We start from the raw sequence: 71204 nt of genomic DNA on the forward strand, positions 1-71204 counted from the left end.
TCGGGCTGTTAATTCAGCTTTTTGCTGATTCGTCCTTACCTGCAATATAGGTGAACTGTTGGCTGTCATGGCCCCTGCAACGGTTTGAGAAGGGGGCGACGGTAATAATATAGGTCTGAGCACAGTGCATGTTGGGTAGCTGACAACTTGAGCTGTTTGTGCTGCAACGTTTCAGGTCTCCATCTCTGCCCACCGCAGTCACATTGTACGACACTGCACCGGGACTGTGTTGCCAGCTCACCTCGGCTGTGTTGTTTTCACACAACAGGGAGGCAGTGACATTCATGGGAGGACATGGGGCTGATGGGAAGACAAAAGGAGAAACACACCTAAGTCTACATAGGTAGGTATACAAAATATAATATTAGATTTTTTTTCTTTTTTATGGTCTCTCAGATTGACGCTAATATACTGAGCCCACACGAGTGCTAATATTTTATGAAAGTATACCTAAATGAATACATAAACATCTACAAATTGCACCGAACCCATAATCTGTACTTAACGTTTGTGTATACAGTGTGACATTCCTTAGCAGTTTGCGGGTTTTTCCACATAAAAGACCTTACCAGTGGTTTTGGTTATTTTAGCCCACAGCAATATATGGATTTACAAATAATAACTCCTCAAAACAAGCTTTTTGTTGCACGTTCACTGGTGTTCATGAATGTCAGTGTAATCTGCAGCTACAAAAAACTTTAAATCTTTAAGTTTTCAAAAAACACTTACAAGCGAAATGTGAGGAATCAATGGCAAGATAACACCAAATGTCATATTTAGAACTTTATGTTATAGAATGTATATTTATGTTTTAAAAGTCTAGTAGATTTTCATAGAATACTGGCATGAGGAGAAAACAAATTATAAAAATCTGAAAATGTGTATTAATAATTTGAAATTTAGAAAAGAGAAGAATGAACACATAGACACTTTGGATGAGCCAAACATCGCCTGTAAAACACAACCTATAGAGTCTACTGCTCTTACCGGTCTGTATGTGCGTTATGCCAGGCACACTGCTGTTGCAGTTGTCAGCCACAGCGATGACCTCAACAGTATATCTGCGACTGCACTCTAGTGAAGGCAGGGAGCAGTCAGTTTCTTGGCTGGTGCTGCAGGAGACTGAGTGGTTTCCAGAGTGGGCGTGGACGTAGAAACTTTTCCTGCTCAGAGAGTCATCCCAGCTCACAAAGGCAATGCCAGTTCCACAGGAATATTGGTACTCCACGTTTGCAGGGATACAGGGTGCTATATAAGACAGGACAGTCAGTTCCTGATTACCTTGCATTAAAATCAACCTCGTTTTTCAGAACCATATGATATCTGTCCTCACTGTTGAAGACTTTCCAATTTTTTTTTAACCATTTATGCAAATTTGGTCATTAATTAATAGAAGATTTTTATTTCCAAAAGAGGAAATGACAATTTAACCCTCACTATCTATGTCCTCGTTGGACATAAAAACTGACTAGTTCTGTCCTGCAGTACAAAAGCTTTGTTTTTCTTTTTTTCTTTAGCAAGAAAACTGCAAACAAAAATAAAATACATAAAATAACATCTGTACAGCAGCTATGAAAATAAATAATTATAGAGCACAAAAAGCCATTTCTTTGGTACAAAATACAAATTCTCTACCTCATAACATACCTGTGACAATCTGAAAAGCAGAGCTGGGTTTGCTCGAACAGTGAACTCCTTGTGCCAAAGCTTGGGCAGTGTAGGTGTGTCCACACAGAAGATTTTCCAGAACACAGCTGTTGTTAGTGGAAGAGCTGCAGAACAGCGAGTGACCAAGGCTGGATGTCGCGTTGACCGTCACGCTCACAGCATTCTCATCCTCAGCCCAAGTGACCAAGGTGTGGTGGTGGCTGCAGTAGTGTGAGTGATCCTGGATCACTGGTGCGCAGGGGGCTGGATGAATGGCAAACAATACAAAAGTGTCATTTAAAGGAAAGATTTGGGGAAGATGGAGCGCATTCATTTAAAGGAGAAGTTGTTGTTGTTTTTTTTAAACCTGGACCTTATTTCTGGTATAAAACCCCCTATAAGCCCCCCGATAGCCCGGATAACAACAACATGGCAGCTCTGAACTAACAGTGCAAAAGTACACGTTCATTCATTCATTTGTCTTAAAGTATTGGTGAAATAAAGACAGATAATGCCTTATTTAGAGGCTGTGTTGTTTATGTCGTTCACTCCTGTTACATGGATATATGTTGATCTCGAGTAATCTAATTTATTCCAAAGGACGCCGACTTTCACCAAAGTGAGTATATGAACGTGTTTCATGCCAGAAATAAGGTCCAGGTTTTAAAAAAAAAAAACTTCCCTTTAACACACTATAGTCTGCAGACCTCTACAAATCTCAGAGGATGTCTAAGAATAATAAAAAAAAATTGTTCCATCTTTGTTTTCCTTTGCAAGAAAGCTAAAAATTTAGCTCCACCATGAAACTATTAATAATATTATGTCAATTTGTGTTTGTTTTAAGTTTTTATTTTTGACTTATTTTCCTCAATTTAAAACCACTTTATGCTTACAGCCAGAAAAAAATAATTCCAGCACTGCAAAGGACTCATCAGACCACACTCTTGTTTTATTTCCTGCAGATCTTCATCAAGCTGCTATCATGTATGGAAAGCTTCTAAAAGCATAAAATTAGACATACAGGTGTTCTTTATAAATGGATTTTGGTGGATATTTAGGTTTCTAATTTATGTTAGACACCTATAGGTTAATAATTTAGCATTTATCTCTTTTATTTTGGCTAATATACACTATGATTGACACTTAACTAAATAAATGAAAGAAAGTTTAGATTTGTAAAGCTCTTGATTTGTGAGAATTCTGATGATGGTTTGGGACATCAATGTTTATAAAATCCTGGTTCACCTCAACATATGAACATACCTTTGCACAACAGACTCAATGATAAATGCTTGTGTCTTGCTGGATGTATTTAAAATTCCTAATCTTGAGTAATTTTGGATTATCCACTCAGTTTATCCTAAAATTCATCTGCGTGCATGTCTGCATTAGGTAAACCTAAAAAATTGTTTTCACCTGTCGTCACATTGGTTTTGGCAAGTATGGAGCTGTTGCACTTCATGTCCCCAGCCAGTACAGTCACCAAGTAGTTCTTCCCACACTTCAGCTGGGTCAGCTCACAGGAAGTACCAGCAGACTTGCAGGAGTCAGCGTGTCCCCTGGCCTCTGCGAGGACTGTGTAATAATTTGCTCCAGAGCTGGTACTCCAAGTCACCGTCACCACATCGGAGAGGCAGTTCAGAGAAGCGGACACATTTGTGGGGTCACAGGGAGCTGGAGGTTGATGGAATAAAACAAGCATTAATAAACTGAATACTTTAAACTATTTTCAACTTGAAATATATTATGAATGTAAAAGAAGTCTGTAAAGCATTCTCTTTTCAGTTTATTTATTTTTCTTTAAATAACACCACATTGAAAGCGCAGCTCAAATGAATATCAAGTTGAATCCCAAAAGTTCTCCAAAACAAACTGACCTGTCGCAGCTACTCGGTTTTGTCTGATATACTGTTGCTTGAGCTAAATTTTGATATTTTTTGGTATCTCATAAAACATATAACAAGCACTCAAGGGCTTCGAAATGCTTTACAGATAAAAAAAAAAAGAACTTCATCTTCAACAGTAGACCTAATAAAAAGAACCTCGAGCTGTTTGATTGAAACTGATCCTTGTAGTATGATGCAAAAATTGAAAAAATGCCTAAATCTTATTGTAAAGTGTAATACATAAGAAGTGACAAAGAAAGCAGAAAGAAACAGAGATGTAAGCCAACCATTTCTCCATATAATTCTATCTTTTTAACATTATTGGCATTTCTGTGAAAACATCAGACACCAAGACTGTTAGTCCATACACATAAATATATAAACGGGTCAGTTTTACTTAAACATGTTACACTTACCTGTTGTTGCTGCGACCATGGTGCTCTCTGAGCTGTTACACCCGTCATTGAGGGCCACCACACTGAACATGTATCTCTGAGCACACTGCAGAGCAGGGAACAGGCAGCTTCTGCCAGCTGTGGGACAAGAGGCAGAGAAGCCTCCTTCTCCCCTCAGTGTGGAGACGTAGGACACGGCGCCGGCAGCTACATTCCAGGATGCCTGCAATGTGTTAGTGGAGCACTCCACAACCCCTTGGACATTGTTGGGAACACAAGGACCTAGAAAAATAAATGATTTTTGCATTAAAAGGTGTTTGAGAAGGAAGGAAAAACTGATATCTATGTTTTTTTTAACTCACAAACATACCTGAATTTACAGTCTCTGGGACACTACTGTGGCCTTCACATGTGCTGCTGACAGGTTTCACTGACACAGTGTACTTCTGACCGCATCGTAAACCAGCCACTGTGCAGCTGAAGTCCTCTGTGACGCAGTGCAGCGCAGTGCCATTTTTAGGCACAGCGACGGCGCTGTAGTTTACAGGAATGGCTCCAGGTGCCCAGCTGATGCTCAGCATGTTGGTACTACAATTTAGGGTGGTCATCACACTCTGAACAGCACATGGGGCTGACACAAAAGACAAAGAGTCAGACTCAGTTGTGTACACAATCCTAACATCTTATTCATTGCCTTTCCTTAAATATGTATATGGTGATTTCAGAGCTTTCAGTTATGTCACAACATTGGTCAGCTGATAGAATTAGACAGATGTGATGGAGTTATGAAGCTTTCTATTTCTATTTATGCATTTACAGTTTGAAATAAACAAAAACTTTTCTGAAATGTCAGCCCTGTTGTCACAGAGCTGCAACAACCAGTGCAAGATCTCTGGCTATGTTGCTTTGTTACTTTGATTAAGACTGACTGACCAAAACCAAACAAACAAACAAACAAACCCCAACCCACTGACTTTTTGATTACTTCTAATAAAGAAGAGGAAGAGCACAAGTCGGAGTGCGAGACACCGACAAAGATTTGTAAAAAATTAGGGATAAGAGTTAGAAAGAAGAAAGCAGAGACGGTTCTCACCAGTTGTATGGATGACTGCTTTGCTGTCTAACGTTTGACAGTCACCATCTGATGCTGACACAGTGAAGGTGTACTTCTTGCCACAATGTAGTCCCTCCAACTTGCAACCCTGTTGCAGCTCTGTTGCACAGGTCACATTATGCCCATCTGCGCTCACTGCTCTGCCAGTGTAAGAGGCAGCATTTGGGCTGCTGCTCCAGCTTAACTTGGCAGAGTTGCTGGTACAGTTAACTGAGACAGTTAGCTGAGAGGGAGGGCACGGTTCTGCAGAGGAGAGTGTGAGTTAAACAGTGAGAGCACGTTCAAACTGTATATTTGAGAAATACAAAGAGCACTTATTTCTGCCAATTTGTACCTATCATTAGTCTCTCTGTGGTGCTACTCATGCTGGTACACGTGTCATCCACAGCAACCACACTGATATTGTAAACCTGGCCACATGTTATGCCCACCAGCCTGCATGATGTCTCATTGGATACACACTCCAAGCGATTTCCATGTCCATCCAGGGCAGCTGCGGTGTAGTTTTTGGTACCACGGCTTGCTTGCCACGTCACCTCCACAAAACTCTGTCCACAGTTTCTGTTTGCCACCACATTAGTGGGCACACATGGTCCTGGGGAAGCGAAAACCTCTGATCAGCTCAACACATTTAGGCTATCCGGTTAAGTTACAAGTCTTCTAAGTAGAGTCTTATAGTGCACCATTACTGTCAACATATATGGAAAATATAGCTGCAAGCAGCGATGTGGGGGTCCTAGCAGAATGGCACAATAGGGAAGGCTTGGGCGGAAAATCTAGGTATATGCAAATTTACGTCATAGGGTGCGTTGGACTCGTTATGATCCAAGGATTCCAACGATGCCTCATTTGTGAAATTTGGACCAAGTAGTCCAAAGTTATTAGGCTGAATGCACTTTGAACTTTGGCGTGTTGGTGGCGCTAGAGAGTAAGCTCTTGGGCAATGAAATTTCTTGAGTTTTAATTTGGCACTTGGCTGATTGCGTGTGCCAAATTTCACAACTTTTTACCATAGCGTTCATGGGGCTGCCATAGACTTCAATTGCAGCGGAAACGGAAAAATAATAATAGGAAAAGCTACTAATCCAATGGGTTCCTGCAGCTTCGCTGCTAGGACCCCCAATTACATTTTATTCTCACTTTAATTATATTAAGAACCATCAGTACACAGTTTCCTTGCACCATGCAGTGTACAGACAAGTGTCAGATGAGAAATGAAAAGTCCTCCACCTGTCTTACCTTCTTTGAAGTGTAATTCTGATGGAAAACTGATACAGCTCTTATTGAAGGACATCACTTTCAGACTGTACTCCTGTCCACACTTCTTCATGTTCACATTCAATTTAGGCTTTGTGGTGTTATACTGAGTCATCTTCTTGTCCCTGTCTGATATTACAGTGATGTAGCCCTGCGCATTGCTGCGTGCGTTCCAACTGATGTTCACAGCACCCGATGCACAGTCCACGTTGGCAAGCACATTGGTCGGCCCACAAGGAACTGGATAGAGAGAAGAAGGCTGAGTGAAGGCACCGAACAAATTAGTCTGTTTTATCATTGTCTATATTATCCACAAGTATGGTTCCCCCGTCTACTGTGTCTTTAAGGTCTCCTTTGAAAAGGCCTAATATGTTCTGATTGGTCAGTCCTTTGGTCAAAATGAGGCAGCTGTTCATTCTTTGTTTGAACTTGTTTGGTAGGCATCGTGGCCCTGTGTTTCATGGTAATGGCTTTGAGCTGAGAGTAATGCAATTCAAAATGTTCATGAGTAGTCTTTTTTTCCTTTAAGTGTAGATTTTGGGCTTTGTAACAATACAGATGTTTCACATATTCTGTATGTTGGGATGTGGCGTTGCAATACCTATGTGTCAGCTATGTTGAAATGTGAAATTTCAAAAAGAGGCTGAATGCTGTATTTGTGCTGTTTACAGCCTCCAAGTTCATTAGAAATCTTTACTGTGGATAGAAGAAATGTTGTTCAAGCTATGTTGTACTAATAACATGTGTTTTGGGCAGAGCGAGTTCCTACCAGACTCCAAGTAGATGGGCTTGGAGGGCATACTGGGGCAGATGCCATCATAGTGGCTGACAGTGACAGTGTACCACTGGCCACATTTGAGGTTGGGCACTTTGCAGCTGGATGCAGTGGAACTGCAGCTGAGAAGTCCTTGACCTTCATCCGTGATAGTGGCAGTGAAGGAGTTCATTGAAGGCTGCCCATGCCATGAGATCAGAGCCTCGTTGGTGGCACAATCCAGAGTGGCAGTGAGGTTGTCTGGTGGGCAGGCAGCTGAAATAACAGGATTCAAGAATCTGAAGTTTTGCTTTTACAAGACTTTAACTATGTAGACTTAGTTGAAGACTTTTTTTACTGTCTCCTAAAAGATTGGTATCTGTCTTCACTGTTTCCAACACACATACATGCAGATAAAACAAGTCAGACAAAGATAACAAGCCTCCTCACTGTACCTGTCTCTACGGTGACCATCTTACTCTCAGAGCTGTTACACATGAAGTTGGAAGCAATGACATAGGCTTTGTAGTCTGTGCTGCACTTCAAGCCACTGATCTCACAGGACACACCAAAGGAGTTACAGCTATGAATGATGCCGTCGCTGTCTTTTGCTATGGCGACATAGAAAAGTGCACCATTGCTCATGTTCCAGGTCACCTTGATGGAGTCTGCTCCACATTGCTTCGCAGCAGAGACGTTCTGAGGGGTGCACGGGGCTGGAAGAAAGGGGACGGTTTACACTAAAGTATCATTAATGATAATCTTGTGCATAGGTATAACTCTGTTCTCTGATTTTCTATGTGGCACATTTTTGTGTTGCTTTGGTAAGATTTGGTTTGGTTTGCTTATCCTAAGTGATAAACCATATGACTGCCACCCCAAACCACTGTTCATGTCAAATTAACAGCCACTAACATATTTTCCTCACCTGTCTTAGCAGGAAGCCCCATCATCTGCGGACTGGCACATTCATCGTCAAAAGCAGTGATGGTGATTGTCAGGCTCTCTCCACAGTGGACGCCAGGCATAGCACAGCTGTTGGACTGTGAGCTGCAGCTGTGGCTGCTGTTATGAAAGTTTCCTTCTGCCCTTACAGTGTACCGATGGGCTCCCTCAGCGTGGTCCCACTTACTGAGTAGAACGTCAGTACTACAGTTGGCGGATGTTTGTAGATTTGTGGGCATGCAGGGTGCTGGGCACAGAATGAAAAAACTTCAGTTATTTTACCAAATCTCAAATGTTTTATGTGTAGAAGTTAAAAAGAGGTGAAATAAAGTTTGAGCATTATTTATCGCTGATGGTTTTTGTAACACAACAGAAATCTCTGTCATTGTCAAGGGTGACCTATTAAGTTAGATTAAATTTCCACCAGAGGGCGCTAATATGACAGTTAACACCTATCCTAAAGCTATAAACATGCTTCAAACTGTGCTGCGCAAAAGCTGTGGTCATAAATCTGCTATAATTCTATTTGTTTTCATTTTAATATTTTTTTCTATACTAAGGGCTTAAGAAGATATATTTGTAATACAGATGTATCTTGGCTTACCTGTTCGGATATCAACAGTTGAGCTAATCTCACTTCTGCATCCCTCTGAGACAGAGTAGACTGTGAAGTAATAGTGTCGTCCACACTCTGTATGTGTGAAATAACACGAGTTGTCTTGGGTCAGGCAGTTTTGGACTACTCCCTGGTTACAGAGAAATCACAAAATGGTGGAGGAAAACATTGGGATTCAGGTTTAAGTAGGTACAAGTGTACTGCTGTATGACAGGATATTTTTCATGTTCCAAAAAGATGTATTCATGGCTTAGTGTCTGAAGTAGATGTCATAAGACCCCAGACAGAGGTTCTCTTTAGGAAATATCACCATCACAACTTCACATTAGAGTCTGATAGCGAAGTATACTGGAATAAAGTTAAACAAATGCTTTGATAAAGAAAATGTTTAATGAGATAAATTGAAGTATTTGGTCATTTATCACAAATGAGTTGAGAAATGGAGAGATGGTGTTGTCATTACACATGATGTTTCACATTGATATACTAAACTAAGTTACATTTTTAACCCATTAGCACCAATGGTACTCTTTAAAAATGCACTGTGACACCTAAGACGTGTTTGAATGCGATAGACTGGCGACCCGGACGAGTAAGTTTGTCTGTTTCAGCACAAGGCTGGAAACAGAAATAGCCTTCATATCTTTCCAGTGGCAACTAAAATCTGCCAAAAACATAGTACATACATTCCACTAATAATTATTTACTGAGGAAGGGTATTTTTAGTACCTTATTTAGTATTTTTGCTATTTGGTTATTTTTTCCACTATGAAGCTTGGACTACTACCTTGGAGTCGACTGCTTTGGCCATGTAGTGGTCGACATTGCTTGTGTGATTCCATGAGAAGACGACGACGTCACTGCTACATTGTCGCAACAACATCAGGTTGCTGGGAGGACAGGGAACTGAAGGGAAGAGACGTCCACACAGTCATTTTTAATCATGTGAGATGCATCATATACTCTATGTAGGGTACAGACAGATGGATGACAAGATGGCAGGATGTGTAAAGAGAAAAACAAACAAAAAACTAAATGAGGTTAAATATCACCAATAAAAGACAAATGTCTCACATCCCTTTTCAGGTTAAAACACCCTGATACTGAAGATAACACTCCAGTGTTGCTTTTCACTCCATTCAGGTTTCAAGCACGGCCCTATTCTTAGCAGACTGCACATAATACAATATGACATAGACAGTGGAGCTCAATGGGAGTCCTAGTTTTCGAAGATCATTCAAAGAGACGTGTGAACTTGGACAACAAACAAAACTTGGAAATTTAAACTTGTATACAAGTATTCCCTGATGATTCCCTGAAAAACTCCAATTTTCAACAGACGCCCATTAGCAGCTATATGATTCCAAAGCAGGATTTGCGCTCACAAAATCGAATCATCTTTAGTTTCAGTTTCAGGTATTTAATGCCAATTTATTATTGATTTTTAACAAAATTAAATTGAGAATCATTCAGATTCAGCTTAGAATTGCTCTGTGTGACCAGGTGGGTGGGGCTGGACAGCAAGTCTCGACCAGGCTTTCAAACCAAAATGAAGTGATACGTGAGATGAAAGGATTAACTGCCTGCTCAAAAAGATGCCAGGGTGGAGCAGTGAAAACATTCATCATCTTAGAATTTACAGGAACATCATTGTTCATTTGTCTGGCACTGAAGGGTCAGATTGTTTTTTCTACTTAGATTGAATAATTACTGATGTGGTAACACTGGTCTTTTTGTCAAGCATAGACTACTTGACTGGGCATCTTTTATTCACTTTTGTGCGAAGAACTGTGGATGCTGAAAGATGGAATCATTTATCAGTCATTAAGATTTAATGAAAGATGTCCTTTGGCTATTTTGGTCTCTGCTGTCTTAATTTTCAACCTTTCTCCTCATGAAAATGCCTGTGACAAGTTCTACAACTCTGTGGAATTGCAATGCTACCGTATCTGTACATAATTGAAATACCCATTTTGGCGTATCTTCACATTTTGTTTCAGCCTAATTTTTCAGCTTTTTTTAGTTCTTTTCAGAGAGTCCATATCATGCTTTTTTATAGGCTTGTAATCTTTTTGGGAGGATCCACTAAAATTAGGCTTTAAAGTTTAAAAATCGCACTACTTTTCACATAGCATCACTTCTCTGCAGCATCACTTGTCACCTTCTGGCTAAAACACATTCTCCTAACTCTAACCTAACTAGAGCCAGACACCTGCTCATTCTTTGTTTAGGGCATGTTAAAGTTACCATAAAGCTGACGTTTTACTCCTGTGTCTCTTGCTGATGCCATTAAGTAAAGAAAGAAAAGCACGGACAACAAATTATGCAGTTGATGAGCAATGTCAGCAGGAGAGAATAACTGTTGATGTGGAGTTTAGGATTCTTAACACTGCGGAACAAAGGTTTTGACTGAATTCAAATGAGAAATGGCTTAACATACTTAAAGAAAGGCCAGGTACTGGATTGGTTGAATATACAGGCTTTAATTAGTTTTATGAGAGATGTCTCTGTTTGATGATGATTCTGTTTATCAACTTTTATTGGCAGTTCATGTTTGGTGTAATTATATCAGTCAGGCTATTTTGTTGTTGAAAACAGGAAGCTCTCAGTCCGTCTTATACCGAGCATCCTGAAGGTTTTAAAGAGAGATGGATTATTACGGTTTATTCACCAGAAAACATCCACTCAGTTATGATTCTCTGTTACATTCTCTGCTGGAAAAAAAAAAATTGGATAAACTGGATATCATTGTTTCTTTCTTTTCCATTTTTGGTGATGTGTGTTTTTTGTGTCTCACCTGTCTGAAATGTGGCCCTGGTGGCGTTGACCGAGTTCTTACAGTTGCCTGACATGGGTGTTACGTACACCTCGTAGTGTTGACCACAGCTCAGTCTGGTGATCTGACAGCTGGTGCTCTGGCTTCTGCACTCCATCTGTGTTCCATTTGTGTCCATCGCTGTTGCCATGTAGGAGTCGGCCCCAAAAACAGCCGACCAAGACACCCTGACGGCGTTAGTGGTGCAAGTGTAGTCCACTGATACCGATGAAACTGGTGACAGTTCTACAAATAGCACAGCATGGTAAATTAGATATTTTGGTGTTGCATTCTACATCAGAAACACCCTGGAAAGCAATACTGATTGGACCATTTTTTTTTAAACCTGAGTCTAATGGCCAAAATGACATTCAAATGTATATTCCATGTTTAGAAAAATGTGACTAAGAACAAAACAGTGTCCTTTAGATGACATTTTCTAAGGTCTGTGTTTTTCGTGAGAGCCATAACAATAAGTAGATTGTCAGAGCATCTGAATTCTTTTTAGCCTGAGGATCATATTCTGTGCGTCTGAAAGAAAGCCCTCAGAGACAATAGCTGACCTAGATCCTTATCCTCAAGTTATTGATATTGGTTTGACTGCTGACTCACTGTTGGTGGTGTACGTGAAGTTTGTGGGCTCGCTTGGCACCAGGAACTTGCTGACCGAGGAAACTGTTATCAGATAGTTGGAACATGGGCGGACAGCTCCAACATCCAGCTTGGTGCCCGAGACATTGTATTGAGAAAGCTGGTTGGTGGGGTCATCAAGATCCCGAATGGTGACCTGGTACAACATGACAAACTCCACCGGTTGCCACGTTACTCTGGCTGTTTTTTTGTCAATTTGCATTGCTGAAACACCCACCGGCGGCCCCGGCACTAAAAACAGATGCATTATTCAGGAAAATATTAAAACTTGACGAACAACGATTGCTGTGATTTAAATTCTTAAAATCGTATGAGTCTTTTCATTCTAGTATTCTGAGTTAGAAGAGAAACTGGATACATATGAAAGAGAAAAAATGTTTCAAAACCATGAAAGATTTACTCGGAATACTTCAAAGTTTTCATTTATTTTTGTTTTGATTTTGGCCCAATGATGTTCTATAAACCTGTTATAGTTTATAGGTATGTTTCTGTAATAGTTCAGTAGACTTTATTCACATATGGAGTCCTTTAATTGCTGTCATGAGAATAAAACATAACTGCATGTAGCTTTTTTAATCATAAAGAGAAAGAACAACTATGGATGATTTAGAAAACAAAAAAGACTTATGGGTTTAATTGTTATCAGACAAAAACAGGACACAATATAACATGCATCCACAGTTTTCCAGTTTCTTAATGGAATGAAAGTGGTCACTCACATGTCAAAACGGTCCTGACTTTGCTTCTGCCTCCCATGCCAGCCTGGTTCACTGTGTATATGTAGCAGTCATAGTTGGAAGAGGGCTGCAGGTCTGGTATCACAGCTTCAGTGTTGTTTAATGTGAAGTTGCGCGTGTTTCCCGTGGCCTGAGAGTACACTTGCAGGAGGTAGGACTGTGCGGAAGGTACCCTACTCCATTGTACAGTGATTGAAGAACTCGATGATGACCAACCTCTTAATATTTGCGATGTGTCTGGCACTATAAGAAAAAGCAGAGAGCAAAACATACCTTAGTGCACAAGCGTATTTGTGCATTCCTCCACATAAAGGTGCAGCTCTGATAAACTATTTCTTGGTGCAGCTCGCATGATGGATATGTAACCGTTTAATGAAAACTTTTAGCAAATCTTTCTGAGTATATTTACATATGCTTCTGAGAGATCCAACACAAAAATAACAAAATCTTTAATTACCACTACTATCACTGTTATGCGAGGGTTGAATTTACCTGTGAGTGTCATAGTCGTATTCACACACTCCATAAAGTAGAAACGAATGACTTTGAGCGTCACATTGTACTCTGTTCCTGGTGATAGACCCTGGATAGTCCTTTCAGTCACTTGCCCCGATACAATAACAATAATGGGTGCATTTTCTGAAGAATTTTTCTTTCTGATGTCCAAAAGATAACTTGTTGCTTCAGGATATTTCTCCCATTTTATCAGAATTGTAGAGGCACTTAAAGAATTTGCTGACAAGATTTTGCACCCTGAAAGAAATGGATACACATAACAAAAAGCTGTGTTTTAGACATCAAACATTCCTGAGAGAATAAATACAGATATAGTAATGTTACACAATTATGCCATGGCAGCATTATTTTTTATTTTATTTGACAATGTAATGCTTATTTTTTTTTATTTTTCAACATAAATAAACTGACTTTCTTCCTCGTCTTACCTTCTCCACTGCACTTAGGGATCTGTAAATAAAACAATATGCAACAAAATGCAATCAATAATATGCTTTAAATATTTTACAAATTATTCACAAGCATGAAGTTGATACATATTATAAATATTAACAAGTAAAGTTAGATTTACCTGTGTGAGCAATACCAAAGCTAAAGAAAAGCCTACGGCTCCCAACAATCCCATCTTTGACATCACCCCAGGAATTAAAATTAGTTTAGTTTCTGAGGGAGTCCAATACAAAAGGTATGCTGGATACTTTTGAGCTTCAGCTCAGTTTGAGTGGGAACCAATCAGTATTCCCCATTTGGGGAAAGGCGGTCGCACCAGCAGCCCCAGGCAGTCAGAGCTGCCCTAACAACACAACAGGTGGGAGGTATGGAGGGCAGGCAGGATGGATGGATGAGGGTTTGATGAGTTTACCTCAGATGGATTCACAAGTTTGCATAATCTCTATTAGATAGTTTTGTTTTATAACTGTTTTCCTGGTAGTTTCCATAAGGACTAATGTCTATATATTTTTTTATTATTTCTGACTAAAAACGTAACAGTTTGTGTTCTTTTTCCAACTGCAACCTAACATAGATTAAACAACATAACTTATCAGAACTTTAAATGGACTTATTGTTTGAGATGATAAGTCCATTTAAAGTTTTGGAGACCTGGATAACCTACTGCCTTTTCAGATGCTCGTAAACAACCTCTTCATTATTTCACCTGATAAATACATTTTTACAATAATCTTTCCAAATTATTGTAAATGATAATTAATTGATTGGCAAATAATGAAAAATCCATACTTGACTGACATTTCAAATGCTAAAACTAAGAGACTTAATTGTTTATTTAGAACATGCAAGCAACATGTTTAAAAAAACACGTGTCATAGGATGCATGAAGCCAAGAAAGCACCTACTGGAACTTTTAACATTTTCCCAGTACATGCATGGGTTCCCTCCAGATATTCTGGTTTCTACCCACCTTACAAACAAATGCATGTTAGGTTAATTGGTGATTTTAAATTGACCCTTGATTGAGTGTGCAGGGTTGTTTGTCTCACTGTGGGCCTGTGATGGACTGGCAACCCTTCCAGGGTTTACCCTGCATCTTACCCAATAGCAGGTGGGATGCTCAACCCTGAATTGGATTTAGAGGGTGTAAAAAATGGATGAATGGTAATAAGACTGAAGGGTTAAAAGATTAAATATCCATTTTAAACCTCACTGATCTTATCAAAGCAATGTCATAACTTTAGTCCTGAGAGGTCATAGTTTATATTCAACTAGACTTTACTGACCTACTAACACAACTCCTCCCCCTTCATGTCACATCACATATAACATCAACCTAAAAGCAAGGGCACATTGTGTACTCTCAAAACATCACAAATGCAATCGAATTATTCTGTTTGATTTTTATTATTTCTCTTAAGCCACATGGCTTCATGTTAATTCCTATTTTTCCACCCTTTCCAATTCAAGTGACAGCAAATACATGAACTCTAAAGACATGTGACTTCACACATGTTTATGGTTTCACAGTTTTGTGTCATCTTTGTAACAATACATGAGAACACAGTGAATGACCTGACCCACAGACATAAAGGCTTGGGAGGAGCATTGTTTCTAAGCAAAGAAGACTAGCACCACTGAAACTGTAGTCAGGAATGCAATCTTGGGAATTGGGACTTCATGTATGAATGGGCAAAACACATCACGCTTTAATGAACATGTATCTTTCATAAGCTTTTCAAGATGTTTGTTTATAGATGAAAAGTGAGGTTAATTTCCTCCTCGATAATCTAATCCGTAAAGTGGCTTTATGTAGGCTACATACTGGGCTGAAATTGATCTTTTATCACAGAAGAATAAAGGCCTATCACTTCCTAGTTCACCTCTTACTTCTTTATCGAGTGATAGAAAAAAAAAGGACGTCAACGTGAAAATGGATATGGGCTTGCAGGAAACTTTATCTTCCCCATGGAAACAAAAGAGCAATTTTGAACCTTGCTGAATAAGGACAAGCGATGCGAACACCTTGATATTTCCTTGTATTTTCATGCAACTGTTTTATTGTCCTGACTGTGTTACAGGTCACAAGCTTTGAGCATCCTGTAACGCAACTTCCCAGAAATTTCTCAAGTCATCCAAGTCATTCAAGTTGCTTTTGTGATACTTTTCTCCAACAGGTATCGCAACAGAAGTAACAATAAGGTTATATTGTTTTGTGCTGATGAATCGTTAGAAGTAAAATTTCACAGCAGTTTGGCTGTATAAATACTGTGAAAACCCTCTGGGTCAACTGAGGGCTGTACACTGTTTTCTGAGCAGATTGTCTCCAGCCACCATTTCTGAATATGATCGCTAAAAAGAAAAATCAAGTGACGTCTCGTTAGGCAAAGTTTTGGTGTAGCCACATTTGCTGTTGTGAGAAATCCCAATGGGCAGCACATAACAGATTCAACAAAAGCGAGAGAGATAAGCTATCGACTCACTTTGGTCATGTGTCAGCACACCTGCTTTTCAGAGCAGTGGGAAAAGTGTATCTTCAGGAAGCCAAGTCCACGTAAACACAAAGTGAAGATGGATGAATGGATTAGATACAGGAATTTCCGCCAATAGACCGGAATTTGTGAACCGTTTCGAACCCTCAAACAGTACTCATTTCTGTTATGTTATTTTCCAGACGTTTTATTTTCAAGTTTTCCTTTTTGCAGTTTTCACAGATTTATCTCTTTGATTACGTTTTTAAAAATATCTCAGTTTGGATTAAAGTTGACCCTTTCTGAATTTTATTAAAGTCCTTTTTTTTTTTAAGTCATGTAACTTTTGATTTATTTGTGTTTTATTAATGTCATGTTTAGGCATTGTTCAGCATTTGCAGAGGAAAGACCAGAGATACCCAGGCCTTCAGGACTAATGGTCTTTTGTAGAAGTCAAATTGGCAATTTTTCAGTAGCTCCATAGATCCAAAGACCCAAAGTATTAATAGTACCTAATATTAATAGCTGGCATGCTGAATTGAGCTTGTGTATTTGCATGGATGGGGCAGGAGGGGTGAATTAACCATGTGGCTGATTGTAGTGGGTCAGACAGGGTGAAAAAGTTCAGCCATTTCTTAAGCCCAGTCCAACTCTGAGCCCATGGTCAGACCCCTCACCAAAGAGATAATATTTTCAAATCTATTTGTTTATTAGTCTGTGTCTTAGTAAGAGGACATATTTTTAGTTCGATCAGGTTTCTGCTGCTTCAACCACTTGTTCAAATATGGTAACTTCTGGGAACAACCATGCAAATATGGGGATTTACAATGGTCAGCTCAAGGCTTCAAAATGGATGCTTGCAAGCCATTTAGTGAAGTCACAATTCAGTCTATGAGTTGAAGGAAATACCTGTGGATTTAAGCTACTAGCTGCCAAAGTCATCCATCTTAACATTTAAAACTTTCCTAAAACAATACTCCTCTAAGGCAAAAAGAACTTTAACAGCCATATTAAATCAATAACATCAGCACCTTTTTACCATCTAAAAAACATTGCCAGAATCAAAGGAATAGTGTCCAAACCAGACTTAGTGAGACCGATCCATGCGTTTGTCTCCAGCAGGTTAGACTACTGTAACGGCCTGCTCACTGGGCTCTGTAAACGGGCTATAAGACAGCTGCAGTACATCCAGAACGCTGCTGCTCGAGTCCTGACTAGAACCAGGAAATACGACCATATTAGTCCAGTGCTCAGGTCTCTGCACTGGCTTCCTGTCACTCAGAGAATAGACTTTAAAACAGCTCTGCTTGTGTACAAGTCTCTTCATGGTCTAGCGCCAAAGTACATCTCTGACATATTAGAGCCATATGAACCAACTCAGAGAACCTCAGGGAGGGGTCTCCTGCTGGTGCCCAGAGTCAGGACTAAACAAGGTGAGGCTGCGTTTCAGTTTTATGCCCCTAAAATCTGGAACAGTCTTCCAGAAGATGTGAGACAGGCCTCAACTCTGACAATGTTTAAATCCAGGCTGAAAACAGTTCTATTTAGCTGTGCATATGACAACTGAAAGTATTTTATCTGCACTCTTCGCTTTTAACTTAATTGATTAATGATTAGTTTTATGTTTTATGGATTGATTTTATTTGCCTTTTGTGATTTTATGTAGCTGTAAAGCACTTTGAATTGCCTTGTGTACAAATTGTGCTCTACAAATAAACTTGCCTTGCCTTCATGTTACATTAGTTAAAATATCCCAGAGGTTCTGTCTGTCTCAAAGAAATGCAATCTTTTTGGTTTAGTCATCTCCCATGGATTAGCCTTCAATGGCAACTATTCCCTACAGAGGGAAACAGTATCGTTATCGCTGGCACTTACTGTTCACTGTAAATAATACCAGAAATAATCCTTTTATGTTTTGAGGGACTTCAGCCAACTGAAACCTGTGTAATGAAAAAGGCTTCTTGAAGCTACTGGCTGGGCATGTTATCGCAGATTTGATTCAAGATTCCTTCATTGTCTCTCTGCAAAGTAAAGCGGAATTTCAAACAGTGCATAATGACAGATTTGTTTATATGAACTCTGTCTTGGCAAAGGGTTGTCATTTGAATTTTTACACAAGTATCATCTGTCTTTTTTCAGGTGATTGATGAAGTTAACTGCCTTGTCATCTCTGTTCAGGACCTTGGATCTGCCAAACATCTTGGATTGAGCAGGATTAGATACAGAAAGTGTCTCATTTCGCTGCTTCCAGTCTCAAATGCCATTTTGTGAAATAGCCACAGAGACACACACAATAAAATGGAAGCAGTGGTTAAATGTTCATAAAATTTGTCTCTAATCTTTGATAGACTTCAATGGTAAAGCTCAACATACCATTTGAGTTCAACAATTTTTTTAAACTTTAAATGGAACGATGGACTTCCTACTTCTGATCCCCTATGCTTCCACTAGAGGGAGAAGAAGGGAGAGTTGGGTACCTGGAGGCACTTAAACACACAGCAAAGACAGCCTCTCACTGCCAACTCCAACGTACATTGTATCCACATGCAATAGGACACAACTTCGCAGTGTACAAAGAGCCCTTACATAAGAAGCTTAACAAAACAGCAGGTTAAAAATAGACATTATTTCCCTTTCTTGGTTAAGCATATCCAGTCCAGCAGGAGAATCAGGCTTTTCACTGAAGTGGGCAAAATCTACTTCCAGTGTGATGTGTTAATACAGAGGCTACTCTCAGTTACAAGTTAACACACAAAGGGGTATTTTGATGAAGAACCATGTATGTCTGCATATCAATTCAGATGTCCACAGCTGAATGTTATAAGGTGAAGATAGACGATACACAAATGGAAAAGAAATTACATTATTTGTTCTGGAAAGAATTACTTTTGAAAAATCTGAAATGACAATGATTGGAAGAGACATTTCAAATGTCTGGAATGTACATTTTGATCAGTACGAACTGTGTTGTGGATCTGAAATGTAAATCCAGACAATCTATTTAATGTTGAGAAAGTCACTTTAGATATCTTAAACTCATATAAAAGCAAGTGTCCTGGCACAAAGTAGCACAATACATATTTTATATATCTTAAAATGTAATTTTTACAAATAAAAATGTGATTTCAGAAAACTTTAATCACCATTCTGACGAGTAAGAATGTGCTGTCATTTTTAAAAGGATGAATAGTATTATGGATATCTAAAATATACTGGAGTGCTCACATGATCGTCCAGGTGATTATAAATTTAGTTAAGCGGGATAATGATGGCGTCAACTCCTTGTTTGAGCAGGTAGGTAAACTAAAGGGGTCCTGAAGTGGTCTGACAATGAACAGGAGTTTTCCCATGATGAGTCAGGGTTTTCATGGTGTCTGTGCCATGGGCCTTTAAAACCACACTTTAAACATTAACATGTTATTTTTAAATATATATATATATATATATATATATATACATATATATTAAAGTAAATCAATGAGATTTAAACAACTCAGACCATAAATTCATTTAAGTTTGTATTCAAGTGAATTATTTCATGAACAACATGTCTGGATGCAAAACAAAACGGAACAAACCCATTGATGCTGGGAATTCTTTAATGACTGAAACATGCATCAGGTTGAAACCATGACATATTCAGAAAAGAAAAATACATCCTAAGAATCAGAAACAGCAAACTGAAGAGTTACTTAAAAGTGCATAGATCAGTGTCCACTGCTTCATCAACAGGAGGCGTCCTACTTGGGGCTGAAGCTACGAAATAAATCTTTTTTTGGATAGCTGTCTTGTTAATTCTTGTAAAAAAAAAAACATTGATAGAGCATGTATGCACATTATTTAAAATGTCTATTGGGACATGGCTACTGTGTTGTCAATCTTTCTCTTTTAATTTGAGGTTCATCGTGATTGTTATTATTTTTCATCAAATATCTGAGGGATACAACCAATTCTTTGCCTTAATGACACAAGTCCTCGTTTCTCTAACATACCTTTTCAAATCAATGTTTGATTTAATTTCACAGTACATAATCAAGCATCAGCTCTTTGGACATGGACACTTGTTTTTTTTTACTGGTGCTTAACAAAATTTATTCATCTGTGCAACATGGTATGTTTATTTCTTTAATTAATAGTTCCTTGTAATAGTAACAATGAGCGTGGTTCCAATCCAGTGGAGAAGGGGTAATGCAGGATGAAGATGTTGCATCTGCAAGGAACATAAAGGCAAAACATGTCTGTTCAAACAATGAACATACTACTCGAGAGTTTAAAAAATTTTTAAATTTTAAAACTTTAAACTTTAAAACATTTCTTGCTTAACTGTAAATGGTGCCTCATTGCATTCTAAATTTAAATATAGATAAAACATACCATAGGCTAGTCGACACTCCTCTTGCCTCTGTAAATCACTGGGGAACAAGAGGTTGAAATAACATTAGAAAAGACATGCAACATTTAAAAATGTTTTTGTGAATGTCTTCTAAAAAATATGAATCTGACATTTCTGTTAAAACTTCGGTGAGGTAACACTCTCACCTGTGCCAACATTGCTCCCTGAACAAGTGACTTAAAGGGAAGAAACACAAAAATTCTGTTAATTGTTGTCACTTGTAGCCAAATTATTTTCCAGATGGAAAACGTTTCTAATTTCAAATGTGTAAAACAAAACTTAAAAAAGGGTTCAGACATTACAACTTTTAAATTACCCGAGTACAGTCTTTGGGGGCAGAACAGGACTTTGCTGCCCTCTAGCGTCAGAGGCGACACCATTACATGATAGACGTCCCCACACTGGATGTTGTCAACGTCACAGCTGTTCCCTCCAGGAGACGCAGTGCAGGTGTAGTTGTTGCTTCTACCCACCATCTCTGCGATGGAGCTGTGGCTGCTGCTTGTGCTGCGCCAGTAAACCCTCAGGGAGTTTTCGGCCATCCTGTATAGCCTGATACCCGACGGGCAACAGGCACCTGTGGGAGACACACTCTGATGAAGTGACGTGTTTGTTGACTTTGCATTGTTTTTTATCAAAATATCGTTAAAAATTAAAATACTGTGTTGATTCATACCCCCTCAGATCATAATTCGTTCAATTATCAAGCGGAGTGATAGATTCAGAATGGTTCCTTAGCAGAGTACCTGTTATTGTGTTTATGACAGATAGTTGCTTTTAGACTCTGGTCACTTTTTCACAATTCAGAAGGAATGCTGTCAGATACAGTCACTCAAAACAGGTAGAAACAAATCACTAAAGGCTGAGGAATTTTGGGGAACTGTTAAATTACTTTGCAGATATATTTGTTTTCATACTCAAACCTTTGTAGGTATCTGTGCAACGTCAAAAAAAGGCTTTATCTAGTCAAATTTAAGCTGTAAAAAATAGCTGTAGAATGAAAATGTTCATTTGATTTAAAATACATGTCATATGGGACAAAAAACCCAAAATATTTAAAACATTCTCATAAGAAACTAAATCTAGTGTATAAGGATTGTAGAAATTGTTTCATGAAATGACTAAATACATATTTTTTGTTTTGTGACAAAAAGAATAAGCTTATTGATGCTTGAATTTAAAATGAATACATTCTGATAGTCATGTTTTCTTGAAATTATTTATCCATCATCCAGGCATCACCCTCATTTCTTCCTCATTTCATTACTTCAAGTTATTGCATTCACATATTCTGAAATTTAGGAACTAAAAAGCAAAAAAGATGCTATTATATAAAGTATACACTGATTCTTGTTATGTCCGGACAGTCAGTAGAAAACGTCACTCACTGGATGAGAAGCCCTGATAGGTGCAGTTAGACACACGCCCGCTGTGGCTGAAGGCCTCCATGGTGACGGTGTAGTTGGTGCCACAGGTGATGCATCCCATAAGGCAGTGGGAATCCTGGGTGTGGCAGCGGGCATGACCGCGTGGTGACATCAGAGAGGTGATGAACGAGTGTGCCCCTTTAGAGTGAGACCATGTGACGTTGGTCATCGCCTGAGTCACCTGGTCGACTGTTAGATTCACCGGGCAACAGGGCTCTGTAAGATAATACATGTGAATTCACATTTACAGACTTTAAAACATCTCTTTTCAATAAATGTACGGATCAGACTGGTTGGAAATTATTAGCATTAGTTTGATTTGATATCAATAACTGCAGCTACAGAAAAATGAAAAAAAAATTCTGATGAAAAAAATGTATTTTTATGTCTTTGAATATAGAAAACTCTTTCAATTAAATATCTCCACAAGATCATTTCACATTTAGGCTTGAGGAATTTATAGCTTGGTTACAAGTCATGGCCATAAGGTTAGACATGTTTTTTCATTGATTTTATCATTATTTGAAAAGCATTTTCCTTGTATTTATAACTGTGGAGGGGGGCGTGGTGCATCAGGTGCAGAGGAGAGGTGGGAAGGGCTCAGAGGACAGGGGGGGGGGGATGATGGGCACATCTGCACATCATCAGCTAATCATTCTCCCCTTTATCAGTAGCGTGCTGGTCCGGGCGGAGAAAGGAGAGCCAGGTGATGACCTGGCAGAGAGAACAGGAGCGAGGAGAGCCAGGAAAGGGTGGAGAAACGGAGACCGTCCCCTGAGTTCTTCCTGTCGAGTTCACAAATAAAAAGATTAACTCGAACCCAGTGTCTGCATCTGTTGGGAACCCACGGTGGCACAAGCTTGCCACAACTGGCGCCCAACATAACCCAACGAGATGACAGAGCCACAACAGCCGGTAACCGCGCTGGCAGAGATGCTGAGGGAGGTGGCCAGGATGAGCCACGACCAGGCCGCTGCGAACAGGCAGCACCTGACGGCCCTCCATGACCAGGCGGAGAGGCAGACACGCCTGTTGGAAGCGATGCTTTCCCAGACTGAGGCGGGGGCACCGGGGCCCTCGCTCGCTGCGATGACAATGCACAAGATGACTGCGGGGGATGACCCGCAGTCATACATCGAAATGTTCGAGGCGACGGCAACGGCGTGTGGCTGGCCCGCGGCGGAGTGGGCGGTACGCCTGCTGCCGCTGTTGTCGGGGGAGGCGCAGACAGCGGCGCTCTGCCTGCCAGCCGCCAGCCGAGGGCGGTTCCGGGAGGTGAAGCGGGCCGTCCTGGATCGGCTGGGCTGCTCCACTGAGGACCATCGGCGGAGGTTCCGGGGGGCGACGATGGAGCCAGACGACCGCCCGTTTGTATTCGCCCAACAGCTCAAAGACGCGGCAACCAGGTGGCTGCAGCCAGGGGGGTCGGCCGGAGAGGAGCGGATGCTGGAGACCATAGTGCTGGAGCAGTTTATGGAGGGGCTCCCGAGCGGCACCTCGGCCTGGGTGCGGTGCCACCGCCCGGCGGACTTGGCGGCGGCCGTCACGCTGGCTGAGGACCACCTGGCCGTCCACCCCGATGGCCAAGCGCCGGAGGTCCGCCCGGCGCTTGCTGCCCGCCCCACGCCGGCACCCCGCAGGAGGCCTCCTCAAGCACCCGGGCCTCCAGTCGGCGCGGCCACCCGACCCACCCCGCTTCCCCGCTCTAACAGGCCGTTTCCTCTTTTCCTGCCACAGGGCCAGCGCGCTGCGGACCCAGTCCTCAACCCACAGACGGTCCCTCAAGCGACGGTGCAGGAGTGCTGGAGATGTGGACGGCCCGGACACTTCCGCCGGGAGTGCCCCCTCATGGAGGTCGGCCAAGTGATCCGGGTGGTCGGCCCTGCAGCACCCTCCGCCGGTCCGGGAGGGACGTACAGCGTTCCGGTAAGGATCCAAAGGGGTACACATCAGGCGATGGTGGACTCAGGCTGCATGCAGTCCATGGTTCACCAGAATCTGATTCGGCCCGGGGCTTTGATAGAAGCGAGCTGGGTGGAGATTAGATGTGTGCATGGGGATATTCACAGATACCCTGTTGCTTCAGTGGAAATTCGTTATAAGGGGAAAAAGCATAGTGTAAAGGCTGCGGTTAGCTCCCGCCTGGCGCACCCTCTTATTTTGGGTACTGATTGGCCGGGGTTTGATAAGCTAGTGGGGCAGTGCGTGGGGGTGCGCTCACGACCGACAGAGAGATGGGATATGTGCGCTGTGCTCAGTGGTGACGCGAGGTTGTCCGACGCTGCAGACGGGGAGGGGGAACCGGCGGCGCCTCCCCAGGAGGCTCCGCAGGCTCCCGTGTTTAACTCCATGGAAGATTTTCCACTTGAACAGTCTCGTGATGATACTCTACGCTTTGCCTTTGACCAAGTGATACGAATTGATGGTCATATGGTGCGCCCTGACGCAGCGTTAACGTATCCACACTTCTCGTTAAGGAAGGACAGGTTGTACAGAGTGAGTCGTGACACTCAGAATGAGGAGATAATTACCCAGTTGCTGGTACCGAAAAGCCGCCGGGAAATGGTTTTCCAGGCGGCTCACTACAACCCGATGGCTGGGCATATGGGGTACGAAAAAACACTAAACCGGGTAATGGCCCGATTCTATTGGCCTGGCATTAGAGCAGACGTTCGCCGCTGGTGTGCGTCCTGCGCTGAATGCCAGTTGGTTAACCAACCGGCCATCCCGAGAGCGCCGTTACGCCCGCTACCACTGATTGAGGTCCCGTTTGAACGGATCGGGATGGACCTCATCGGGCCATTTTACCGGAGCACACGTGGATATCGATTTGTGTTAGTCCTGGTGGATTACGCAACTCGATATCCAGAGGCAGTGCCGCTGCGCAGCATATCTGCAAAGAGTGTGGCGCAAGCGCTGTTTCAGGTTATCTCCCGAGTCGGGATCCCGAAAGAGATCCTGACTGATCAAGGCACCCAGTTTATGTCACGAACACTGAGGGAACTTTATGGATTATTGGGCATCAAGTCGATTCGGACCAGTGTTTACCACCCGCAAACTGACGGCCTCGTCGAGCGGCTGAATAAGACTTTGAAGTCCATGATCCGTAAGTTTGTGCACGACGATAAACCGAATTGGGATAAGTGGCTAGATCCTCTGCTGTTTGCAGTGCGCGAGGTACCCCAGGCCTCCACGGGATTTTCTCCCTTTGAACTGCTGTTTGGCAGGAAACCACGGGGGGTTTTGGACCTGGTAAAAGAAAGCTGGGAGGAAGGTCCGAGCCCCAGTAAAAATGAAGTGCAGTACGTCCTGGACCTGAGAGCAAAACTCCACACACTGGGTCAGTTATCACGCGAGAATTTGCTCCGGGCCCAGGAACGTCAACAGCGGCTGTACAACAGAGGATCGAGGCTGAGACAATTTTCACCGGGAGATAAAGCACTTGTATTACTCCCATCTTCCAGCTCAAAATTACTCGCCAAGTGGCAAGGGCCCTTCGTGGTCACACGGCGAGTGGGTGACGTTGACTATGAGCTTGTGCGATCTGACAGGGGAGGTGCGACTCAGATTTACCACCTCAACCTCCTTAAAGCATGGAGGGAGGCAGAGTCTGTTTCTCTGGTGACGACCATTGCAGAGAGAGATGAGTTGGGGCCGGAGGTGCCAAAATCGACTAATCCCGCCTCGCTCCTTTGTGAAAACCACCTCTCTCCGTCACAGAAAGCAGATATAGCCAAGTTGCAGCAGCGGTTTGCGGATGTGTTCTCCCCCCTGCCCGGACGCACAAGCCTTATTCAACACCATGTTGAGACTCACCCGGGCGTGACGGTGCGTTCACGGCCCTATCGGTTACCTGAACACAAGAGAAAAGTGGTTCAGGCGGAATTAAAAGCCATGTTGGAAATGGGGGTAATAGAAGAGTCCAACAGTGCCTGGTGTAGTCCCATCGTTCTGGTATCCAAGAAGGATGGGTCTATTCGGTTCTGTGTGGACTATCGCAAAGTGAATGATGTTTCACGGTTTGACGCATATCCCATGCCCCGGGTCGACGAACTCCTGGATCGCCTTGGCACAGCTCGGTTTTTTACGACACTGGATTTGACCAAAGGCTACTGGCAGATTCCTTTGTCTCCAGAGTCCAGGGAAAAATCGGCCTTCTCCACTCCGTACGGATTGTACCAATTTGTTACACTTCCGTTCGGGTTGTTCGGGGCCCCAGCCACGTTCCAACGCCTCATGGACCGGGTGCTGCGGCCGCATGCTGCATATGCTGCCGCCTACCTGGATGATGTCATCATCCACAGCAACAGCTGGGCGGAGCATGTGCAGCAGGTGGCTGCGGTGCTCGAGTCACTGAGGCAGGCGGGGCTCACGGCCAACCCGAAGAAGTGTGCAGTTGGACGGAGGGAGGTACGGTATCTGGGGTACCACTTGGGCGGCGGGCAGGTGCGTCCACAGGTTGACAAGACAGCAGCGATTGCAGCCTGCCCGAGGCCCAAGACGAAAAAGGAGGTGAGGCGGTTTTTGGGGCTGGCTGGTTACTACCGGCGGTTTATCCCCAACTTCGCCGAGCTGACCAGCCCCTTGACCGACCTCACCCGAAAGGGTGCCTCAGATCCGGTCCAGTGGACGGATCTGTGCCAGGTGTCGCTTGAGAGGGTAAAACAGACCCTCTGTGGGGAGCCTCTTCTCCACACCCCTAATTTCTCTCTCCCGTTTACTCTGCAGACTGATGCATCGAACAGAGGGCTGGGGGCCGTGCTGTCCCAGCAGGTGCGGGGCATCGACCGCCCGGTACTCTACATCAGCCGGAAACTGTCCGAGAGGGAGGCCAGGTACAGCACGGTGGAGAAGGAGTGCCTGGCCATCCGGTGGGCGGTCGATGCTCTGCGGTACTACCTGTTGGGGCGGCCATTCACCCTCTGTTCGGACCATGCTCCCCTCCAGTGGCTCCACCGCATGAAGGACACGAATGCCCGGATCACCCGGTGGTACCTGGCCTTACAGCCATTTAAATTCAGGGTGGTCCATAGGCCGGGGACGCATATGGTCGTGGCCGACTTCCTTTCCCGCTCTCACGAGGAGGGGGGGGGGGGAGTAGGTTAGGCCGGACGGCTCCCCGGCCTAAGTCAGGCGGTGGAGGTATGTGGAGGGGGGCGTGGTGCATCAGGTGCAGAGGAGAGGTGGGAAGGGCTCAGAGGACAGGGGGGGGGGGATGATGGGCACATCTGCACATCATCAGCTAATCATTCTCCCCTTTATCAGTAGCGTGCTGGTCCGGGCGGAGAAAGGAGAGCCAGGTGATGACCTGGCAGAGAGAACAGGAGCGAGGAGAGCCAGGAAAGGGTGGAGAAACGGAGACCGTCCCCTGAGTTCTTCCTGTCGAGTTCACAAATAAAAAGATTAACTCGAACCCAGTGTCTGCATCTGTTGGGAACCCACGGTGGCACAAGCTTGCCACAATAACCAATGCGTCACACTTTTCAACTGATTTGATCGACCCAATTCTCACCTGTTTCTAATGAGGCAGAGTAGCTGGGTAAACTCTGGCCAGCGGTGCTGGCTGCTATCACGCTGAATTCGTAGGTTGAGCCACAGGGAAGTTCAGTAATGTCACAGCCGTTTCCAGTCGTGATGCAGGTGTGTTTGCTGTGATCTCCGTCTGCACTCACAGTGTAAGTAGCATTCCTGTTGTTTGCTGTCCAGCTGACACTGATAGAGGAAGAGTTTCTTCGGTCCAGCAGCAGATTTGTGGGCATGCAGGCCGCTAATGTGCACAAGATGAGAATATTAAGTAAAAGTCCTTTTGTACTGAACTCTGTGCTTGTTTGAATGTACTATATAGATAAATCATTTCTACAGTATTTAATATTCCGGTAAGGAAATAGCATTAGAAAGAAGGTGACTCTGCAATGGAGGCAGCCATGACTTCAGAGAAAAATGTAGCAGGATGTTAAGTGGATAGTGTATAATGGTTTTCTACCTGTGTCTTTGGTGTGAGCTTTGCAAGCACGGTTGCATCCACTAATTTCATTGCAAGGAGTCACCACCACGCTGTAGGCGCTGTCGCAGCTGAGATCAGAGAGGGCACACACTGGCGCTGTGTCGTTACACAGGATGACCTCTGAACTGTCTGCAGCCCGAGTCTCGTACAGCTCGGCCCCCCGTGAGGCTGCCCACATGATCTCCAGAGTATCAGTGCTCACCACAGTCACAGACACAGCCTCTGGGCAACAGGGCACTGCAAAACAGAGGTTAAAACAGGCATAAGCACATATGACTGTAAAGTCTCATTAAGACGCCACCTCTGCTGCCACTTACCGGTGGTATGGTTTAGACCCTCTCCCTCAGGACCGCCCCCTGCACTGTTGAACGCCAACACAGACATCAGGTATGTGTAGCCACACTGGCAGTGGTAGGTGCAGTTGTTGTGAGTGGTGTTGCAGGACTCCTCACTGCCATCTCCCTTCTTGATGAAGGCCACAAAACTATCGGCATAGGGTACTGTGCTCCACATCAGTGTGCAGTTTCCTTCAGATGACTCCACAAGAACAAGAGACTCTGGTGGGCAGGGAACTGATGGCAAAACACAGCAGTTCAGTTATACTCATATTCTGGAGATGTTGTTTTGGTTTTTTTTCTTTTCTTTTTTTATGTGTGTCAAAAAAAGCCTTTAACTTTGCATTCTTCTCTATACCAAATTGCTTTATTGTATAGCATCTTTATTCCTGAATGTAGTTGTTTTAAATCATGAAATTGATGACAATTGAAATCAGAAACAAGCAACTGGTAAATGTATTTAGTGTTACTATTCATTTAGTGTTTCATGATGTTTGAGGGGAATGTGTTGATGAAAAGAAATGATTGTTTTCTCCTGGTAAATACAGTTGCAGCACAGTACAGTTGCATTTAAACTCATTTGTGTTCATCAGAATTACTCAGAGGTTTTCCATCATAATTTCAGCAGTTTGCAGCCAAATCTCATGTGTGGATACTGTCTGTCCGGCTGTCTTAATCCGTGTATTTGCAGTGTATCTATGTATGTCTGCTTATTGCAATGTTGGTACATAACATTTCTGCATATCACAGAGAGTTGCATATATGTTTCTGAATCAAGCTAGCCTGATCTTACCAGCATAATGTTCTGGGGCTTTGTCACTTTGGCTTCACACTGCAGTGCACTGCTTACCCTTTAGCTTGCTACATGAAATTTGCCTTCGACTGCAACTGCTAGCCAGTTAAATGTAGATAAAGTATCTCTCTGATCTCAGAACCCGCAGGTCGATATATTCATATCACTCCTACTCACAGGTGATAAAGGTCACAGAGTTGGACGGATGGCTGGGCCCAGCATCGTTTGAGGCAATGACCTGGATGGTGTGTACTTCTCCACAGCCCACTGCCGGCAGAGTACAGGAGCTGGAAGTGGTGTTGCAGGTGATGTTCTGGTCACTCATCACATGATACTCAATAGGTCCATAAACGTTCGTGTCCAGTTCCCAGGACACAGAGAGTCCGGCAACATTATTATTCATCACCACAGACAAATTGACAGAAGATGGCGTCGGTGGTCCTGGTCAAAGACAAAAAATACAGTAAAGACAAAGCCGATAAGGGACGAAAATGGAAAACACGTTGGTACCAGTTTAACATATTTCTGAGATTGTTTTTTTAGGGTTGTACATTTTGCATTTTGTGAAAAATATTGCTGTTTCCTCCATGTATTTCTCAGCTGGCTGTGGATGTTAGCGGCCTTTTTAAACTAAGATCTTGCTATAAGCTAACGTGTGCTCAATTTCCTACATTACAATAGAAATAATAAATTAATCCAAACAAAGTAAAACATTTTTTTTACTTTTTTTGTTTTCAAGTCTCAAAGTATTCACTGAATGCATGTCATGATGGAGCGCCCCTCAAGTTCATTATCGATTTATTGTGATATAACAGTATTGTTTATAACCAGTAAATAGATAATTAACTATGACTATTGTGGTAGTAATTCACAGATGATTAGAATGTTTGGGTTTTTTAACTCTGTATTGACAGCAAAAGTCTTGTAAATCTTAATTTCATGAGTTGATCTGGTTGTGTTTTCACTCAGCGCAGATGTTCTTTTATCGAGAGGAAGTTGGACTCAACCTTACTGCACTCACATTCTGACATTCATTTGCCCAAAAGCACTGACAGTATTATTGTTGCTATTTTCAAAATTAGTATAAATGCTGTGATAATACTGTAATAATGACTAACTGTAAATATGCAGTGAAACTCAGATATTGTAACAGCAGTGGGTAGAACCTTTTTAGAGCAGTTTTTAGGCCTTACCTGTCCATAAAGGTTTATGGACACATCATTGTATTCTAATGCAATTTGTTATTGTAAACACATCGATAATGCCCCGGACATAAAAGTGTGTCAGTGTCTCCTTACGTGTCGTTTGGTTGGAGTACAAACTGCCCTCTCCCTTTCGGCCCTCAGGGTCCCAAGCTAAACCCTTGATGACATAGACGGAACCGGCATCCAGGCCAAGGAATGTGAGAGTGGTATTGGTTGTGTTGTGTGTGACTTGATCGTTGAAGCCAAACTTGAATATGGACAAGGTGTATTGGACAGCATTAGCAACAGGTGCCCAGGATACAACGATGTTGTCGTTGCTGGGAGAGGAGGTGGAGAGCTGAGGAGGAGCCAGAACTGTGGAGGAAAAGAACGTTTCACACGTTTTAACTTAAGTGAGATCATATGAAAGATTATGACAGCAATAGTTTAACTTTTAGAGGTCAAAATAAGTTATCTATCGAATCTGAAAAAGTGTAACTTCACAGGGCTGTGGTAAAAATCTCTACAAGCTCCATCTACAGTTGAATTTGTATCTGGAATTGGTATGAAAGACTCACGGATCAGATGTAATATTGGGTGGAGGAGGGGGAGAACCTATTTCTGATAAACAAGTTAAACAGTTAATCTAATTTTACAAACTGTAATGATAAAGCTTAATAGTACATGAACGTGTTTTTTTCAACACAATTTTTATTGATCATTATTCTAAAAAGAATTAACTAACTTTTGAAGCCAAGTCGTCAGGGGCTTTAACCCTACTGTATGTGACAAAGGCAACATTGGAAATATGAAGCTCCTATTCTAAATATAAGCTCTTTAATGTCAACAGTGAGAATAAAAGAGTCAAACTGATTTGTTTTTGTTTTCTGGCTTGTAAGGGATCAAATGTTCCCTTGGGGAGAAGGTGGAGATGAACTGTGTACGGCTGTGTATTAAGGTTGAGGTCAGCTCTTTGTGTTTGGGATAGAGAGGGTCAGGTAGAGTTACCACCGATACAGGAGAAGCCCCTCAGGGGTGCTGGTGCATTTCTTGGGTAAGGCAAACCTAGATATTCACCAATGATGTGTGTATACAAAACTGTATATAGTGCCCCTTCTATGGCACAATATGTCAGATCAAGTGACTTCTGCAGGGCAAAGGGAACGGATGAGAACAGTGTTCTGTGTTTCTTAATAATTATGAGTCTCTTCTTCACATAGACCAGCCCTCTGGAGTTATTTTTCCTGTTGTATTTTGTTTCCCAGCTGTGAAAATGAAAACAAGCGAAAATCCTTCAAAACAAAACAGCAATACTGTAATATGAAAAACAAGAGTACCTGTCTTTGCAGTCACAGGAGCCGATGGTTGGCTGCGGCCCATGCTGTTCATAGCCATGATGCTGAGCGAGTACTCGGTGTAGGGGGTGAGAAGCTTAATCTCAGCAGGGGAGGTCGACACTGTGTCCTCTCTGAAGAAGCCATTGGCGTTCTGAACTCGGATGACGTACTGAGTTGCCCCAGATTTCAAATTAAACTCTACCATCAAGGTCCTGCTATCCTTCGGCTTAACAGTTGTGATGGGATCCATCATATCAGGGGCTACAGCAATCATAACAGTTCAGAACAAAGATGACATCAAACAGAGGAACGTTCTCCACATTCTTACCATTCTCCCATGTTATCCACCAATTTTAAGAAGTTTCGACAAGCTTTTTCCACAGAACCTTCTTGGTACATTTTAGAAAATAACTCACTGAACATTATTACAAAGATGTAACTGAAGAAAATGCTATGATAACTGATAAGTGCAGTCTATATAAGCCTGAGCAATGCAGTCGCTTTTTGTTCTCCTCTGCTCAGTCCTCCGCCAGCTGCTTACTTCAGTCTCTAATATTTAACTTTGAGATTTATTTACATCTCGCCCAATGACCGCTGGGATAGGCTCCAGCCCCCCGGATTCAGCGGTATAGAAAATGGATGGATGGATGGATGGATGGATTTATTTACATTTTCATTTCAGTGTTAACTATCCTGGATCCAGCCTAACTTTTCATATTTGAATTTTTTTGTACACTACATATTTGAGACAGCAGATTGCAATCTAAACTGCACTACACGGACTTTGTAAAATATGATAAGACAAGTTTAAAAAGCATTAAACAGGAATTAATATTAAAAATGCTAAATGTCATCAGGTGCTTAAATAGTACAGGATTGATGAAAGAGTGCTTCACCTGTTGATGTTTCAGTAGAAGCAGAGCTCAGTGTTGCTTGGGAATCATCCAGAGCTTCCACAGTGAAGATATACGACACATCTTGAGACAGAGAGCTGATAGAGCCCATTACTGTGTTTGGACCAAATGTGGCAAAAGCGATGGTGTTGCTTGGTGAGCTTTTGAGGGCCGCAGTGATCTTGTATGAGGCAGCTCCAGCGTATCTGGTCCATCTGAGAATCACAGTCTTAGATGTTGCAGAGAAGATGGATACCTGGATATCTGATGAGAGTGATGCAAGAAGTACAGATCATTATACCACATGTTTGTCAAACTGAAACAGATATTATTTGAGATGTGATTTTGACCATGCAATCAGTGGTTTATCTTTCTTTATTCTCATTTGATAAAACATCAACATTTATATAAAAAAAGACAGTACAGTACCTGATTGGGCTGCAGCCTGCAAATGTAGAGAAAAGGGTATTATGACATAATAGTTGCATGTGAATGTTTCAAATTAAAGTTTTTCTTCTATACTTACTCTAATCTAGTCATGCTATGTTAACTACTTTTAAGGTTATTTGTGTGCCTGATTTAAAAAAAAAAAGCTCTGTAAATAAAATCATTACTGTACCTGTGAGCATATGCTCAGCAAAATAAAAATTCCCAGCCACTTCATAGCACCCATTCTTCAGGTTTGTCTCTGAAACACTCCTCTAATGGTTGTACACTTTCTGATTGATTCCTAATAACAATTCTCTTTGATGGTTTCACCTTTTTTTCTAAACATTGTGGTGTCCGTGCAAGGTGAAATACCAGCATCTGGCTCCTCCTAGTGAAGAGCAAATATCCAATCACACTGAAGCAGGGAGATACAGCTTGGGACAAGTAGTAATGAAAAGCATGACAGGGAAACATCTTTGTTGCTATTGGCAAGATATTCTATATTCAGGGATGTAGCAACCAAATCTGCTGTGTACATTGGTTTGGCAAAGAAGCTGGACTTCCCCTTACTAGAGTTTCAGATGTATTACACATAGGAATAGAGATACTCAAAAGTATGCAGCAGAAACTCTGATGAGACCTTTAAAAGAAAAAAACAAAAACAAAACAAAACTTATTCGTGATAAAGTGTTGATTTTGTAAGGAGTCACATTTCGTTCTACAGCATAGATCAGTTGCATTTTCACAAATCAGAAAAAGGTTTCACAAATCCCAAACAAGGTTTTAATGAATCTATAGCCTCTTTAGAATAATTCCATCCAGATTTGAGCTGTCTAAGTAATGTAGTTTCCATACAGGACCCAGTTCAGGGTGATCAGAATACCAAAAAAGCAGTGAAATGGCCCTGTTCTGTATTTTCACAAATCAGAAAAAGGTTTCACAAATCCCAAACAAGATTTTAATGAATCTAAAACCTCTTTAGAATAATTCCATCCAGATTTGATCAGTGTAACTTTTGTAGTTTCCATACAGGACCTTGTTTTGGTCGATCAAAATGCAAAAAAAGCAGTGAAATGGCCCTTTATGCCCACCCCTTTAATGCGCGAATCGGAGGCTGGCGAATCGGATGCCAACTTCAGCGTCGTTGAAGAATTGACAATAAAGCTGAATTGAATTGAATTTAGTTGTGAATTTAAAAGTGAAACTGCCTTACCATGAGTCAGTAGTTTTTTGTCTTTTTTAAGATGTTAATTTTTTTCATGTTCATCTCTTTCACTAACAGCTTTAATTTTTCTCCATCTACCGCACATTTTGGACAGAAACGGCATTTTCTATCTGTAGTATAAAAACTACAACCACGCCCCGTCGCACACTTGTTGACGCAGTTGACGTCAGATTCCATTGACACCGGACCAACAGGAAGAAGAGGCGTATAGGAAAAAAAGAAAACAAGATGGCAGCGGGTTCAGATCACGGGCTGAAAAGAATAGTTTGGAAAAGTAAGTTCATTCCGTAGAGCGTTTCGTGGCTTTGTGAAGTTTAGCTTTTTTATGAACTTGCTGGGTTGCGAATTATGTGCTGTTATTAATGACTTCTTATTGAGTGACTTTGCATTTCGCGGGTGTCAGGAAAAGTTCAGTTTTACTCTGCTGTATTTTGCAACGGAAGTTCACAAACTTGGGATCAGATGATAGAGTATACAACGAGCGACTAAACTTGGTTAAACACTTGTTGTTTGCCATGCTTCTCCTGACTTCTGTGGCATACTTTTGTGGCAGTTGTCTACGTGAGGTCACTTGTATCGCCTGTAGCCCCACCTCATCCCTGCATGCTAACTCTGTTTGAATTGGATCAATTACTGACACAAACCTGCTCCAAATAACGACTCTCATCTGGTTGGAGTCAGGTTACGTTTGTAGAGCAAAATGGCTTTGCAGGACGCTAAAATATGGTACACAATACGTTAACTAAGTTCTATATCTGGCCTAAGCGAATCTTTAATATCTCCATAAAGTCTAACAGGAAAGTTTTTAAGATTGATATAGCCTAGTGTTAGTTATGATATTGGAGGAGTCATAAGAAATCTCATAGCTTTCTAAATGATATCAGAATTGATTTCCACCAGCAAGCTAATTAATAATTTAAATCTACTCGATCAAAGATACTAAATGTAACCAGGGCAATGTTTTTAACTAATACATACATTTATTTTTTGATTATTTGCATTAGATCCTTTACTTTCTTTTCTGATTGGAAAAGCAATAATCTCTCTTAATCTAGATGGAACCTTTATGAGTTATGGGGAAGATCTACAGTCCTGCTATTTCATAAGAGTATTTGATGCTTTTTGAAAGGGTTGTACTTGAGTGATCTGAGATGTTTTGTCTGCTGTGATGCAATCTGTTCTCTGACTGTGTCCATCTCTTATATTGAGCTCATGGTTTTCAACATAATATCCAAGATGGATTTTTAATAGTGTTGAATGTGATTTCCTACTGGTTTTACTCTTATTCTTCATGTTGTCGTGCTTTGTGTTTCTTACAGGAATAAAAGACACCATTATCACAGACTGTAGAAAATCTGAAGTATGGAAGGTAGGGCAAAACTGCAAGTTTGTTACTGCATAAACAAAAAAGCTTGTCATTACAGATTGAATGTCTTGTGTGACTGATTTTACTCATGCACTATGACTGTCGAGAGACTTTATTTTCAGGCTCTGTTACAAAACTGTGCAATCAATGTGGATCCTAATTTACAGACCACTACAAATATGTCTTCACAGATATTAATTCTGGACCCCTTTACCACCAAGCTCCTGGCATCATGCTGCAAAATGTCCGATCTGATGACAGAGAAAATTACAAGTAGGTTGAGAGGTTTCCATTACAGCAAAACCAGATTGTTTCCTAAAATACAGGCATCAATTGGAACTAATTATAATCTGTATGTGGATTCTTTTGACACAGCTACTGTTAAAGTGAATGTTTTGTTTCTGTAGTTGTGGAGGACCTTTACAAAAGCAGAGAGCCTGTTCCCGAAATGAAGGCAATCTACTTCATGACACCAACCTCGAAGGTTTGTCATCATAACCCTGCAACGATCAGATTCGTTCTGCCAAGTTCTCCCTTGATAGCTGAATTTGTTTTCACAGTGTGTGCAAGCCTTTATAGATGACTTCAAGCCCAAACCCAAATACAAATCAGCATATGTTTATTTTACTGACTGTAAGTGACTTAAAATTGTCTCTTGAATCAAGTTTAATTACAAATTATCAGACAAAAAGATAAAGGACATTATCAAAATACACACTGAAAGTTATTTTGGTTCCACAGACTGCCCTGATAACCTGTTCAACGAGATGAAGCTCTACTGTGCAAAGTACATCCGCGTCTGCAAAGAAATTAACATCTCCTTCCTGCCACAAGAGGCACAAGTGAGTGATTGCAGCTGGCAAAGTTTGTTCTTTTAGTTTCACAATGTCCCATTTCCTCATTTTAATCCAAAGTTTGTTCTAGTTTATTGCAGCTGACAGAGAGAAAGCCTTAATACTCTGAGTGAATCAGTCACAAGTGTTGGCTGTAGCAGTTTGTTAGGTCAAGATCATTTTTATGGATTTTGAAAATATCAAAACATCTTACTTGTTTTCAATATTTGTTGCATATTACCCTTATTCCTTAAATTGGGGATATCATCAGAGATTAAAAACTATTCATTATATGCTGGCATACAAATTATTTTCTGTGTATTTTCCAGGTATTCACATGTGATAATCCAGAGGGATTCAAAAGCATCTACAGTCCTCACAGTCAGGACAAAAAGAAGACACTGGAGACACTCGCAGAACAGCTTGTCACGCTCTGTGCTACATTGGACGAATACCCAGGGGTCAGATACAAGAAGTAAGCCAAAGAAGATTTAGTTTCTCAGGTTCCAGCACATCACAGCCCTAAAGCAGAAGGATGCTTTTTATGAGAAGAACTTAGAAAGTGTTACCTAACTGTAGCAGAAAATGAGATTTAGGCTTTGGGTTAAGCTAGAAAAAAAAATGAATGACTTGCTGTCTGACCGCACTGTGAATCATTGTAATCCTGATTGACAAGTTTTGAAAATCATCTGGAAATTAGCAGCCCCGGTTAGCTATGGTTGTTGGTAAGGTTGTGGTCGGTTCTATAGTTTACTGATCGTCCATTGAGCATCTTAAGTGGAGCAGACATTCCCCCTTAAAGCACCTCACTTTGCTCTTACTTTAACTTAATAGGCAGCAGATTATATTTGAATGTAGATATTTGAAAAGCTATGTGTTGCTCTTATTTATCTACAAAATAAAAAATAGATGAATAAGTAAATTGTCCATTAAAAAGCTAATTATTGATATCTAATCAGAACTGCCTGCAAGAAACAGCTGACAGCGATTTTTCCAAAATATGTTGAAAAATAACTCAAATCTTTCTCTAAATGGCATCTACAAAACACCATAGAAGTCAGTTTGATGTCTGTTATGTTACAGTTGCTGGGTTAACAAGTTCTGGTATCTTAAAGGGATAATCCGGAGTAAAATGCACTTTAGGTCAATTTACGGGATGTTGGGAGTACATACGTTGAGTTGACATCAAAATCATTTAATTCTTATGTGTTTTGAGAATTTTGATTTGACCGTTTTCAGTCAAAAGTTGTTAGCCTGGAGGAGAGTGTGGCATATTGTATCGCCGCTACAAAACGCTATTTTTACACCTCTTCTACAGCTCCAAACAACATAACACTTACGTGGTAGTGAGAAGAGGGTCCTTAAAGCCAAACCGAAGTGTCCCGAGGTCTTCATGTGGTCGGATATAGAGTCCAGAATGAATTTAATCAAGCCAGTATCTTTCCGGAAATGTTGCTGCTGCAGCTGGCATCTTCAGCGTAAAGACCGTATAGTAGTGAGCCGAGTGTGGAGTAACTCGCTCTGGAAATTCACAATTTCGTTGCCGTTCTTTTTACAAACATAGTCCAGTATTTCTTTCGAAAGTGAAATGAAGTTGTATGCAACAGCAAAGCCTAGCTTACTAACAGGTTGGAATTTTATAAAATGTCACGTGACCTTACGTCTCGCGTGACCTAGCCTCCTGTTTACGGAAGACGTCTTTTGCGTGACTGGAGTGACCATCACAGAAGAAGGAGAGGTGTGTGAGCAGATTGTTGAACAAACAGCGGAGCAAACTTTTGGAGTTATGGTGCGTGTTTGTTCCTATCCTGGCTTTCGAAAGAAATACTGGACTATGTTTGTAAAAAAAAAAACGGCAACAAAATTGTGAATTTCCAGAGCGTGTTACTCCACACTCGGCTCTCTACTACAGTATACGGACTTTACGCTGAAGATGCCAGCTGCAGCAGGAGCATTTCCGTAAAGATACTGGCTTGATTAAATTCATTCTGGACTCTCTATCCGACCACATGAAGACCTCGGGACACTTCTGTTTGGATTTAGGGACCCTCTACTCACTACCACGTAAGTGTTATGTTGTTTGGAGCTGTAGAAGAGGTGTAAAAATAGCATTTTGTAGCGGCGATACCATATGCCCCACTCTCCTCCAGGCTAACGACTTTTGGCTGAAAACGGTCAAATCAAAATTCTCAAAACACATCAGAATTAAATGATTTTGATGTCAACTCAGCGTATGTACTCCCAACATCCCGTAAATTGACCTAAAGTGCATTTTACTCCGGATTATCCCTTTAAACATCAATATGGATTAACTTGACTGTGATAACTCTTGGAATTCAATTTATATCATAAATAGAGACGGCAACATGGAGAACGCCAAAACTCTTGCCGAGCTGGTCGACAACAAGCTGGTGAAACATTATGAGCTGGATGACAGCGGTAAGAAGAAGGTGAGACGCCTGCTGAACAAAGAATGTTGACAGGACAAACAGAGACTTAGCCTTGGGAGTAAATATGAACCTTCAAGTCTGGTGTTATTTTCCTCTTACAGCTTAACGGAAGTCATTGTGTGAAAGGAAAATTAAAAAAAAACTTTTTTCGCCTTAAGCAGATGAAATTGTTCCTTGACACGAAATTTGAAAAGTTAGCCGTTGAGCATTATCACAGAAAATCAGAGGAAAGTCATGTCATTATCAAAGATTTTTCACATAAAAGGCTGTATTTTACCTCTGATTTTCCCTGCATCTCTAGGGAAAAACCCAAGCGCAGCTGTTGATAGTGGAAAGAAGTTTTGACCCCGTGAGCCCAATCCTGCATGAGCTCACTTACCAGGCCATGACATACGACCTTATTGATATCGAGAACGACACCTACAAGTAAACCTTTTTCTGTATCTCCCTGCACTCAGAACTACACACGGTCACCCTACTGCACCATGTTGTCGTGAAGCTAGTTGAAACTAATTATCTGGGTAAACTTGTGGCCAGGTACAAGTCCAAAGATGGCTCAGAGAAGCAGGCCCTGCTGAATGAGGACGACATGCTCTGGGTGAAGCTCAGGCACAAACACATCGCTGAGGTTTCAGAGTATGTGTGCAACATTCAGGTGAGTGCAATATCCTGTTCTTTTGTCATCACTCAGAGCTTAACTTTGTTTTGTTCTTACAATAGACAAATCCCCAAGATGCTAAAGGAAATATCTGCTAGCAAGAAACAGCCAGATGAGAAGGTACAGTACTGGTGTTTCTGCTTGGGTGCTTCTCTGGTATCTTTAAATATTCCCTTTATATTAAGATCATATCTTAATCAAACACTGATTTGACTTTTTCCTCAGATCACAATCGGCAACTTGGCCCAAATGATGAAGAAGATGCCTTCTTTCCGTAAACAGGTGACAGAGGTATGAGGCACCACTTAAAGTAACTTTAAGACCTGAATTGCACTTATCATAATGCTATCTATTCAGCTTAAATTTGAAACTGTTACTGAATTTCTTTAAGGACTATGCCTTGAGATTGGTTCTAGGACAAATGAAACGCTAACAGTATTTGCTTCCCAGCAGTTGTTGGAGATGATTACAGATGTAGGTGATCATTATGTTGTGGTTGAGTGTGGTGTCTCCACAGCCTGTTATCATGCCTGATGGCTTTGTCATGATTTTAGCAGCAAAGGAGATATTTTTTAACTAGTCTCTCTGTCTGCCTTAATTCTAGAAAACAATTCATCTGCAGTTGGCTGAAGAATGCATGAAACATTTTTCCAACAACGTGGAGAAACTCTGCAAAGCTGAACAGGTCTGTCTGCACTCTGTTTTGTCTTTTTTACCACTGCTTGAACTAGTTGTGGGTGTATATGCAACATTTTCCAAGCAGAAAGCGCCTTATCCTTTAGCACTATGCGGATGGTACATGTCCGCAGAGCACGCCGTTGGCTTTCTGACTTGACCTACATGGTGGCCCATTTCCAAACCTCTTATGTTACATAACTAGTTCTGTGAAATGTTTTTTGGAAAACCTCTGAGGCAAGAAGTTATCCATTCGATGAATGAGTATGTTTACATCTTAGATCTACAAAGGGCAGGTTTTTTTTTGTGAGTTTCCAGAAGTGAAAACTCCCAAAAGAAGTGCAAGGAGGTGGAAAGGCGTCCTTAAATTACACAAATTAATCTCAATTGTATGCAAAATAAGGAGTGACCACTATGATCTGTCTGAAATTCAACATTGCTCTACTAGAATGAGTGGTTTGACAGCTTGGACTTGGATACAGACTGTGAAATGTCAGATTCTGACTCCTCATGGTCACTTTTGATGAGTAGCTTTCTGTAGCTCTAACTACTGACCTTCAATGATTTAGAAGAAATGTGTCAGCCGTAATGGTAATCTACCAGATGTGAAATATGCTGTGCATTTTCTGTGAAGGACCTCGCTGTTGGTTCAGATGTGGACGGAGTGAAGGTAAAAGATCCAATGAGGACTCTGCTGCCTGTGCTGCTGCACCCATACAGCACCTACGACAAGATCAGAGCCGTGCTGCTCTACATCTTCAGCCTCAGCGGTAAATAGAAAAACAAGGCCACCTCTGTTCACTGTCTGCTAATGAAATATGTTCAATTCCCACTGAGCTTTTAGCCAGTTTAACACAAAATGTAGTTAAACCTTTTTTTATTTACTAAAGTTACACATAATTAGTTATTTGATTAAAAGGTGTTAGCTCTAATAAACCATGTTGTGTGTAAAAACAGGAACAACAGATGAGAACTTAAACAAACTTATCCAGCATGTTAAGATTGAGGACGAACGAGAGTTTATCCTGAACTGGAAAGAACTGGGCGTCCCCATCATCACATCGGTAAGAGGATTATTTCATTCAGAAAAACTGATTGTAGCTGAAGGCTGGGCCTTTACACTACAATCTCTTTTTTTTTTTTATTATTATAATCATGTTGATGGTCTTTTTATACTTTTGGTTGCAGCCGAGTTTCTTTTCTCGAAAAGCTACCCGGCGGGATCGTTCCCAGGAGGAGAAGTACAACCTGTCAAGATGGACCCCAGTTATAAAAGATGTGATGGAGGTGAGTAAGAATATTCTGACAATAGATGCCTTTAGCTGTTGTGAGATCACATAGCATTAACATCTTTATTCTCTTACAGTTAACTGATATTTAAACAGCTTAAGCCTTACCGGCTTCATGTTGTAGCTCAGTGGGCTGCCACGCCAAGTCTCCACCAGAACAAAAGCAGGTTATTACATTCAGGTCACCTGATAGGCAGTGTCATATCTTTGTATATGTTATTATGTTCCAGTTGCATTTATAGGGCACAGAAAGGCACCACTTTTGTGTAGATCCTGGTAGGTGATCCTTCTGTTTCCATTCCAACATCCCTCGGTACTTATGCTCAATTGCTTTTATCATATGTTGAAAGGGTTCCATAAAGAGTTTATTACAATAAGATAAAAAGAGTTTTGTATACAGGGTAGCCGCGGGGTCTTAAAAGTCTTAAAAAAGTCTTTAAAAAAATTCCCCCGATTTTAGGCCTTAAAAAGGTCTTAAATGTGTGTCACGGGTCTAAAATGTCATACATAGGTCTTAAATTTCTCTGGTCTATTTTTCCCCCTCAACCGATCTGTAGCGAATTACGAGCAACGCAGAAAACGTGAACGAACCACAGCCCCTATGAACGTCAAACATGAATAACAGAGCGCGCGAACGTGAATATGGAGCATGAGCACACAGGTCTCGGCTAGCCTGACAGTTCGTGAGTACAGTGACAGTGACAGCGTGCATGAGCCAACCCGCCCGGCAGTTGGTGGTCAGTTGTTTCGAAGATGGGAAAGTGCAAATTCAACCCGCAATGGCTAAGTGATCCAAAATACAGCAGCTGGTTGCTCGCGGCCCCAGAGACTGACGTGGAGGCGAGATGTAAGTGCTGTCGTAAACAATTCAAACTTACAACATTAGGTCACCTTGCCCTGGACATGAGGAGCGCAAAACATGCTAAGCTAGCTCAAGAACGTCAACCCTTCTTTGCTGAGCTTGGCCATAGCAGATATATTTGCGAGCACTAGCAATGAACATGGAATGCCATTTTGTTATCGATCACAACAGTAGCTTTAACGTAGCTGTTCTGAAGCAGTTCCGACTATGGCTAAGATGACAACAGTGCTTTATGTTACAAAGAAAATGGCGATGTATTTTGGTGTGCTACAGCGTGCTTAGCGTGGCTTATTTATGTGACATGAGAGGTCAGTGGTGAATGTTGACGGCAGCTTTGTAAAACTCGTATGAATCGGTGAATCACAGGAGGACAACTTCTCTCGTTAGCAGTATTTATTCGGGACAAAACGCATGACAATGCAATGAAGCGCATTTTAAATCACCGAAAATATTGTACTTTGTACTAAGTACAGTTGTCAAAAGTACACTTTAAGCATATGTGTTTTTTTACCTGTGTTTTCAATTACTTGACCTATCCACAATATGTACAGTGACTGCTCTGCATGATCTGTGAAATAACAGATTTTAAACTGATTTGTGTACGTGGTGTTTTGTGTCCTAGAGGGGATCGAACCCCCCAGGGTCTCGACCCCAGTCTTAATTTTCATTTTTTGTGGTCTTAAAAAGGTCTTAAATTTCATGTGGTTAAACCCAGGGATACCCTGGTATAGGAACTGAGTAGGATGTCACTGTTATCTGAAGCCTTTGTCAACACTTGTGCTGTAAAAGGAAGACATCAATGTTGAAAATGTAGATTTCTCATTTGCGTTTTCACTCGTGGCTACGTTTTCTGGTGGCTGTTTCCTTTGAATTATTTCAAATCTGAGTTCATTTCTCAGAAGTGGTTGGGGAACTGAGAAGTCTTTATTAAACTCCCCTGCTGAATCACAGTTCTGTTATTCTACACGTTTGTCATCTTATGAAGATGATTAGAGTAAAACGAGGCTATTGCTTAACTAAAAAAGCAGAATTTGAATCTCTCCAGTTTAAATTGAAAATAGCGATTTGTAACAATTAGATTTTTGTGTCTTCCCCTTCCTGTTGTCAACTTAAAGATCATTTCTTAGCGGTTTTCACCATCGTAGCACCTGCTGTCCTATAGATGTGGTTCATGCGCTTCCTTTTGCAGCAGAAAAGACACGTTTTTGATGTGTGGTTGTATGAAACAGGTTGAAATAAGCTGAAATAATGCTTTCTCTGTCTGTATGTGACAGTAAAAAGTTTTATCGGTTGGAAAAAAAAAACTGGATTAAAGCAGATTGTTTTCTTATTCTTAAAAGAAGTTTTGGCTTCATGGATGCATCTTGTAATTAAGTTAATATACGTATACAAAATAATATACATGTTTCATTCAAGGGAAAACTTGATCTAATGGCAAAACATTTTTGGAGCTAATGCTGTCTACTTCACAGAATCGCATGTAACAACATGTAACAACATGTAACTAACTACCGAGACATTTAATCTCTGTTACCGTCAGGATGCCGTGGAGAACAAACTGGACGCCAGAGAATGGCCGCACCAGTCTGAGTGTCCTGCCGCATGGAATGGCTCTGGGGCTGTCAGGTGGGTGTTTAAAGTGATTGTGCAAAACAGTTTCTGATGCAAAATTCTGCAAGAGGTACTTTAGAAACGCTCTTTTTTTCCATTCAACCCATTTAATTCATGTCAAAAGCTATCGGATACAAGAAAAAACAACAGCCGACACTTGCCTTCTTTTCTGGTGCTACAAATGTGCTCAAAGTTATTTGTCATATTCATCAAAGTAGTCATAATAAAACACATGGACAATCCCAATTTGAATCTATAGACAACAATGAGAGGCTGGTAAGTTTGTGCCCTCGTGTGAAAGTGTATCTATTTCATCTGTATCTATCTTCCTAGTCTTACGTCAGGATGCTAACGGCTTGTTTTCCTACTTGTTCCACTAAATTTCATCTCAATACATGTCTGATGCCACAGTGCTCGCCAGAAGTCGAAACCCAGTGCTCAGGACGAACGCCGGTCGGGCTCACGTCTCATCATCTTTATTATTGGAGGAATGAGCTACTCTGAGATGCGCTGCGCCTATGAAGTCACCCAGGCGGTGAAATCCTGCGAGGTTATCATAGGTGAGCTTTAATACCACTTCTACATTACTCCAGACTTCAGTTGATAAACACCTTTTGGCCTTCCTCCTTTTGAGTTGTATTGGCTGTTTTTTGTTTTATTTCTGGCTTTTTTGCGCCCCCTGCTGGAGCCAGTCAGAATTTTGCAAATGATTTTTTTGACCTCGTGTTTAATCATTTATGTCCAGGGTCTTCCCACATTCTGACCCCCACCAGTCTTCTGGACAACATCAAAGCCTTGAGCAAAGGCCCGATGGAAACCTTTACAATCGAGGAAAGGAGCAACGCCTGAGAAACCTGCCCCCCCCCCCTCCAATGTAACATCTCCTCAAACTCTCCCTACATGTCATATCATTCAGCACAGTGCACTCAACTCAACTTCCTAAATGGAATACTGAAGGGAATTTACCTTTTGCTTATCTATCTTAATGTTTTCATATCTGGTGCACATTTATAGAAAAAGGTATGAGGACACATCTTCTTTTAACTTTGTCATTCAAGTAGCAGTTTTTTCTCCTCAAGAATGTGGCCTGCTTATGACATATATAGTGTTTGTGTTGAGATTTAATTATATAAATCACATTTTGTCAAATGACAATGTGTAACATTTGTGTTTGTCTTTAACCTTAATGAACAATGCTTGTAATGTTATAGGTGAAGTGAAAGGCCTCAAGGAAGGAGTCAGAAACAGTATGGTAGTGGGAAACAGCACAAAGCTGATGTATATATTGTTTGTATGCACTGAGTCCCTGCTATGGATTTTGACGTTACTTTTCACTACTGTTTATAAACGCTTAATGTAATTTGGGGAGTGTTTTTAACAAAAGTATTTACATTCTCCTTGACTTGAACGACTGACAAATAAATGAATGAAGTGGTTCATATCTCCATACCCCGTTTTGATGATAATGTTACATCATTTGTTGACTAAAATGGAGCTCGCATCAACACAAAGGTAGACCATGCAGTTAATAAAACAATATAAAGAAAGGATTCTAGGACTCTAAGAACAAGGTAAACTCGAGAAGATGCAGCCAAACAAATTTTTGTATAGATTAATAGTTTGTTTAAAGAATATGGTGAAAGAACTCTGTTAGCTTGTCCCATTACATAAAAAAAAAAATACCATAATATTCCATTTTAAAACAAGATAATATCTAATAAACAAAAGAAAAAACATATTACATTGGCAAATCCACATAAGCAGCAAGAGTCAAGTGAACATGCTGCATGTGTAGCTGCTAAATAGATAATGAGTGAACTTTAAGGGAGGATATGATGGTCAGTGGTATAGATCACATCTGGCCTTATTTTCTTGCATACGTTGTGCTCCAGTTACATGCCATTTAGATGCTTAACAACATGCTCATGACTATACACAATACAGAAAATAATACATAGTTCCTGTGTTTTCAAAAGAAAAACTGTAAGAGGGGAGTTGATTCCTTTCAGTCGTGAGGGAGCTTTGTGTTCTAGATTATGTGGAACGGACAACATATGGCGTGTTCCCACTATGCAGTCCGGTACGGTTCGGGTCGGAACGGTTCGCTTATTTCAGGTATATAGGTTGGGCTTGACATGATGAGGAAATGATTGGAGAGACGTTTACTATATTTTCTGATTTGATCTATAACCTTAAAAAGGTGATGAATGAATTAAAGACATTTAATGTTAAAAAAAACATGTATTGCTAACTTGGTAAATATTTTCTTGCTGAAACCGTAAGAGTAAATTATTATGATTATTCATTAAAGCTATTGTATATTATTGTATATTGTACCACATTAAGTCTGTTATGTAGTCCTTGGCATCAGGGCCATTGCAGCTGTTCCAAGATTAACATTACATTTGATATTCATTTGCTACAGCAAATGATACCCCACATGTCCTCTATTTTGGTCTCTGATCCAATGGTTCCACACAAGTTCCTCCAATATCTCTTTTTAGCATCTTTAATAATCCTTCTAGCCTTAGACTGTGCTTGTTTATATGCTTTTAGTTTATCAAAAGAGTGATTACATTTAATGTTCTTAAATGCTTTGTTTCTAGCCTTAACAGCTGCCTTGTATTCATTTGTCCACCAGGGAACCATTTTATTTTGCCTATGGCCAGTAGACTTGCCTATGATTTCCTCTGCAGTATCACATATTATATTCGTGATCACTGAGTTAAATTCCTCAACATCAACAGTCGGCAATATCCCCATAAATTTGGCATCCGCAGTCATGCTATACTGTATAGTCCCCAATTGGCCTCTCTCATACTCCATCTAGGATGCAAGTTGTGCTCCAGGTAAACATTATGTTCTCTTATCTTGACCAAAATAGGGAAGTGATCACTTCCCAGAGAGTTTTTAAGAACATCCCACTGAGTGGTTCCTGCTACTTGTTCTGACACTATAGGAAGATCTATGGCCGATTCTACTCCACGCACCACATCAAGTCTCGTCCCCTTTCCATCATTCATACACACCAACTTACAATCATCCATAAAAACCTCAACTACCCGTCCATTATCATCTGTTCGATTACTTCCCCACAGTGTGTTGTGAGCATTAAAATCCCCACATAATATCAATCTGCTACTCCCTTAACTGCAGATTTCCTCAAGTAGCTCTCTTGTTATCTTTAAGCATGGGTTATGAAAATTAACCACTTCAAACTTTATGTCCCCAGCCCACACTTCAACCCCAATTGCTTCCACTTCTGCATTTACATTTAACAACTTATAATTAAGACCCTGTTGGATGAAAATAGCTACTCCTCCTCCTATTCCTACACCTCTGTCCCTACGTATGGCTGTGTATCCAAATATTCTAAAATCCAGTACTGGTTTGAGCCAGGTTTCCTGTACACATATAATGTTTGGTTTATCGTGTTGTCTTTCAATAAAGTGCTTAAACTCTTGGCCATTTGCTATTAAGCTTCTGGCATTCCATTGCAGTATAGACAGTACCATCACAATCCACCACCACATGACTGCTGACTTTCATTTACCTTTGAAACAATCAATGAATTATTAAAAGCAAAGGACAGATCTTCCATCCCAAGATATTTCCTAGCTGCTCTTATAATTATATAGGTTTTTGTGTCCTACTTTCTATCGTTGCTGTACAATTAATACATTCCACCACAAATGCAACAAATTTTTGTTTGTCAACAATCAGGATGTTCTCATTGTCAATGTGTCTCGGGGGCTGTGGGCCTACCAATGTTTGCGGGGAAGGCTGGGAGGCAGAAATCACTCGGGCGACTGGTTTTGCTTTGTTCACTTTCTTAATAGCGTCAGCATAGGATAGTTTATCGTTCACTCTCACATTTTGTACCTGCACAGCTTTTTTATGCTCTTCGCAGCCCTTATATGCAGCGCTATGCTCCCCGCCACAATTACAACACCTAACTTTAGTTCCCTCGGCGCACTTCCCATACTCGTGTTCACCCCCACACTTTGCGCACCGGGGTGTAGCCCTACACACAGCGGCAATGTGTCCAAATCTTTGACATTTATAGCATCTCGTTGGAGGGGGAATATACGGTCTAACGTTGTAACTGACGTATCCAATCTTAATCCTGTCTGGTAATTGCTCTTCATCCATGACCAACATAACAGACAGACTTGCACTCTTGACTCCATTTCTAGTGATAGGTAGGCGCTTCACTTTAACAATTCGTGCACCCCTCACGTTAGTTTTAATCTCATCGTCAGACATGTCAGTCGATACACCTGAAATCACCCCCAAGACTTTACCTTTCTCTTCCCACTCCTGTGGTTTAATCGCTTTCCCCAAAAACTCTTTGCATTTCATTAGACTTTGTTGCTGATCTTTGTCTCGACACACAATCATTAAATTACCGTCCTTCAAAGGCCAAACTGCAAAAACATTTCCGACCAATTTATGAACTTCTTCGCTGGCCTTTATGGGATTGACAGTACACGGGGATTGAAATCGCAGTATTACTTTGATTTGAGGTGGTTTACCTTCCTCCTTGCCGTTTTCGTCTGATTCAGTTGATTGTCCCTTCCTTTTCTTATTCTGATTGCTGACCATCTGCTATCTACCTCCTTCAGTGCATCTTTCAGCACCCTGTATCGGCTCATTTGTTTTGTCAGTGCCTTGTTCCATGTCATCTATTTCTTCTCCCTCATCCTCGCCTGGCATCCTGCCTCCTGAGTTTACCTCACTTTCTGTGAATCCCGGATCACACCTCAAACCCAACGCCAATGCAGCTTCTCCTGGCCAAGGTTTCCAGCGTTATCCTTCCACCGTCCGCCGCGCTCTCCGTGACCGAAATCGAGCAGAGACTCGTAGGCCGATGCAGGTGATATTCATTAGGCAATCACTCAGCCCCAGTGACACACCCACAGCCACACACACATGCATAGCTCCGCCCACACACAAACACCTATAACCCCCAGTGACAAGTGAGAAACATATCCCTGCCTCTACAGATATGTTCTTCATCACCCATATGGCCGAGCGCAGATGTGACGGTGCAGCTTGGTATGAATCCTGGTTGACCTGACTCAGTGCCAAGACAGGGTGCCTTTTTTGATGGTGTCAGCAGACCATTTTGTCCCCTGTGTACTTGCTTGGCTAAGTTTGTAAAGCTGATTTGTGTTGAAGACTCCTGAAATATTTGCTTCAAGTTGTTCTCTGCCTGATAACCTTCCACTTCTCTTTCCTTTCTTTAACAAGAGCCCGCTGGAGTGAGGATACCTGGTTCTTCAAGATGTTCACTTGTTGTTTGTCCCAGTTTGTAGTGTCCTCGCTGACATTCTCCCTTCCCGCTGTCTCCCTGCTGACCATCTCACTGATAGCTGTCTCCCTGCTGACCGTCTCCCCGCTTACAGCCTTATCAGTGCATGCATTGTCCATCAGATCGAACTGGTAATGGTCAACTTGAATATCTGAAAAAGAATCAGAAGAAAAGAACACACACACTCGTTAAATTCGGAAACATGTATGCAAGCTAACTAGACATGGGTTGAATCGGACACTATCAATTCAGTATTGTTTTCAGACTGCACAGAGAGTGAGAAAGATTTAATGGTATAATATCAGTCATGATCAGACTTCACGTTTGCATTGTAAACTTTAGTAAACATTACCAAAATGAATAATAATGGTGTCAATTATTATTTTGAATAGCCAAAAGCATTGTCACTTTTAGTGGAAATAAATACCTGCATATAAAATAAAGCAATAATTTATAACATCCAATAAAATTACATTTATGTATATGGCACATTAACTTTGTTGCTGCATTTTGCACTCCTGTCCTTATGGGGATACCTCATTTTAAAATAGACTAAGTTCAATCAGTTCTCACTTTGAACACCTTGAACATATTTACCTGTTTGAACTTCAAGAGATGTATGGCTTTGCGTAGAACAATAGGAACGGTCAACATGTATGTGTTCCTGTGCACCGGGACACAATTCATCTTCTGTCCTACTGCGCTTGGTGGGTCTCTCGGGGCACTCTGGTGGTGTGAAGATGAACTTGGTTGGGACGGCATTCGGTTTGAGTCTCCTCAGGCCATCTGCTCTGCCACTCTCATACTGTTTTTCATCAAAGTGGTCCTAAAAGGAAAATGACAGTGACTTTTTAATGGAAGTAAATGAATTGCAGATAAAAGAAAAATGCAAATGTATTTACAAAAGCTATCAATAAGTTATCATGTATTCTTAACCAGACATCTCTTATTTCACAAACACATGGATGAATCAAACTCTCATTTCTAAATTGGCCAAATACACACAAGTTCAATACATCCAAAATGTTCATGACTAACTACTGAATTCTTCACAAAGTTACAGTTTTTTTTTTTGCCAAATATATAAGAAAATGATAACGCGATTGACAGTATAGGATGAGGCTATGGACGTGAGTTTCAGTAAGATGTAAATCGCAGGGGAAAAGGACCATAACATTAGCCCGATAGCAATAATAACTTGGTAGTACCCGAGGCAAAGTTACGTGTTTTCACAAGTACAGGATGAGGTTTTAGTCAGATGTCAATCGCGGGAATAAAGGACCATAATATTAGCGCGATAGCAGTAATAACTTAGTAACTGAGGCAAAGTTATGTGTTACCGAAATGTGGCTGTCTACATCGACATGAATTAAATGCACACGTCGTTTTCACAGTAGGTGTTATATTGCATCCGAGTTACTGTTGTTATGACAGTAGCTGCTAATTTTCTAACTAGCATAAGGTTAGCATAAGGCTTGACTAACTTCAAACTTAATTCATTTCTTAAGTGGTGTCAGGAGTTTTTGAGAGCATGGTATATATTAATGCTATTATGACTTTATTTTTTGAAGTAATTGTTATCAAAAGTCAGAGAAAAAAATTTACCTCACACAACACGGAGAAATCTGTCGCTTTCCAGTTCTTCCTTCTGACCTTAATCTCCCATCATTTCCTCCGTTTTTTGTCACGGGGGAAACGGTGTAGTTGTTTCCCCTGACCCGGTCTTACTACAGCCATATGCACTGCAGCTTGGCATTATATTGGCATAACAACTAATAATAATTGAATAATGTATTTGAAGTGTTCTGATATAGCTCACAGTGCTCACTGTGGGGATCGCTATATGAACTAGGAATATTGGTAGCAAACATGGCGTCCACGAAACACGTGACCAGCCCAGAACCAATCAGCATAGCGGGAATGCAACAAGGACTCATGGGAGAGAAAATTTACCCCCAAAATGGGCTACATACCTTTTTAATGCACTTGTAATGACGTTGTGATAACACCTGTGCACCTTACTCACCTCCCTTTTCCCTGCTGTGTATCGATAAAGCGGTGTTGACCACGTACCGTCACTGTGAACGAGAGAGGGTGAGAGGACTATAAATAGCGCTCGTCGCCATTGTTTATACAGGTGATTGGAGCTAGCTGTCTGGAGCACCACACAGATAGACATCTCTGTGGATCTGACGTGGCATTTCCCCCGCGACTTTCACTTCGTTCACCAAACACAATATACAAAAAAATACATCCATGTAGGTCCACCATAAGTCAGTGCAAACTCAGATGTCTATCTTGTGAGGGACAGGCGGTGATTGACGAGGTGTTAGCTGCTGCCGGAAGAGCTAACAGTCAACCAGCAGCAGCTCTGATCACTATTTTCATTTTATTCACTGGAAAATGCTCACGTCTTTTTTAGCCTTTTTCTTATTCTTATTTATTAACAAATAACAAGAAAACATACTTTATCACCCAAGTATCTTTTAATTACTGCTACGACTCTTAGTGTTGGCGAGCTAAACTTAGCTAGCTAAGGAACCATAACGTTAGCCTGTTCAGGCCATGGTTAAGGCCATTGTGGGCGCTTTCCCACCATAGTCCTGTGATGGGCACAGCTCAATTCTGGGTGGATTTCTGCATGCCCGAGACTCGTGGTGGGAGCAGTATCGGAGCGGTACTGGAGCGCATTTCATCAAAACTGGCTCCATGCTCCAACTATATTTTGCAGCTCCGCTCCGTTCACATGCTCTGATAGGAACTGAGGTAGGATGTCACTGTTATCTGCAGCCTTTGTCAACACTTGTGCTGTAAAAGGAAGACATCAATGTTGAAAATACAGATTTCTCATTTGCGTTTTCACTCGTGGCTACGTTTTCTGGTGGCTGTTTCCTTTGAATTATTTCAAATCTGAGTTAATTTCTCAGAAGTGGTTGGGGAACTGAGAAGTCTTTATTAAACTCCCCTGCTGAATCACAGTTCTGTTATTCTACACATTTGTCATCTTATGAAGATGATTAGAGTAAAACGAGGCTATTGGTTAACTAAAAAAGCAGAATTTGAATCTCTCCAGTTTAAATTGAAAATAGCGATTTGTAACAATTAGATTTTTGTGTCTTCCCCTTCCTGCTGTCAACTTAAAGATAATTTCTTAGCAGTTTTCACCATCGTAGCACCTGCTGTCCTATAGATGTGGTTCATGCGCTTCCTTTTGCAGCAGAAAAGACACGTTTTTGATGTGTGGTTGTATGAAACAGGTTGAAATAAGCTGAAATAATGCTTTCTCTGTCTGTATGTGACAGTAAAAAGTTTTATCGGTTGGAAAAAAAAAACTCTGGATCAAAGCAGATTGTTTTCTTATTCTTAAAAGAAGTTTTGGCTTCATGGATGCATCTTGTAATTAAGTTTATATACGTATACAAAATTTACATATAAAAATTCATTAAAAATATGAACAGATCTAAAATGTAAAAATAAAAGGCGTATCTCATGTAGCAAGTGTAGTTACATGATCCCAAACTAATTTGGAGTCAATTGATCACATGACCTGGAAGCTATTGAGCAAAAATGTTAATATTTAATATACATGTTTCATTCAAGGGAAAACTTTGAATGAAAGTAACATATTTCAGGGAAGATATGCTAGTAGAATGCAAGTCAGATTATGTGTTGATAAGTCCTCCACTGCTTAACTTCCATAACACTGTGCAGCAGTTTCAGTTACACAGAAAAGGGTCAGGTAACATAAACGCAAAGCACTCAGGTGGTCGTGGTTCACTGATCCTATATACAGGAACACTTACAAATTACAACGATAACCCTGTCCTGTAGAAATGACCCACTTTCATTTTTCACTTCTATTGATATTGAATCATCCCATGCTGCTGTTTCAATGCCTGGGGTCTACTAGGTGCCAACTGCATATTTCTAGTTGTTTGCATCAACAAAGTGGTTGACAATGAAGCAAATTGATTAACCTAATTATGAATAAAATACTTTTAATGTGAAAATCAGAAAAACAATGACTATCCTTTGAAGCTAACCCAGATGTTAAAGTAACTGAGTATATGTTTGAACTTCGTCTAAGGTCAACAATCTTAACTACATCGGAAAAATGGTCCTTTTAACGGATAAAATCGAGTGGTTTAATTTCAATACAAAACATTGGCATATGATTTCAACTCTATGCATATATGATACGCCAAAACAATGGATATAAACAATACAAATAAACAATTATTTAAAAAAAAAAAACATTCTGCGCATGCGTGAGCAGTGAACTCAAACGTCCTCGCGCTCCACTTGTTGCCATGTCAACCAACGTGGTCAGCAAAGTTGAAAACTCAAATCTGACCTCTTACAGTGGAAGTTTCCTCCTCTAACTATATATCTTAGTTAACGGTTATTGTAACTGTAAAACGATATTGTTAAACTCAAACAGAGTCAGAATCATATTAAGGGAGAATACGGCCTGGTCACGATGCCGACGACCACCTGCGAAGGTGTTGCGGTAACTGCGGGGCGAGAAGGAGGCCCAGAGCCGGTTGCAGGCAGACGCTGCAGCGGCAACGTTGTCGCACAGGTCGGTGAGGAGAGACGGCAAAGACTCGGTGTTCAAGAGTGGCCCGACGGATCAAAATATGACGGGGAATTTGTAAACGGCTTGAAACACGGCAAGGGAAGGTACAGCTGGAAAAATGGAGAGGTAATTTGATATTAACATGAAAAAAAGTTAGGTATGCCATTTGAGAATGTACCTATCAGTGTTGTATAAAGTAAATCTCACACTCAAGTACCCCTCCAAAATATGACTGGTAAAAGTCCAAGTCACTGACTGAAATGTCACTTGAGTTAAAGTCTTAAAGTATCCGAAACGTCTTGTACTTAAGTATGAGAATTACTGTAAAAATAGATGTACTTAAGTAATGTAATGAAAAGTACAAGTAAAAAGTAAACAAGGCAAATGCAGTTTGAATGACATTTTTTATATTTTGGTAAACTTTGAAAGTCAAATACACTTAAAATCTACACACAACCAAGTGCAGGCAAAATTTAGACCAGGTTTAGACAGAAAATACAAACTTTGTGAACCTTAAAGTTTTTCTTCTTCAAGTAAGGTCAGTGCTGAAAATGAGGCGTACATTACACCATTAAGAAAAAAATGAAACAAAAGAGGCTGCTACTGTTATTGCAATCATTATAAACAAAAGTTAACGAAAAAAATAGGAGAAAACTGAAGCTTATCTGGCATCTGAAGAGGGGGTCCATTTTGAAACCCCTTTTGTAAACCTTTCTAAAAAATAAAATAACTCAGTACAGAAAATGTTTGTCTTTCTCTCTCTCTCTTTTTTTGTAACGAGTAACTAAACCGAACAATGAAAATGTATTGGAGTAAAAGTATGCAATTAAAGGGATAGTTCGGGATATTTGACATGAATCTGTATGGCATCACCATAACCAGTGTCGTGCATTCAAACTGACTTACCCCCGACAGTGTCCTGTGAGCCGAGTTCTTGTCCAGTGTTGGTCAAGGCGAAAGTAGTCCGGCTTGTTTGCTGGGGTCAAGAAATTAGCGCGTTTTTCTTCCCAAAACAGTACGTGTGCTAAAGAGTGATTTATTTCATCACAAAAACCGAAGCCGGCAAAAGTCACTCCTCGTTATCACTTGGGCCCTACTGTCTCTCATTGTGTATCAGTGCATCAGTGCGCACGTCATTCTGACCGCGAGCTGTGCGCACGAGTCTTTCTGTTCTTTGGCAGTGCTCAACACTGTCTTACTCTGCAGACAACTGGCCATTGGGTCCAGCTGGTCTGGGACGCCTCTTCCAGTTGATCTTGGGAACATGGAAAAAAGTTCTCAAGACGCCTGCATTCAGGAGTGCAGGGAAGTCACCGTTATTTGTGATGCAGGCAGCAGCTGTCCCGCGGCCGCCGACATCCTCATCTATGGAAAGGTTTTGTATCTGGGGCAAAACTAAATCCCACTCGTGGCAGCAGTAACATTCCACCTCTGTCTGCATTACTTCGCACTTCAAACAAGTGCACCAGGATTTGTCGGCCACCCTGGGTATCGCAGCTCCAGCAGTGGCTCCAGCTTCTGTTTCCATCACTTCTCTGTCCACCCTCTCTCTGTCTGCCTGATCTAAGTCCATTTGGCGAACTTCCTCCTCAGTATAAACGGGTTCATAAAGATACCCCCTTGGCTCTGAACGGAAGTCAATATGTTCCTCGTCGCTCTCGTAGTCAGACATCTTCCCGAGCAGTAAACAAAGTGAATCGACTCGTGCACACAGCTCGCGGTCAGAATGACGTGCGCACTGATACACAACGAGAGACAGTAGGGCCCAAGTGATAACGAGGAGTGACTTTTGCCGGCTTCGGTTTTTGTGATGAAATAAATCACTCTTTAGCACACGTACTGTTTTGGGAAGAAAAACGCGCTAATTTCTTGACCCCAGCAAAGAAGCCGGACTACTTTCGCCTTGACCAACACTGGACAAGAACTCGGCTCACAGGACACTGTCGGGGGTAAGTCAGTTTGAATGCACGACACTGGTTATGGTGATGCCATACAGATTCATGTCAAATATCCCGAACTATCCCTTTAAGTTCGGAAATATAGTGAAGTAAAAGTGAAAGTTGTCAAAAAAATTTAAACTCGAGGAAAGTACAAAGTATTCCAAAATATACTTAAGTACAGTAGTGAAGTATTTTTACTTTGTTACTATACAACACTAGTACCTAATACTACAATTTTCCTCCTGTCAGGTTTATTTAAATTTTTAAAAAGCAAGTCACTGAAGTCTTTCTTTGTCTAGTATTATGAGGGCTCTTTCTACAAAGACTACAAGCATGGGGACGGACTGTACTGCTGGGCCACAGGTCACAAGTTCATTGGCAAGTTCTACCTGAACAGAAAGGAGGGATATGGTCAACAGATCTTCCCAGACGGAGCCACCTTTCAGGTAAACTGGATGGACTGGGGACAGGCGTTTGGATCATTATTTTAAAAACCTGTTAATGGCACTGCCATTCTTTCAGGGTTTGTACCACTCCGACCAGAGGTTTGGTCCAGGTGTGGTTACTTATCCAGACGGGCGACAGGATGTGGGTCTGTGGCTCAGGGAGCGCCTGCTAAGGCTCTGTACCCCTGTAGAAGAAGGCTTTAGTTTGAACAACTTTCCTGAGTATGCTGCCTACATGGAGCCTTCTGCCAGTACAGACTTCCTGGCTCAGGTATGTGATGATCACTGTCTCACCAACAGGCAAATAGTTGAAAACATCCTCTTCATACAGCGTGAGGTTTAGGATATTGTGTCCATTGATATTTTTTAATCCCAATCAAAACTCTGTATAACTCTATTTAAAAACAAACTTTTGTCATTGTTGGTCAGTGGTCCAGAAACATGTAAGCAGATGCAGTCAGTTTAATGCAAGCAGGAAAATATATTTAGTGGAATTACAGTTACTAATTATATAGTGCGTTGAAAATGATACTCAGCTTTCCACCATATTTAAAGTGGCTATTTTTTTTCTATTTGCATACAACAAAAAACACATACTATCCAAAATCAAACATAAGACTTGGTAGCGGTGTATCCTTGTAAACGTGAAGGCTCCTGCCTCCTAGTGGTTCCCTTCCATCAGATTTTTATATCAGCAGCAGCTGCAGATAGAGGACAAAATAAAGCCTCATAGAGCCTTTCCGAACCATCTATAACCACAAGTTAGCCCAAATATGTGTGGAGCTTATGTTTTTTAGCTTATAAAAAGTTGTAAGAAAATATGATTGGCAATTGATCATGCTATTGTAGGTCTCAATTATGGCAAAAATCAATAATGAGATTATGATAATTTAATACATTACACACCGACTTCCTGTCTAGAATGTATACTGCTGCTTGCCGTATGCTTTGTATTTAACCTCCATGCATGCCAAGTTTTTTTATATGTGCCATTTGTTGTCCCACAAAGTAGAACTGAAATTGCTGAAAACTTTTAACTTGACTTAAGTAAAATATGTGGTGTTTATGAAAGAAAATTTGGTTAATTAGAAGTCACAAAATGTATCTACACTGCTCAGATTTCTTAATATGTCTCTTCCTGTGCTCTACCAGCCTCAGTCTCCCTCTAGTGGTCTACATACAAAAAACAGGACAGACTTTAAGGTAAACTACTGCTATAATGAATAGTTATACTGTCAGCTTCTTTGACTCAACTCAGTTCAGATCTGTTTGCTTCCTTCAGGTGAATATAGATGGTGATCTGCTGTCAGATGAGAGTTTCATCATTCCCAACGGCATAGAGAGATACTCCACAGATGGCGACCACTTGCCGCTCCCTCCTGGCCGAAGAAGAGAATTGGACCAGCATTTTTATGGCGAGCTTTGGGAGCCAGAGGCTCATCCACACCAAGGTTATGAAAGGGACCCGCTCTCCACTCTTCACTTGCAGGCCCGAATGCAGGCTCATATACATAAAAACAGGTACAAAATATGCAATAATAAAAAGCACAGTATATCGAGAACATACCCACACGTTTAATGAATTGTGTGAGTTTTTTCTTCTCAGGCTGCAGGCTGAAAATGTGGGCTGGGATGTGGCAGCTGTTCTCTCTCTGAACAGGGAAGGCTTTGGTCCTAAAGGGCCTTTGGAAGTCAGTTCAGAGCTGATGATCCAGCACAGCTCTCGAGGGGAGCTCCAGGCTGTGTCACAAATCCTCCAGACCGGTTCGGTCCATCCTGATGTAGCAGATTCACGAGGACACACTGCACTGATCGCCGCCACCGTAATGTTTGATCATTTTATTTTTCTGTCTCCCTCGATTCAGTTGTAATTATTTGATCTTTAATTATTCAGCAGAAAAAAATAAGTTTCTATGATTCCTGAATCCTTCGTTGTAGAATTAATCTTTAGTTTTAGTTCCATGTCGTTCTTCTAACTGTTTTATGCTGGTTCTGTTTGTTCCTCTGTCAGGTAAACTGCCATAATGACGTGATCCACATGTTGTTGGATAGGGGTGCTGATATTGACAAGTTGAGTGGTGAAGGCATGTCTGCCCTGGCTGTCTGCCATGTCCTCTACTACCCTTTTCAGTCTCTTCACTTGGCTTTAACCGAACCACCCACCAAAACTCCAGTAAGAAAATGGTGAATGTGGTTAATAGGTATTTGTATAATGAAAAGTCTCTCAGCCAGTTTACCACTGTGGTTGAGACTGAAGTATATCAACAATTCTCTGATGAATTGTATTGAAATTACAATAATTTATGGTTCCCCATAGAATGAATCTTTGTGCCTTGCTTTGATCTAGCATGTAATGTTTCGATGGTGCTCCCATAGAGTTTGCTGATCCTTTGACAGTTTCTTTCTCTTACTGTTATGTGTTGTCAGACTTTGTTGCTTCCACCTTCATGTGGGAACAGTCACCAGATCAGCCAAGATGATTTAACCTCCATCGGACCTATACTTAACAACGGACCTCACACCTCGGACACAACTGAGAGGAACCGATCAAACTTCAGCCACCGGTCTGAGCAGTAAGAATGCTGCAAATACCACTTTACTAGGATGGGTGGGTGGGTTAACCAGTTAAGGGATGCCATACCTGGATTACAGTTCCAGTTAACTTCATCTCTCTGAAACATTATTCAGTATAAATAGCATATATAGTATATCCTGTTATGAACACCTGATATCCCCCATTATTGAATATGTACAAAACACACTTGTTTTTAAAATGTTGCATTTATACATTTGTCACTTCTTACAACATATGTTACCACATTTTAGCTATGAAATCTGCTTCTAAACAAAGCTGATGCATTCATTTCCATGTTTTTTTCTTAATTTACTGTATTTATCAGGACATCTAAAGAACTAAATGAGCACAACTTACATCAGGACAGTAAAGTGTCCCATCACAGTGAACTGACCACCGGGTGCGGGCTTTGTCTCTATGAACCTGAGACCCCTGCTGGCACAGAGCACTCTGGGGAGGAGGAGGGAAAAGAGAAGGTGGGAGTGGATGAAGACTGCCAGGACACAGAAAAGATGGAAGAAGAACAGAGCATTAGGGAGGATGAGAAGAAGAGCAAATGTGATGAAAGACAAGTAGACAGCCGATGTAATCAAGCAAGGGAAAATGCGGAGAGTCAAGACACAGATGTGAAAAGAGAATTAAAAAAAGATGTTGAGCTTGTTGACAACAGAAAAGAATCGAAAAATGAAAATATGGTTCGGGAGGAGAAGGTGGAGAAAAATTTGAAGGATACAACGGAGAGAGAGGAGAGAAGAGGAAGTGAGGACGTGGCTAGTTTGGAGCACTCCATTCACACTCACAGTGCACTGGGCAGTGTACAGTGGAAGGAAACTGGAGTAAAGGTAACAGGAAGAGCGCATTGATCCCACAACCTGGTGAATGATGGAACTTGCTCTGATATACTTTCTACTCTCTGTGGCAGAGAATAGACAAAGAACCGACCACGAAACAGACCTTTGATTCCGCCTGCTCGGTCAGCAGTTATGATGTCCAGGTCTCAGAGGAAGTGATGCCGTGCTCAGCAGAAGCACCGAGTGGCACAAAAACTGCCCATCGCTGTGACACCCGGGCGACTGTGAGCAAAGTGGCCACTGTGAAAACTGAGTCAGTTCTCTTTCTCTCCTTTCCCATTTTTGTTACTAGCTGTGTGTTCTATCTATATTTCCTGTTTATGTCAATTCTATGGGTTGCCTGTCCTACCAGTGTGCGTTTGAAAACATTAAAGCTGTTACTGGAGCGGGGAGCTGACCCCAACATGGCCAGGGTCCCCATGCCCGTCCTCTTTCTTGCCATCATGGCTGCTGACACTGAGGCTGTCAAGAGACTCCTGCTGTGTGGAGCTCGCACTGACGTTCCTCTCCCACCAGAGGTAAAAATCTCCACCTTAATTCCTAAAAAGTTTTTTTTTTTAAGTATCTTCCATGACAATAACGTCCCATTTGTTGAGGAGGATTTTTAAGCCAAAGAGAGGTTGTGTCTTTCTGTAGAAAAGAGGCCTGTACCCCCTGCATGTGGCCGCAGAGCTTCCAGGTCCCACAGCTCCAAGAATCACAGAGCTGCTGCTGCACACCGCCACTGACTCAGACGCACGGGCATGTGATCAGGACAAGATCTACGAACCAGATAAGGTGCGCGTATGTTTGAACATTACAGTGTATTGGAACCAATAGTGGTGACTGTATTGGTGCTAATGGAACTGGTGAATGAACTGTGCTAGTCTTGATCTTTTACAGATTTCCTTCATGGATAAGGAAACTCCAGGCACCAGTGATGGGCCACATCTTAAAGTGGGAGGCCGCACAGCCCTGCACGTGGCCTGCCAGAGAGACAATGACCACCAGGTCAGTGTGCACAAAGTCCCAGCTGTACACACCATCACTCATATAAAACACCATGCTAAAAGACTCAGTAGCACCTGATGTAACTGCTTAATTTATTTACCCATTGTCACACAATGACAAACTATACATCTTAAGCCTCTGTGACTGGATTACTTTTTAAAGTAAGACCGCCAGCACACTGATCAGGAGAACTGAATCCAGATAATGACGTCATATTGACCTGTGAAGTTACTGACTTAGTGTTTTATGAGACAAAATGAGCCGCTCAGAGTTGTTTTTGAGATGCTACTTAAGAGCAAGTGAGAACTGCTGCCTTTTATAAACAACTTTTGAGTAAACAATCTACTTTTACATATTGATGGATTGATCCATTAATGAAAAATAATTTAATATTTACATAAATGTTCAGTTCCTGACTGATGTTGCCAGGTGTCGTGCATGCGAGTGATAGAAGATAAGCTACATTTTGCTGATGTTCCCAGCATGCAAAATGTGCTTCAGATAAGTAATAAATTAATCAGCACTGACAAAGAGAAATGTATGGACATTTTAGACTGATTGTGAATGTTATACAACTAAGTTAATTGTCACACAGTAACAGTGACTTGTCTAACAGCCACACGGTTGCAAATTTTCTTTACAGAATGCCAGTGAAGTGGTGGCCCTCTTGCTCTCCCACAGAGCCAGCACGGACCTCCTCTGGAGTGGACACTCACCCCTGTCCCTTGCTATAGCAAGTGGCAATGACTTGGTACAGCCACCTCCCATACACACACAAATTCAACCATTAACATAAGTACTAATCCTCACCCTCACTTTTGGTCAGGCAGTGGAAGAACTGTTGAATGGAGGTGCTGATCCCAACCTACAACTGGGCTTCAGGGTGGGCAGCGCTCTCTGTGCCCTGCTCAACATCAACTATCGCTCCAGTGGCGACAGAGTTAAACTGGTATACACACAGAACTACAAATTCACAGTAGAACATATGCTGCTGAATGTGTTTGCCATGCTGCCGAACATCCATAAGGCATACTAAAGAGACATATTTGATCCCACAGCACCCATAAACTAATTTGTCAGCATGTATAGACAAATTATTTTGTAGAACAAAAGCTACAGTTGGAAGACATTTTTAAAAGTTTTGAATGCATAAAAGATAACACTGTACTTGGCTGCCCCAAATTAGTGACTTTTAATTTACATCAAAACCTGCTATTAAAGGTTGCCTCAATGTCACAGTTGTCAAGTAAACTAATGTTTTTTTTCCGTTTTTCTGTGCTTGGATCCTTAGAGAACAAAACATCCACGATGTTTCATTCAAATATATGAGGTTGATTTGTGTGTTTCTGTGATGCAGTTGGACATGTTGGCTAAGGCTGGTGCAGATGTCTCAATGCCAGTTACAGTGGGCGATGCTGTTGGAAATGCAGTCGACTATGCACACTACTCTTTCAGTCAGGTAACATCCCAGCTTTAAATACACTGTAGGCTATTCATTTCAATGGAATTACTGAAAAAATTGCAATCAATCATAATAATGCTTATCTTTTATGCATGTATAACCCTATATGGATCATATACATTTGCTCTTTTGGATGCCAGTAGTGGAGTTGCACTGGACCTCATTCTGTTGACTTTTATTTTGCACCTGTAGTGTATGTCAGAGCTGGTGGACACGGGAGGAGTTTAATCTAAAATAAATTTAATCTAAAAAATAAATTACTGTCAGAGAAAAAGCTTGGAGCATTTCCGTTTTATGCCTCCTTCTAAACAGATGTGTCATTCCTTTATGTTACGGTTTAGGACATTCTTATGGCCCACGCTCCATCTAAAGCCCGGAACAAGAGAAAGAGAGAAGCCCGGCAGCAACTGCTGAGCATGATGAGAGATCTGCTGAGACAGACCACTGGCCAGAGGGAGAGAGATAATTTAGAGAGACGACATCTCCTCACATCGAATAGTCAGTGCAGCATGTTTATTTCTGTTGAATAAATGTGTAAATCGTGTGAGTGACAATTAGCAGCAACTCAGAGATTTGCACATACAGGGACAGAAGCCATTTCCTCGAATGGGCTCCTCCCGAGCTGTGATGGGATGTCAGAGAAAACAGAAAACCACAGGTACACCAACACATTCATATTTTCTTTTACTTTCTTTAGATACATTTTCAGAACCCTGTTTTCAGCTGTGTGTGTGTGCGCATTTTATTATTATTATTACTTTTTTTAGGAAAGAAGAGTTTAAGTTCTGCTATCACTGCGGTCGCTCCGTGTTTGTGAAGCTGACTGCTTGTAGCCGCTGCCACAAGGTCTTCTATTGCTCCAAGGTCTGCAAACGCAAAGCATGGGATGAGCGACACAAGGAAGAGTGTATCCGAGTATCAAATAGAAAGAAGAGCCTCTCCCCCCAGCAGCTACAACCCAGCAAGCCCAAACAACACCAGCCCCTAAAGCTTAGCCCCGAAGGTTAGACCAGAAATGCCACGAATAAACTCTATAATATGAATTTTTTTGTGGTGTGTTTTGTTTCTGTCTATTAATGAAATGAAACAGTTTTTTTCTACATACATGTGGTTTTACATTTTGTAGACATGTGAATACTTTGTCTGTCTGTTTCTCTCAATGCAGTATCTGCTGATGGCATCCCGAAGAGTGTTGCCTTTAATTCCCAAAGAACTCCCAGGCCCTTGACTATCATGAAACCTAAAACCTCGCCCCCGCTATTGAGTGTCACGTTGAAATCTCAAAGGGCAGCAAAGCCCTCGAGAATGCCAGAGAAGCCCTTGGAAAACCAAGTCAACCTGAAGGAAAACTACAGCTACAATTGATGGGTCCTAAAATTCAACATGCATGGAAAGAGCTGGTTTTATCTGCCTAACTTACCTTACACTAATCTTAAAACAGCTCTTTTGTTGACTCTGAGATGTGTTTGTGCCACAAACAAATTCCTTTGGTGCATTTATATCTGGAAATTAGTATTTACAGTGCAATAATATTTGTCGATTTTTGGATTTGTCTTCTTATCTTAATTACATTACCAGCACTATTGTTACTTCATTGTCTTCATAGCCATGTTATTCTCTGGATGATTAATGTACAAGTAAGATAAAGTTAGACTTTTTCCATTTTTCCATAACTTTCAGTTACATTTTGTGGTCAATACCAGCAAATCATTGCCAGAACTCATTCACCTTAAGGTTTGTTGCACAGAGCTATCTGGGCGGCACCCTGTAGGAGCCACTTGTAAAAGGACAGGCAACTTTATAAAGGTTCTCATCAGCTGAATGGATGAAACTTCTATCTCTGTCTTTTGTTAAATTTCAACCAGTCCAAATAATGAGCTGCTACTGAGCCTTTGTATACAAATCCATTCTTCGAACATTCTAAAAGTTGATTCGTCCTTGTCAGGTTCGTTGTTGTCTCAGGGGGAGCAGAGAAGTCCAGGTCTAAAAGTTGTTATAGTTGCTCATATTCACATTTTCTTTCTTTTGGTTTCTTTTTCTTATGGCTCAGCTCCTTATTTACCTTTTTGGCACATGTGACATGATGTGTTGCAAATTGCAAAGATCCCCAAAGCTTTTTTTGCTCAGGTTACATGGTTTCTCAGACACTTTGACCCAGAGCCAGATATATTGGTGTTTTTTTGCTTATAGCACACCATCAGACCGATGACACACTAAATCAAGAACAAATGCAGGGAAACACAGTTTTCCATTGGCAAACTATACATAGAGATTGCCTGCACATAGAGATTAAAAGAGAAAGAGTTACTGCTCATGTTTAACCACATTTTGCATACACACCTCTGCCAAACAGACTTAGTCAATTAATGTAATGTCTAGATAGCAGCATTCACACCACACCTGCACACAGAGATTACTAGAGTTGTGCTGCAAGTGACTAAATAAACTAGACCAGGCAGACCTGTGTTCAATCAACATCCAAATACAGCCACTGGCTCATAGCAACTGTGAAATCCCTCTACAGCACACACACACACACACACACACACACACACACACACACACACACCAAACCACTCCCAGTGCCAAACAAGCTGATATAAGTTATACAACAGGCTACGCCTTATTTTCTGTGGTGGAAGAAGAATAAAAGCGTGCAATCAATGTGTACAGTACACCTGATCATAAGTGCTGACTTATAAATATTAAATGAATACACAGAAAAATAGCTGTCAGTAAATTAGTTGTGTTGTTCCAACAATGTGGTACAGGTGCAGCCAGTAGTTAATACTACTGTAACATTATTATTTGGGATTTCTATTTAATATGGGAGGAAAGTTTTCGTGAAATGTTCCTTCTTATGCTTGGAAACAGATAAAGTTGGGACATGGCCCACACCCTATCTGTCCATAATGTTTATCAGCAGTATCAGCAGCAGCACTGCTTCAGGTTGCTGCCTCTTTGCATCATACAAGTCAGCGGAGGGAGGGACTCATGAGGACCAGGAAGCTGACTGCAGTCAGAGTGGATACCTGGGATTTGAACAAGCATTGTTAACGTTATAGTATAATTAATTAGCGGTGTTTGAATAAATATATCCATTTACGTCTGATGGAAAATTATTCGTAAGTTCGTAAGATAGTATCTTGAACTCGGGGGATGAATACGGACTCGGAGGAGCAGGAAGACGAACTGCTCGTCCTACAGAGTATTTTTAGTTCCGAGGAGTTTGTCCGGGATGAGTCGAAATTTGCCGGAGAAATCCGAGTTTCTGCAGAGCTTCCTGCAGATTTCATTGTGGTTCTGAAAGACGGTAAATATGCCAACTAATAGCATGATGTAGACGTTAATTGAACAAATACTTTGACCCTGCGCAAAATGTGCTACTTCATGCTATGAATGCTATTTACGAGTACACTGAATGTAAAGGAAGGAGTAAACTAGTTTAATCTCATCTGTAAAAGTTTAAAATCAACTATCTCTATTTCACTGGTTTCAATAGCTCGACATAAAATTAAAAATAACTAGAAAGAGCTGTTCCTGCGAAACAGCTGTGAGAATGCATGAGCTGAATTACCTTAATAAAGAAAAATCTTAAAAAGCTAAAAGATTTGAACATTTTAAAATTTGAATGGTGTCTCTAGCTGAAAGTATGCAAAAGTAGTTAAGATTTGAAGGATTTGAAATGATCTGAAGAATTTGAAGATAAAATTAAGCTAGAAACAGTTGAAAATGCTGAAAGTATGCTTAAATAATTATAAAATAAAAAAATTATAAAACGTGGTCTGACATTATGGGGATTGAACCCGGGCCACCTGCACGAAAGGCTGGTAGTGTTACCATTAAGCCATCTCGTTGTGTTACACCTGAAGTGCATTTGACCTACTTAAAGACTACACAGAGAGACACAGAGCTAGCTGCTGCAGCCGCGGGACAAATCTGACTGTCTTCAAACACGTTTTGTGAGAAAAGTTGAATAGCTAGAAAGATAATTTTAACACCGTTAGAAGCAGAAGGCTTAGAGGAACTTAGCAAAGTACTTTTACATCTGTGGAGTGAACTATATTTAAATCGAAGCAGGTTGAACACACACAACATATATGGAGAGATGAGACGGCCGCCCGCCGATCGCGGGAGAGAAATGACACCGAACACTGACTTCAAATACATCTTGTGAGAAAAGTTGAGCAGCTAGAAAAATAATTTTAACACCATTAGAAGCAGAAGGCTTAGAGGAACTTAGCAAAGTACTTTTACATCTGTGGAGTCAACTATATTTAAATCGAAGCAGTTTGAAACACTTGAAGCTGATTCAAAAATGGCAGATTTCCTCAAAATTTGACAAGTTGTTCAAGCTTAAAGGCTCATAGTTCAAAATCTGTCCATGTGAGCTCTTTAAGAGTTACATTGGCTGAAAGAGGACAAGTTTTCCTACATTTTAAGGTATAATTTGTTTCTCTCAGTTAAACTGTATGAAAGTTACAGTAATTTGTTTGAAAAGTTGAAACTTATCAGCACTGCTGAATGTCTCACTCTAAAATCCAAGAAGGAACTTCATTTTCATATTTTTTAAACTGTCATATTTCAAAATTGGCTGAATATTTTTAAAAGATGAGACATTTTGTAATAGCTGAATGTCTTATGAACATTTTAAAATTTGAATGGTGTCTCTAGCTGATAGTACGCTGAACTAGTTACGATTTGAAAAGATTTTAAGGTTTTGAAGGATTTGAAAGGATTTCAAGATAAGGATTTGAAGAACTTAATTTTCATATTTTTTAAACTGTCATATTTCAAAATTGGCCGAATATTTTTAAAAGATGAGACATTTTGTAATAGCTGAATGTCTTATGAACATTTTAAAATTTGAATGGTGTCTCTAGCTGAAAGTATGCTGAACTAGTTAAGATTTGAAGGATTTGAAAGGATTTGAAAGGATTTGAAGATTTAACATTAGTTTCAATGGGAAAAAAGTTGAACAAAAAGCTTAATATCTTAAAAAGTTGAAAAGTTACAAACACCAAAAAATATTTCCCATCGAGAGCTGAAAGAGCTGAACATTTTGATACCAAATTTGTTGAAATAGCTGAAAGTATGCTGAAGTATTTGAATGCCGAAAAACGGCGGAAGAATATGGAATACGGAATAATAATAAAGAGAAACAGGAACTTAATAGTGAGAATGCTTCATGCATTCTCACAATAACCAGCCTTACAGCAGATACAAAAAGAAACATCATTTCACCATTATAGTTCAGTTTTTACTTGTTCGTACATAACCCCAAACTATCTTATTTAAAAAGTGTAGAAGTGTGTTGTTTTGCTATGTGCTCTAAGATGAACTTTGGTTATATAATCTTGTTGTCTTTTTTTCTATAAGGTGACACACTGAGGCAGTATGACGTCTCCTCCCTCCCACCACTGCTTCTGACCTTTGAACTTCCTGAGGACTATCCTTCCTCCTCCCCTCCCTCCTCCACCCTCACCTGCAGCTGGCTTAATCGCACACAGGTAACAAACAGAAGCAATCACAGTGACATAGATTGCAGAAACTCATGAAAGATGACATCAGTTTGTTTGACCTCTCCCCCTCAGTTAATTGCACTCAGTGCTCAGCTTGCCAACCTCCATCAGGCCACTGGGGGCGCTGTGGTGCTGTTCTCCTGGATACAGTTTCTGAAAGAAGATGCCCTGAAGTTCTTGGACATCTATACTTTGCTGGAGCTTCCTTCTGATGAACATAGCACTCTGCAGTGTAACCAGAGCAAACAAGATTCTGAGCCTTCAAAAGCAAAAGATGACGAACACACTCCAAATTCAGATATTTGTGCACCATCTGGAGAAAATCTGCTAAATTCTTCAGCCTCAAACAGGAGCAGCACAGACTCTCATGGAGCTTCAGGGCTGGACTGCTACAAAGCTGACCAACATCATTTAACTTCCCACCTCTGTCAGATCAGCCTAAACGCAGATTATCCAAAGAATCACTCTTCCGAGACTGGCCAAACCAAACCAAACCAAATTGCACATGCCCCAGATACAGAAGCTTTTCGAAGTTCTGAATTTAAGGCTGACAACCAGGATGATCCCCTCTTAGCAACAGGCAAATCTGAACTTATTCCATTTACTCAGTCTGAAATTAGCCAGGAGGATGTCTTAAGTGAAGGGGATTCTTCAGCTGTAGTATTGCCTCCCACAAGCTCCTCAAGCCCTTTAGATCCAATTGAGCAAGTAGCAGCCTCTTTACCCACCCAGCCCACCGATTCATCTCCATACAAAGCCCAAAACCTGTCTGGTCTCTCTTTAAGTCCATCACAACTTCTCCTATCCCAGATTTTGATCCATGATGCAGCACAGAAACAGAAAGTGTTTGCCACCACAGTGTTTGACTGTGGTATCTGTTATATGGGCTGGCTCGGGTCAGAGTGTATGCAGCTGTATGAGTGTGCGCACATCTTCTGCCAGGCCTGTCTCAGGGAGTTCTGTCAGGTCCAAATAACAGAGGGAAACATACAGGGTGTCACCTGTCCTCAGGCAGGCTGCGTTGCGAGCCTGACTCCTGCACAGGTAAACCCAGAGTAAAACTGTACGTGAGGAAATGGACATATTATTTCTTTATGTGCCGATATACACACTTTTGTCAGACTATTATAAATAGGTAAAAAGTCATGCATCTTGCTTCTCTGATCTCCTGTTTTCTAGGTGAAAAGCCTTGTAGGGGAGAAGCTATTCAGCCGATACGATCGTCTCCTTCTTCAGTCTACACTTGACCACATGTCTGGTGGGCTTCTCTTGTATTAGAAGCAACATCTTTAGCTCCATCTTCCTTATCTTACTTACAACTTTCTTTCTCCTCTCAGATGTGACGTACTGTCCTCGACATTCTTGCGGTTCGGTTGTCATTGCGGATAAGTCCAGCAATGCAGCTTTGTGCTCTGTGTGCAGCTTTGCCTTCTGTGTCACCTGTAAAAAGACCTACCACGGACCAAACGAGTGTCATAAAGAGATGACAGAGCGGATTAATGACGATGCACTGCAGACCCCGCCACAGTCAGAAGGTACACAACAAATGCACACGCTGGGAATGTACCTCTGAAGTTAAGTTGGAAAGCATCATTGAGATAAACAAAGAAATATTCATGTTATTCTAACAAATCTTTCAGTGGATCATATTTTGAAACAACAGAAAAAGTGCATAACTAACAGCTTTTCTTGCTGGGGTGGCCAATTATTCTTATGTCTTAATTTAAAGTAATTACAGTTTTAGAGTCGATAAACAATCAAAATGATGGAAGACCCCAATATATATATATTTGGAACAGTGGATGGGGATGACTTGGCTGGTTGTAATATGCTATTGCAACCATTACTACATGGTATATATATATAATACAATGGCATTCTTAGGTTCAGTTTGTGTGGGTGCAGGTGTGTGTCTGATATAATGCTCCATGTTGCTGTGTGCTTCAGAGGGGCTCAGGGCTCTTCTGGAGGACTATATGACTGGCAGTAAGCAGAGACGGCGCCTTTTGGAGAGCAGATACGGCCGCAAAATGTTTCAGTCTACTGAGACATATCTGAGTAACAATTGGAAGGCTGCCAATACCAAGGCCTGTCCTCACTGCTTCTGCCCAATACAGGTATTTTATTTCAACAGTAAATGAGTTCACAGTTGTTTCTGATTGCATTGCGCTCACCTGTCTGTGTTTACTCATGTGATGATGTGTTTTGTGTTGCAGAAGGACGGCGGATGTGACCACATGTATTGCACTCAGTGTCATCGGCCGTTCTGCTGGGTCTAATTCCAGACTTACTGCATCCAAACCTCATCTATGCAATCCTTCAGCTACTTTTACCCCAAGCTTTGGGGAGAAAGGAGCCTTTTTAACACTTCTTTTACACATTTTTAACACTTGATGATACATATAAAACTCAACTTCAAGCTGGTTAAAGAAATGATGAGAATAGCATAGAGTATGTTTTTCTGTCACCTCAACAAAGCTGTACTCAAGAAACTTTTATATATTTATTTTTTCCCAGTTTAATGTAAATCAATGCGATTTTAGTAATATAGCACCAGTTCACAACATAACATATTTTTAGGGCACTCAATGGCTCCTTTAAATCCACTAACATGTTCCAGTGTCTACAATAGAATCCTGTGATCAGTCGCATCAAACGCAGCGCTGAGATGTACCGATGACTTTACTTTACTTTACTTTACTTTACTTTACTTTACTTTTTCTTTTTCAGGACATTGCACATTAATGAACATATACATAGTGTACATACATGTAAATGTGCCAGATTTTAGCACAAATGCTAATTTCCATCTGGTGTCCAAATAGACAGGCTAGGTGGAGCAAAGAAATTAAAATCAAAGACAAGCATTACAAACAAGAACACTGTTAGTAACAAAAGAAATGGTACAAATACAAAAGCAATAAGCATGTTAATAGAAACAAAGAGACCCCAAAATAGGGCTATGTATTAGTGATGTGTGTGTGTGCGTGTGTGCGGGTTCAAACTAGTGGTGTGTACATGTTTGTTGAGCTCGAAGCCACGTTTTAATCTGGCTCTTGAAGGTGGCTAAAGAGGGACATTCCCTTATGTGCAATGGTATTGAGTTCCATAATGCACTGCCTTTAAGAGATAGTGCATTATGGCTAAAAGCGGTTTTCCTAAAAGGAACCTCCACATCTTTGTTAGCCACTGCTCGGGTAACCCGTGTCTGACAATATTTTAAAAAATCCTGTAAACAGGGTGGCGCCAGGCCATGCAAAGTTTTATAAAATAAGCAGCTGTAAGAAAATTTACAGAAATTGTCAAAGCTCAGTAGATTGTACTTATCTAAAATGTTACAATGGTGGTAAGAAAGAGGTTTTTTTATCTAAGATTTTGAGTGCTTTTTTAAATACAATCTCCACTGGCTTGAGTGTGGTAGACCCCACCATAGTCCAGCTTGTGATGCAATAACTTAGGTGAGAAAACATCATTGCATGTAAATATGTCAGGGCAGCACTATCTGAC

General features: G+C 41.0%; 4 protein-coding genes across 5 annotated transcripts in view; 3 read left to right on the top strand and 1 right to left on the bottom strand.

Annotated features, from left to right (window-relative positions):
• Nucleotides 1-20035: 20035 nt before the first annotated feature.
• On the bottom strand, nt 20036-33293 carry LOC142399897 (fibronectin type III domain-containing protein 7-like). Its single transcript, XM_075484454.1, has 14 exons — nt 33240-33293; nt 33045-33065; nt 32624-32876; nt 31728-31988; nt 30505-30765; nt 29384-29647; nt 28396-28650; nt 28058-28315; nt 27587-27841; nt 22036-22290; nt 20964-21224; nt 20794-20823; nt 20629-20666; nt 20036-20464 (listed from the first exon to the last, which is right to left on the bottom strand). Exons 1-13 carry the CDS (start codon nt 33291-33293, stop codon nt 20635-20637), a joined length of 2460 nt encoding a protein of 819 aa, XP_075340569.1. The 3' UTR covers nt 20036-20464; nt 20629-20634.
• A 1152-nt stretch (nt 33294-34445) lies between these two features.
• Nucleotides 34446-45467, top strand: stxbp3 (syntaxin binding protein 3). Its single transcript, XM_075485921.1, has 19 exons — nt 34446-34548; nt 35594-35643; nt 35832-35913; nt 36048-36124; nt 36201-36273; nt 36382-36482; nt 36803-36948; nt 38830-38923; nt 39225-39349; nt 39461-39559; nt 39644-39701; nt 39807-39872; nt 40186-40266; nt 40891-41026; nt 41214-41320; nt 41445-41543; nt 43948-44033; nt 44430-44578; nt 44764-45467. The coding sequence occupies exons 1-19, from the start codon at nt 34503-34505 to the stop codon at nt 44865-44867; spliced, it is 1779 nt and encodes a 592-aa protein (XP_075342036.1). The 5' UTR covers nt 34446-34502; the 3' UTR covers nt 44868-45467.
• Nucleotides 45468-53661: 8194 nt separating this feature from the next.
• ankmy1 (ankyrin repeat and MYND domain containing 1) lies at nt 53662-63961 on the top strand. Of its 2 annotated transcripts, none has more exons than XM_075485922.1 (20): nt 53662-54037; nt 56151-56297; nt 56374-56568; nt 57450-57500; nt 57580-57818; nt 57904-58120; nt 58309-58470; nt 58725-58870; nt 59198-59714; nt 59795-59976; nt 60076-60241; nt 60360-60500; nt 60606-60713; nt 61357-61464; nt 61540-61662; nt 62071-62172; nt 62517-62673; nt 62761-62833; nt 62943-63178; nt 63341-63961. In XM_075485922.1, exons 1-20 carry the CDS (start codon nt 53813-53815, stop codon nt 63538-63540), a joined length of 3495 nt encoding a protein of 1164 aa, XP_075342037.1. In that variant the 5' UTR covers nt 53662-53812; the 3' UTR covers nt 63541-63961. The 2 variants fall into 2 exon arrangements, with proteins under 2 accessions (XP_075342037.1, XP_075342038.1); XM_075485923.1 differs by having other exon boundaries at nt 60624-60713.
• A 1216-nt stretch (nt 63962-65177) lies between these two features.
• Nucleotides 65178-71204, top strand: part of LOC142400745 (E3 ubiquitin-protein ligase RNF14-like) — a 7534-nt gene continuing 1507 nt past the window's right edge. The window contains exons 1-7 of the mRNA XM_075485925.1: nt 65178-65488; nt 67555-67685; nt 67770-68741; nt 68877-68955; nt 69035-69232; nt 69645-69814; nt 69914-71204. The exon at nt 69914-71204 is cut by the window's right edge and continues 1507 nt beyond it. Of these exons, the coding sequence (XP_075342040.1) occupies nt 65335-65488; nt 67555-67685; nt 67770-68741; nt 68877-68955; nt 69035-69232; nt 69645-69814; nt 69914-69976 (1767 nt within the window). The 5' untranslated portion in view covers nt 65178-65334 and the 3' untranslated portion in view covers nt 69977-71204. The remainder of the gene's footprint in view (nt 65489-67554; nt 67686-67769; nt 68742-68876; nt 68956-69034; nt 69233-69644; nt 69815-69913) is intronic.

The sequence above is a fragment of the Odontesthes bonariensis genome, chromosome 15 (genome assembly GCF_027942865.1).
Source record: "Odontesthes bonariensis isolate fOdoBon6 chromosome 15, fOdoBon6.hap1, whole genome shotgun sequence".
Taxonomy (NCBI): Eukaryota; Metazoa; Chordata; class Actinopteri; order Atheriniformes; family Atherinopsidae; genus Odontesthes; species Odontesthes bonariensis.

Bases quoted from the DNA above. Each gene is read 5' to 3' on its own strand.
- LOC142399897 (XM_075484454.1), bottom strand. From the start codon at position 33,293: ATGGGTGCTATGAAGTGGCTGGGAATTTTTATTTTGCTGAGCATATGC. The intron at 31,989-32,623 runs GTGAAGCACTCT...TGATTGCTGTAG, and splicing joins TTCTACTGAAACATCAACAG to CCCCTGATATGATGGATCCC. The intron at 27,842-28,057 runs GTAGAAAACCAT...TGTGCACATTAG, and splicing joins AGCTCACACCAAAGACACAG to CGGCCTGCATGCCCACAAAT.
- stxbp3 (XM_075485921.1), top strand. From the start codon at position 34,503: ATGGCAGCGGGTTCAGATCACGGGCTGAAAAGAATAGTTTGGAAAA. The intron at 36,483-36,802 runs GTGAGTGATTGC...TGTATTTTCCAG, and splicing joins TCCTGCCACAAGAGGCACAA to GTATTCACATGTGATAATCC. The intron at 40,267-40,890 runs GTCTGTCTGCAC...TTTTCTGTGAAG, and splicing joins AACTCTGCAAAGCTGAACAG to GACCTCGCTGTTGGTTCAGA.
- ankmy1 (XM_075485922.1), top strand. From the start codon at position 53,813: ATGCCGACGACCACCTGCGAAGGTGTTGCGGTAACTGCGGGGCGAGAA. The intron at 58,471-58,724 runs GTAAGAAAATGG...ATGTGTTGTCAG, and splicing joins AACCACCCACCAAAACTCCA to ACTTTGTTGCTTCCACCTTC. The intron at 60,714-61,356 runs GTCAGTGTGCAC...TTTTCTTTACAG, and splicing joins AGAGAGACAATGACCACCAG to AATGCCAGTGAAGTGGTGGC.